The sequence below is a fragment of the Daucus carota genome, chromosome 1, assembly GCF_001625215.2.
Source record: "Daucus carota subsp. sativus chromosome 1, DH1 v3.0, whole genome shotgun sequence".
NCBI classification, from domain to species: Eukaryota; Viridiplantae; Streptophyta; class Magnoliopsida; order Apiales; family Apiaceae; genus Daucus; species Daucus carota.
In genome coordinates, this window is record NC_030381.2 from 10,057,186 (window position 1) to 10,124,030 (window position 66,845).

Consider the following 66,845-nt stretch of genomic DNA (forward strand, 5'->3'; position numbering starts at 1 on the left):
ACACTGTCGAAACCCTCTCCCACTTTCAAAACTTCAGCCGAGTTCGTGATTTTAAATCGACCACAGCATACACATACCTTGTCCATTTTGATTTCTGAGACTAGAATCGTGATCCCCTTTACGAGCACTTCACTTACATCTAAATCTTTTTACGATCCGTGATCGTTTTTCGTAAGGGTTTTTCGAACCTCTTGGACTTCTAGGACAGTTTTTTACGTGAGTTTAGCATCGAAAATTTGCGAAACCGATACCATAATTCTTAGAATTTCAAGGAGTATAACATACTGTAATTTCATCGAAATCTGAAATTCTTGAATTTAGGGTTTTACGGAGCGTTATTAATTAATTATTTTCGTGACATAAGTTGAAATTTGTTCGTGTTTATTCGTGAAACGAAATTTATAATCATTTTTAATTCTAATTAAAAATGGCTGCAAATTTTGAGATTCCGAAAACAAATTTCACTATTGTTGAAAATAATAATTTAATTACGCAAGCGAATTATCGACGCTGGGTTAGATATATGTCAGAATTCTCATTTGCACGATTTGCTATGACAGAGTCTGTTTATCTTAACAAATCTCTACTTCGAGATTTTCTGTCTTCCGTTTCTGTTGTAAATGAAGGACAGGTATTTGGACTCAAGTGTGTTATTCAGGGACGAACACTGATGATAACTGAACAAACTCTGAACAATGCACTCCATCTGCCAACTGACAATTTTGAAGCTGTTCCAGACAGGGCTGAAAGGACAAACTTTTTCTTTGCTATTCACTGCCAGAGGGAGAATGGTGATCTTCCAGGAAAGATGTACGTCAAGCATTTACCCAGAGAATGGAATTTCTTCTTTAATTCCATTTCTCATGTATTTGCACCAAAGACTGGAGGGTTCCATGGAATTACTATCTTCAACCAGGAAATAGGAATTGCAATAGCACAGAACACAAGGATAAATCTGGGACACTTAATCATGGGAGCTTTTCAGGACTCCTTAAGGAAAAACAGGAATATACTCCTCTATCCTCGGTTCTTCCAGATTGTGCTGAATCAACTGCTGACTCCTGCTAAAAGAGCTGTCTATCCCAATATAGACAATGTTTTATGCTCTTTCATGACTACTAGGGTCATTTCTATGCTGGAAAACCATCAGAACTACACCAACAATGAGGATGTGGTTCTTCCGGAGGCAATGCAAGAATTCTTAAACAACCAGAACTTGCCTCCACCACACATTCAAAATGTTGCTGATCCAGTGGTTCAGGAAGAAGAGGCCCCTGAAACACAAGCTGAAGAAGTCACTGAGTCATCTCATCAAGCTAATATCCCTGAGACTCAAAATTCTCAAGTTCAAGAAGAGGTGATAGTGGAAGATGCTGAAACATCCTCTGACAACAATGCTCAATCTGACGGAGAGGATTCTTTACAGGATAATTCCACTGATTCTGAGGATGAAGTGGATACTCCTGTTCAAGTCACTGTAGCTGCACCTTCTGATGATGCAATGGTGGATATTGATGAACTCGTCACCAACACTTACAATCCACTGCTACAGTCAGGTATTCATTCTGATTCTGACAATCTTTCCTTTAGTGCACCTGAATGGGTTCAGAATCTTCTGGATTCCAATCAGCTTTCACCTCCTATCACAAGTGCCAATGAATTTGAAATCCCACAAGTTCATAACCAAGGCACCACCTCACAAACAACTGAAGCAGAAACTACTCTACCCCTCAGCCAACCACTTACTATTCCTGAGAGCGAGGGAGAAAGTGCCTTAAGTGCACCACATAAGGAGATTGTTTCTGAAACTGCAGCTCTGTCTCCTAGTCAAGAAAGGAGAATAGAACCTGAGACAACTGCAGATATGTCTATTTCTTCACCACCTCAGCCAAATACTATTCCAATGCACAGTGAGGTTGCACACACGATGGAAGAATTGACGGTTGCTAACACTTTGTCGTCCATGTCAGGGACAGACACTGTTGTTTCTGATCCTCTTCAGGGTCAATTGCCTTCACAGGCTTCTGGGGGAAACTTGGATGAATTGCCACATTCTACATCCTTGTCTACCCCCCTGGGAGGAACATTCCCAGATCCTTCAAAGGACTCTTCACCTCTCGAAGGTGAACGGCAATCTGTTTCTGAGCCCTTCATATCAGGAAGTGTGCCAGTTATAGAGGACTTGTCACAAAGTCTTTCGCCGTCAAAGGCAGTTGTGGGAAACCAGGGTGCTTCGCCAATTCAAGGATCACATCCTTCGAGCCCTGTGTCTACCCACCCTGAGATTCCAACTCAGGATCCATCTAAGGACTCACTACCTTCGAGTAGTTGGCAACTTGTTTCTTATGACTCAGATTCATCTGACGAGGAAACTGAGGACGAAGGCTCACGAACCTTCATTGCACCTTCTGTGACCTCTCTAGAAGAGGCTAAGAAGATTTCTTCTGCAGGTACATCTAAGGATGCTGGAATATCTTTGAGTGAGAGGGAAACACCAACAGAACTTGCTATACAGAAACCCTCTGACCCACTGAGTGTTCTAGCTTTGAGTGAAACGAGAGAAACACCTACAGAACGAACAAGTGAGAACCCAACAGCCCAACCTACACCAATTCCAACTGTATCTGTGACAGAATTTGAAGCTCTGAAATTCAAAGTTCAACATCTTGAAGATGAAAATCTTGTTCTACGGGAGGAGTTGGTAGAGATTAAGTCTACTATGGAGCAAAGATTGGCTGCTCTTGAAGCTAAATTGCTGGCATCTCAACCTTCCAGAGAGGATTACTCAACTGAGGGGGAGAGAGCAGCTGAAAAAGCAAAGGGAAAAAGGGTGCTCACAGGGGTGTCTGAAGAACTGATTAATTCTGCTCTGAAACATCAATTCAGTTACAGTCATGATGAATACATCCCTAAGTTTGTGGATGACAGGGTGATTAGGATGGTTGGTGCTGAGAATGAAGATCTTGAAGAAGGAGAAATCCCAGACACTGAAGTCTTTGCTGATGAACTTGCATATCACAATGACATCTTTCCTGCTGAAGAGTTTGAAATTGCAAATCCACAAGACATTGCTAATGTTGCTAGGGATTATGCTGAGCAAAGGAGAGCAAGGGAGAAGTTAGAAAACCAAAGACGGATTCGAAGGGAAAGGAGACTTGCCAACTTACATAAAGATGGAGCTGAATGGGATGCTGCTAGATCTGTGTTTGATTTTCCAGAGGTCACTCAAGACAATGATGATGACGAAGTAAAAGATATCTTTGACTCCTTCAGGAACAACTACAAGGATTTACATGATTATCACGAGGTGTTAAATGATATCATTTCAACTGTGTCTGTTGCTGTTCTTCCCAGGAGAGGGTGGATGGTGAACATATCATTTGAGCTACAGAGAGAAGGCCATGGACTCAAGCATGTGTCAAGTCAGTTTCTCAGAGATCTTTCTTTAACTGAGCTGTTTGTGGTAAGAAACAAGATCATCTCAACCGGCAGAAAGCATAATGAAATATTCAGAGATATGGTGGAAGATTGGATATCTGATATTGGAGTTGAAATTCATGACAAGCCTTCAGTTATCAAGTATTTCAAGGATGGTATGATTCAGAGTATTGGACTCACTGATGAAGCATTATCAACATACAATCCTCGTATACTGAAATATCTGGAAGCTCAAGTCAGGGAGAAGTGCTCAAGGACTAGCAAGGGAAGACTAACTGCTGAATTGTTATATGCTTATCGTCTGAACTTTGCTGCTCTGAGAGACTTAGACTTGTCAGCCATCAATCGTCAACCACCATATCCACTGCCTCCACTCAACCCTGAAATTCCTGAAAATCCAAATGCTCCTGTTGTCACTTACAATCCTACTTCTGTCATATTCAAGAAGAAGAAAGACTCTGAAGTCACTGCTATACCACTCACAGAGATTGGAAAACTCAATTCCAAAAGAATCACTCGTGCAGTTGCAGCTGTTAAGTGGTCAGTGGTAAAAGAAGACAAGAGTGTGCTCAAAGATTTGATTGATCTTCTGGAGATAAGAAAAGCTGTAGAGACTGTCCACAACACTTCTAGAGTTCGTGCTCATCCATCAAGGATCATTATGAAAATTGAAGGAATGGAGATGAATGTCACTTTTAAGAAGTTGAAGAAGATGGTTCACCTGCAAACTTTAGAGAAGATGAAGAAAAATCTAGAGCAACCTCCACCTGAGAATACACTGGAGCAAGTGGCACTGAGTACCATTACAGCAAGGATTGAAGAGATTGAAAACAAGCTTACTCAGAAGAGAGTAGAGGAAGCTGCAAAGAGGAAAGCTGAGCAAAAGCTGCTGAATGCAAGAGCCAAGAAACCAAGGACAGATTAGTTCAGGCTAGAGGAACAAATGGCTGCTTGTATTTACTTTTGAATTCTGGAAAATGTAAGATATAATCCAGACTGTACTTAGTATTATTTCCTGTTTAAAATAGTATGCTTTTTCATTGTGTCAGTTGAGTTATCCTCTTAAAGGATTTGCTTGTCGAACTCTAACAATCAAATAGGGGGAGATTGTAAAGCATAATGTAATGTAAATGTAATTACGATAACTCAACACAACAAAAGACAGGAAACAATACGTAAGTATAATACAGGAATCTACAGGTTGGAGATTCGATACGAACAGACAAAGACAATCAAGATATCTGAGACGAGCATCCGTCCATTGGAAGAAGTTCATTAACATGTTCAAGCCTCAGTGAAGAACAAAGTTTAATATGTTTCTGCTATCAAGATTGTCTGAAGATCAAGTATCAAAGACCAAAAGATTTCAGTATATTTAATTTGATTATTTATAATCAAATTTATCGAAGCAACACCTAACCCGGAATGACTGATCAAGTATATTATTAAGCAAAGGATTCAAAGAATTATTTCAGTTCGAGTCGTTCGTGAACCAGACCAGTGCACAGGACGTCAGGACGTACGAAAGTATTCAATGGATCTGATCAACGGATTAATTGATCAAGTCAATTAAACAGTTCAGAAGAGGACAATGGATTTAATTGCCATATATATATATATATATATATATATATATATATACACATATATTGTTAATTGTGAATTACTTGAATACTATTAAATTCAAGTAATTAAATAAAGACAATTAATTATATATATATATATATATATACATGTATGTGTGTGCAATTTGAAAGGCTTGTGAAATTCTGTCTAAGTCATAGACAGTATACTTGCACTGTGTGGCGCAAGGTTTGACCATAAGTCAAAACCTGCGCTTACACCACTCTTGGCACTGTGGAAGGAATGAGGCGCCAGGTTTGACCAAAGTCAAAACCTGCGCTTCTCTTAGTCACAGTGTAGTTGTTGAGAAAGTGTCTAAGTGTTCCATACAGTGGAGTTACCACTGCATTGGAGCGCAACCTTTGACTAAGTCAAAGGTTGCGCCTCTCATTCTCTTCACTAGCGCAAGTTTGTGGAAACAGAATTTCTCTAAGTCAAAGACCATTGAAGCATCAGAAAGGGCGCCATGTTTGACCTCCTGGAAGCGCAACATTTGACCCCTTATCTGTATACATATGTGTATATCCAAGCGCAAGTTTGTGATATATATATGTGTATATATATATGTAATTGGCGCCACTTCAAGTTCTGAGGAGTTAGATTTACTTTTGTAAATCGAATCCGTCCAGGACGAACTCAAGTCGTCCAGGACGAACTCGTTAACCATGGTTAGTTGTTGGAAAGCCTATAAATAGAGGTTTGTGTTTTCATTTGAAAACAACTACACACTTTGTAAGTGCACACACTATACACATTCTCGAGAGTTAAATTAGAAGATCGTTTTTATCGAGAGTTTGTAATAGAGTGATTGTAGTCTCTGCAGCCGACACTTGTGTTGGAATTTGTAGCACCCGAGGATTATTTCTAATATAAGAATATTCCTCGACTTGCTGGAGTTATTTATTTACGATTGATTTAACATGGACTGAAACAAGACTATCCGCAATTAAATTAAATCGAAGAAATTGGTACGACGTATTCAACCCCCCCCTTCTACGTCTGATTGGACCTAACAAGTTCTTTTATCCTCGTTGTCTCTTCCTCGGCTGTCATTGTCTCGATGATTCTTATCTCCATCCTTTGTAAATTTAGACAACTTGCCTCTTCGGATCAAGAATTCAATTTCATCCTTCAACTGTCGGCAATCATCGGTCTTATGCCCTATGTCCTTAAGGAATCGACAATACAAATCTTTGTTTCGTTTCTCCGGATCGGTCCTTATAGGCTTCGGCCATCTTACACTTTCATCCTTCTCAATCTTCATCAAGATTTGACTCCTCGGGGCATTGAGTCTAGCATACTCAGTAAACCTCGGCCCTAACTTCTTTTTAGCAGGCGACTTTTCATCATCGTCCTTCTTGGAGTATTTATTCTCAGCGTTATACTCCGTGTCATTCCCGCGCTTCTTGAAATTGGTATTTAGTCCCTGATTGTTCTGCGATTTCCTCAAGCTTTCTTCTGCCCTAATATACTTCCCGGCTCTCTCCTGTAAATCATTCATATTATTAGGGGCCCTCTTGGCTAATGATCGGTGGAAGTTGTCATCGGTAGTGCCTTGTTGGAGTGCAATCATAGCTACCTTCTGATCTAGGTCTGAGACCTTCAAGGCTTCTTTCGTAAAACGATTCATATACTCTCGGAGCGACTCGTTTTTACCCTGGTGTAAATTCATTAGCGAGGCGGAGCTTTTGGCGTGTGTTTTGCTTCCAACGAATTGTCCTATGAAGGCCCTACTCAAGTCAGCAAAACAAGAAATGGAGTTTGGAGGTAAGCGACTATACCAGTGCTGAGCCATCCCACTCAAGGTCTGAGGAAAAGCACGGCACTTGATTGCTTCCGTGACGGGTTGGAGTAACAGAGCGTTCATAAAGATCCGAACGTGGTTTGCGGGATCACCCGTGCAATCATAGGCTTTAATGGTTGGGAGTTTGAATTTTCTGGAGATCCTCGTATCCATAATCTCTTGGGTGAAGGGCGGAACAGGGTTATCGGGATCACCCGCTGGTAACAAATGAATCTGGTTCATGCTGGTTTGACGAGGGTTTTCGTCCCTTGGTTCCGGGGGTGGTAACTTTGCCTGGTCCCTTTTCAATCGTGCAATTTCCTCCTCATAAGCACGGATTCGATCTTCATAAGCTTGGTTCGTCGCCCCTCGGGGCTCATTAGTCTCCTGCCTATGGCGGCATCGACGATGTCGAGTATGCTCGGTATCTCTTCTCCTTCGAGGGGGGGTATCATGCTCTTGCTCCGATTCGGAGGAGTCGTAATCAGTTACGTGCACATAGTCATCACCCGTGCCTCCACGAGTGGTTGTCGTGACAGTTGAGTAAAGCGTGTCGGCATCGGTAATGGTTGCAATTACTCGAGTCATTGGGGGCAGCGAGCCAAAGGTCAGGGGAGCGGTGGTTTGAGCAATGGTCGTACCGAGCGGGAGGGAGGTAGTTACGGGGATCGATTCAGTCGAGACTCCGGTGGTGGTTCGACTGCGTGGAACATGGATTTCAGAACGTGGTCCGGTTGGGTTTGTCATGGTTGTTGTCTTTTTCCCACAGACGGCGCCAAATGTTGTGGAATAGAAAACGAGGGGTGAGCGATTGGTGCTTTGGACTGGTCTCGGCGCGAGATGCCTACGTATCTTCTGCTTGGAGAAGAATCAAGTCCAAAACGTAGTTCTAGTTATGAGGGGTAGAGCCCTTTATATAGGCACTTCGAAGTCAGAAGTCGGATGGAAGTACGATTCCATGTACCAGACTTCTTATCGAAGTATGCTTTGGAGCAAGAGATAAGGTAGGACTCTTATCCTCGAGTGTTGACACTTATCTTAGATTCTCGAGAGTTTATCCACGGGAGTCAATCGTATCGTAGGATTTAATTTCGTAGCTGGACCTTCATATGGGCCTCGAGCCCATATTACGATCCATGTATATCTGGTTCGGACCGTTATTGGGCCGAAGCGAAATTTAGCATGGTTAATCCAGCTATACGGGCTTTTATCGGATCGGGTCGTAACACTTACTTAATCCAATCCCTATCACCTATATATATGTGCATTTAAGGAGAATTATAAAAAAATTATACTTATATTTGAAATCTCTTTAAATGATATTGCCTGAAGGCTATTTGCATGGCTAATTACCAGTTCGTCCTCCGCTATTTTGCACTATTTACCATACCTTGCCACTTGACTTTCAAATTCACACACGTACCCATCACAAAACAGAAAGGCACAAACTCTTTTCACTTTTGTGCAGAGTTTTTCAGCTGCTTCTACTGTCTCATCCGGTGTTCCGTTTTCACATGTACGAACCGAAGGAACGTGTCATCAAATCAAGCCCTTCATTTCGAAAATCTGTACTTCAGCTTTGTCTTTCATGGTCAGATATGCTCCCTTTTCTTTAACTCTTCTTCAAAATCTCATACTCCACAGTAAAGCAAGATTTGTCAATGGTTTCCATCGGCTAATCAATTTCTTTCCATTGTAATTTTTTGATTTGCTTCTTCTTTCATGTTTGGTTGTAGTCATTTTTTTTGCTTCTTCTTCATATTAATCTTTTGCTTATCATGCTCTGTTTTTTTCATCATTTTTCTAGGTTAGGTCAATATTAATATAACATAATATGGGAGAAGATGGGTTCCGAATGCAACGTGTTGGACTTAAGAAAGGGGTGATTGACGCCTGTGAGTATCTCCTCACTCAAACATTTTATTATATAGCAATTTTATTATGTTGTTTTCAGTAGATGCAAGCACTCATAGTTTGCCATGATTGAGTAATAAAGATGTTTGGGACATTAGTTTGGTTATGCTGTAATAAATGTGTTCCATTAAATTATTTGATGTTTCATAAATTGATTTATGTTATTGCATTTTACCCATTTTGTTTTCACATATATTACATTTATTTTTGTTTTCGATCGTAAATACCAAAAAGTGTTTGTGTTTAGATCTTGATTGTGCATTTTTTTTAATGAAGGCCCTTTTTTCTTGGTTCCAACTTTTATGTATTTTCCTACAGTGATTCCAGATTTGAACATGGTGGAAAGTAGTGTACAATTAGTTAATGATTCCTCAACACCACTTTCCGACCGAAAAAAAGATAAAAACCCAGTGACACACAAGAGGGCTGTTTTTGCTCCATTATGTACCAATACCCCTGACAAACCCAGTGACACCCAAGAGGGTTGTATCAATTAGTTATTGATTTTGTGTCTTAACTATTACTATATTTTTGTGCATGTTTTTGGCTGGCCTGGTGTTGAATTAAGTAGACAATTGATTTTGATAATGGGTTTGATATAATACCACTATTTTTGAGGTGAGAAAAGATAAGAAGGATGTAAGTCTAAATGTAAAGACAACCATATCTGTTACATAGGGATGATAACTCAACAATAGAACAAGACAAGTAAATAACACTACGCCTGCACCGGAATTGGAAGATACGAAGACAAAGGTTGAAGAAGCCATCTACAGTCTTGAAGGAATAAGTTCACTGGAAGAAGTTCATTAATATGTTCATGCCTCAGTGAAGAATAAAGATTGAAGTATTCAAGATTGTGGAAGCAATGAAGATGTTGTCCAAGTACTCGAAAGATTTCAGTGCAACCCCTGAAGCAAGATATTTCTATATATCTTGGTTGGTTATTTATAATCAACAAACTGAAGCATAAACTAACCCGGAACCGACTGATCAATGTTTGCTGACAAAGAAGGTACAATGTTTGACTTCAGTGTTAGTCGCTTGTGAACCAGACCAGTGCACTAAGCGTCAGCACGTACGGAGCTTTGCAAAGTATTTATCGATCGAAGAATTGATCCAGTTATATCAAGTCATTTGTTCCAAAGCCAAGCCAAGTCAAGCCAAATGCCAGCTGCCAAAGCTTACTGCTCAAATGCCATATGTCAAAGCTTCCACAGAAAGCCATATCAGGAAGTGACATTTTTTATATGTGTGCACTTATATATTTGTATATGTACAAATATAATCATATATGTATATATGTATATTTAATTAAATATAATATATATAATATATATGTATATATGTTTTTAAACATATGTATATGTATATTTATATGTATATATATTTCATTAAATATATATGTATATAGTATATGTATTTATATTTTACATAAGCAATTATAAAATTAAGTGTATATATATATTATATTATGTGCATAAATATATGTATATTTAGAGAGAGTTATATATATATCTTTATATATGTAATTATATTTATATTTACACATAGTTATATGTATATTATATATATTTAAATATATGAGAATATATTTAAATATATGTGTATATATATGTTACTATATGTTTATATAAATATTATATATATGTATATATTTATATATACTTTTCTTTATATATATTTATGTTTATATTTATATTTATAAATAACTATATATATCTCTATATATATTTTATATATATATTTACATTTGTATTTACATATAATTATATATTATATATATTTAAATATATGAGAATATATTTAAATATATGTACATATATTATTATATGTTCATATAAATAAAATATATATGTGTGTATATATTTATATATATTTTTATTTATTAATATAATAACAACATAATATATTATATTATATATATATTATGCATGCATGTGATGATGTCAGGTGTCTAGGGCAACCTAGGGTTTGCATGTGCAGCTAGGGTTTCATGGGAACTTTTCTCTTCTTCCTGGTGTATACTCCTGGCGCAAGTTCTTCCTTGCCTAGAATATTTCTAAGTCCATGACTTTACTGGAGAAGCACCCTGTGGCGCAAACTCACTGAAGAAGCGCAATTTCAGGAGAGAGAACAGTGTATACAGAGAAAGACTTGTGAGCGCAACTTGCAGGGGAGTTGCTGTTATTTAATCATTCGACTAAGGCAGAGATACTCATATACACTGCTGCATGATTCCTGTGGCGCCAACTATTAAGGGTAAAACTGGAAATAACCAGTTGGCGCTATATTAATATTGCATGTGTACTGTATGTACGTGTATTTGCTGGCAATGCAGGACAGAAAATGGACCAAGCGCAAGTTTAGGTCAAGCGCAACCTTTGACCAATTCTGGTCAATTGTTGCGCCTCTGACCCTAACTATACTTGGCGCAACTTCGTGTTTTGAAGAAATGTCTAAGTCCCCCCACTGTGAGATCTTGGCGCAAGCTTTGACTGAGGAACATCTTTTGACTTTCAAAAGTGGCGCAAGTATGGCTTTATGGACTTAACCAGGGTTAGTTAATATGAAGCCTATAAATACTTGAGAAGTGAGTTCATAATAAACACACTCTTCACCACCTTTATGGTGGAATGGCTTTGTGCCTTGCACACTACTACACACAAATAAATCATAGCTTAGTTTTGTATTATATATATATTTAGAAGCTAGGGTTTGTGAGTGTACGTAGTAGTAGCCATTGTAGCCAACCTTCGGGTTTGGATTTATAGCACCTTCGAGGTATTTATCAATATACAGATATACCTTGGAAAATATTGTGTGTTGGTTTAATATTTTTATATCCTCAGAAACCGACCCAATAAATATCCGGAACACGAAACCCATTACAGGACTGCAATTTATTTATCCGCAAGATTCGAAAGAATTTTAAATTGTAGTGAGTATCGTATTCAACCCCCCCTTCTACGATACTTTGGACCTAACAATTGGTATCAGAGCGAGGTTGATTGATATACAAATCAGGATCCTAATCGTACGGAAAATCAAGAACCTAGCTTTCGATATTTGATTAGGGGAAATGTTCTTCCGGTTTGTGTTGCTGAATTTGTCTCTAGGCCTAAGCAAGGATTATCTGTCGGATACTGAACTTTGGACCGGGACTTATAAATTTATACTTTAAATTTTAAAAAGTTTATTTTATAAATTTGACTTAATTTATTTTAAACTTATTAATTAAGTTTATTATGAATTAATTAAATTTATCTTATAAACTTAATTAAATTTACTTTATAAACTTTACTAAATTCATTTAATAAATTTGCTTAAATTTATTTTAGACTTATAAAGTTTACTCTTAGACTTTATCAAGTTTATCATAAATTTTTATAAATTTATTATTTAAATTTGTATAGTTTATGATTTAAATTTAAGTTAAAATATAAAATATAAATTTAAGAAGATTTAACTGATTATGGATATAAGTTCAGGTTCAAGGGTTCAATTTGGTATGTTCTAGGAACAATGATTTAATTGGAGATGAGACACTTGAATATTTTCAAAAATTAAATTTATACAATAAATTTTAATATATTTACTAAATGAATTTGAAATAAATTTATTCTAAACTTATTCAGTTTATTATGAATTTATTTGAATTTATTTTTTAAATATAATCAAATTTATTTTATAGATTTGACTAAGTTTATTTTATACTTTATTTTCTTTTATCTTTCAAAACTTATTTTTAAATTTATTTTCTTTATAATTTAAACTTAGTTTAAATAATCAAGTGTCCCGTAACCTTTTTAATTAATTATTCTACTCCAAGACAAATTTGATTGACATTTAGTTGAGACGGATCAGGTTGACAGATTACAAGACAAACACCGGGCTTTCAAATACCAGATTCTCAGAACCGGTAATGGAAGTACATTGATGACCCAATCCAATTGATTACTCAAAGGATTATTGGAAGCAGTTTTCTATGTTCGACAAAGATGATTGTGATTCAAAGAAGATTCTATTGAAGACTAATTTGGTACTACTGACAGTGGATTTTGAAGAAGGTACTTCAGGCCTTGATCTGAGTAATTACTCCGACTTGATTTTCAGATCACCAGATCAGGATGAGAATTTGCTACATCTACAATGAAGCATCTTTCCAGGGCTCGGAATGTCAACTTTGAATGGCACCACTAGTAGTAGGAAAAGAGAAGTTTTTGCAGAAGAATCTTCAAGGGATTTCAATCTAACTCAGTGATTCAGGGATATACAATTACACAGTGAATTGTATCAATGCTAAATCCATCCAGAGTCAACTGAACCAAAGACAGAGAACTGTGGAGGTTTAAGGATATAATTATCGAGTTACTACCGCACCAAATCAGTTTCGTGCATTTATGTCAGAACCTTAGGATTGAACAGAAGAGTTTGTAACTACTGAATTTGAGGAAGCTCAAGTCGACGAAAGTTAACACTTTTGAAGAATGTGAGGACAGAACTTCAAGGATTAGCATAACACTGTCTGAGAGGTTTAGTCATGTCAGATTCAGATGGAATCCATTGGTTTCAAGTGGAGACTCTTCGGGGTTCAGTTCAAGGAGGTTGTTTTTCAAAACTGAGTTGGTCAGTACACACAATATTGACTGGTATCTTTAGCAAAGAATGGTTGCTATATATATTGAAGCCTCGACAAACAAGGATGATAGGGCTTGTCTGAAATTCAAGTGGATGTTTTGAAAGAAGCATCACAACAAGTTCTTATGCTATTTTGGGAAAGGTGTGAGATGGATCAATTGCTGATGAGAAGGATGATTATGGTTATTTGACTATCCAAGCATTCTCTGAAGATGATTCACTTTGCACATCTCAGGTATGAATTCTTTCTAACTTTGCAATACTTATTTCATTATATTCAAAGCATGTTATAAATCTCTGGGTAGAATTGTTTAACACACAAGCACAAGCATGATAGCATCACAATAGATAATGTTGAACTAGTATGCTAGATCACTTTTCTAGTTACTAGGATTGATGATAATCTTGTGCATGTGTCTTTAGCAGATTCTTAACATGTGTATGAATATTTAGGATTTGATTATTTGCAATGGTGAGATTAGAAGCTTTCCTTTGGAACACGACTCTTAGTTTAGGGGTTATGATCCTAGCATATATAACTTTGTTAAAACACTTAGTTTCAGATTCCTTAGTACAATTAGATTTGCTTATTTATCTGAATTGTTTGTTAAGGAATTTATTTGTTCTATGATGGAATGTCTACCTTGTGTCAGTAGAACTTTAGAACTTCATGTTAGATCTAAAACTGACTTAGGTAATAGAGATAGTATAATGCCATATAACAACAGATTGGGATTAGTATGAATTGATAATGTGATTATTAATTTCTTGTGTCTAATCCATATGCTTTTCGAAGATTATTGAATATATGTAATTCTACTTGCTACCTGTTGCACTTGTGTTAATTGGTTTAAGTAGAGAGCACTGAATCTTCTGAATTGCATAACTGCCTGTCTTGCTCTTGTCTTATCTTTGATTGTTTGCCATGTGTATTCAACATCATGTCTGCTTATTTTCATGTCATGAATGCATTTCTTTGTACTTGCATTGAATTTAGAAAAGCATGTTTGAGAATCACATTAGGGCAATGTCTAGATAAGAATTAGCATGTTAAGGTTGCTTCTGTTAAAGAAAAATCTCTAATCCATCCGGACCCAGTTATGATTGGGGACCATAGAACTCTTTCCATTTGTGATTGCAGGTTACATATGTTCCATATGATTTTTGGTGCACTCTGTTTGCTGAGTAGCTGAAATCATATGATTCACAAAAAGTACCCTGTTAGCATATGTGATCGTGTGAGCAGTTCCATCAATAATCTTTGGAAGATGACAACGAAGATTCTCTTACGGGACATGCTTGTTTTTATGAAATGTCATCATGGAAGTATATCTTTCTTGGAAGAGTCAAAGCACACAAATTCTCAGTATCAGACTGTTCTCTGACAAAGGACATTATGTCAGTTCATGGAATAGTGCTTTATCTCAAATCAGGAAAGATGTGAATCTGCTCGTAGCTAATATGTTACTTTAACTGAAGATGGAGTAAGCTGTTTCGATAGTAAAGCTTCATCAGATAAGTGTTAGCTATAGCATCTGAAGCTCTCGCACTTGTATGTCAAAACAAGGAGCTCTTTCTATTCGTAAGAAGAGAATTTTTGAGAGGACTACCTCATCTGGAATTCAATATGGATGAAGCTCATGAGGTATGTCAATAGGGAAGTCGAAGGAGCATCGCACAGAAGCAAAGATATGATTAACATTACTGAGCCGCTTTAGATGATACATATGGATTTCTACGGATCAGCTAATGTCATGTCTGCAAACAAAGCCAGATATCTTTTTGCGATGATCATTGACTACTCTAGATTCTTTCGTGTTGTTCGTATGTGTTCGAAGGACAAGACGTCACAAATGAAGGTTGATCAAGATGAACCCTGATCATTGATAAATCCAGAAAGGCACCATTCTTGTCAGTCGCCAATCAGAAGCAAACACTAACTCTTGGTATGTGTTTGGAGGAAAATGCCTCTTTGCAAGTCTTGCATTTGAAGCTCATTGAATATTTTCCTCGGCTACTCAATGGAGTCTACAGTCTACAGGGTGATTATGATTATTCAACAGAAGGTGATTGTAAGTCTGGACAGGACATTGAACGACACTTTGCTCCAAGCTGTTAAAGGTGATATTAGTGGCATAATAATAATTCAGATCCAAGCAGAATCTCTTTGCAAGGATAAGGATTATTAAAGAAATCCCAGCAACAGCTTAGGGGGAGCATTTGGTGGATTCACTAGTCAAACTCAACACTATATTGAAGAATGAACAGGACATATCAAGAACGTATCTGCTTAGACAAAGGGTTTGAGTCTATATCATTCCCGGGCTCTAGTTCTTAAATGTTCCTAATGGTGAAGTGAAGACTGGGAGAGCTATTGTGAAAGGATGTTATTTCTTTGGGTTTCAATCTGAAGTGAAACTTGAGGAAGATTCAGAAGCTCTTAAAAGGATCCAGATTGATTGATTGCACAACAAGATGATCTCAATCAGTTTGAAAGCAGATTGTGTGGATTCTGATACCTTGACCTAAAGACAATTCAGTACCTAGTACTTGTCGGGTATTCAGATTCCAACTGGATGTTTTTGGCTCTGTTACGAGGGACAAGCCAATTTGGTTGCTTAGAGTTATTACAAAGGAGAAGGTTATGAAGATGATGGAAACAGAATCTTCAAGTTCAGGACTCTACATCTTAGGGGACTCAACGACCTTCATGATTGAACTAAAGCACCATTGACGAGACTCGGGTTCAGGATATGTTGTTATCCAACACCTGATGATCGTCACGAACATGGTATGACTTCTGACTAGCATATTATTTTAATATCTGTTTGCTAGAGTCATATTTGGTATCCAAATTATTACCTCTCATGATACAAGGCACACACAATACAACTATCTGTGCTGTGATACCATGATTATATTATATGTGGACTAACATCACTTGTGCAAGATAATTGCTAAGTGAATGCAGATTAGTGATATGATGAGTTTGTTGGAAAGTTGCAATTCTTTATGGTCTACTAGTTAGCCTAAAGAATGATGGCAATAAAAGGAAGTCAAGGATCTTTTGAATATGCGTATTTTGGAAGATTCTAGACCTGCCAAGACTTAAGCCAACAACCACTGAACTTGATCAGTACAAGAAAGGTACATCTACTGAAATGTCAAGTCTTAGAGGTATTCAACTCATCACTTTACTCTGCAAAATGATCACATGTTATATTTTCTTTATGTCAATGTTCATGGTTCTGAATGGATTTTGGAGAACCTATCCATTTAGTTGTTAAGAGGTTTATAGTTATCTTTGGGGATTGCCTAATCTGTTGGAATGGTACCCTAAAGATACTGTGCTTAACCTGTACAACTATATAGATATTGTTTTACAGATTGTCAGAAAGACATGGGATTTATTCTCTCATAAAGCTGTCATTCACGGAAGGAGGTTGATTTCTTGTTATAATAAGAACATGTCAAGAACAAGGAAATAACTCCATTTCCAGCAACTCTGTGAAAGCACTCTCTACTCCCTGTAACCTAAGGATCTTGCTATTGGAACCTAAGGACCTACTGCTCGATCTAGTGCTCGTTGACATAAGGTATTACTTCTTTCATGAGCATGTCTATCGTATTTCTTGAATGAATTCATGAGTATTAAATTGCCTATACATAGGACTTGTGAATTTATTTAAAATCCAGTACCTCGTGCTTTTTGCTATTATATGTGATTGCCATGTTTATTGCTTTGCATGCTTAGATGGTGATTATATGTTTTAGCATGAGTGTTTGTTATTTCAAATTATTTAAATTATAGTGCATGACAATTAAGTGACTTATTTGTTCATGATTTAAATGATTAGAGATGACATGAAGCATGACTTAATTATGTTATTTTTCTTGAACTATGCCTCTTTAACAATTGGTATCTAGTAGAAGAACTTTGTCATAATTTGGTCATGATATATCTGTATCTGTGAACATACTTAGGATTATTTTCTAGGTTGAATTCATTCTTATAGGTATAAAATCTGAAGCATGACTTATTTGTTTCTAGACTTGTGACTTGTATCAGTAATTGGTATGTGGTTAGAATCTAGTTAGAATTTAGTCATGATATACTAGTATTTGTGGAGTTACTTAGATTCTCTCTAGGCTGAATCCATTTATATTAGTGCATATACTTGAAGCATAACTATTTGTGTTGGATATTTGATGATTTATTAGTTGATATTTTATTTCATGTCTAACTGCATATAGTTGTGATACTTTTAGTGTTAGTGACATTTTTGCATGCTTATATGTAGATCACTAATATTAATTGTTAATATTTTCTGCGAGGAGTTGTGTGAGTTTACTTGTACTCAATGCTTACATGTATAGGACTTGTGAACTTTTCTTCAACTTTCCCTCGGGCTTGCGAATATCTTTGTATGATTGTCATGATTTTAGTTGTTATATGCTGATTTGATAATTATATGATATTGCGTAGGTAATTATTATTTTATCTTAGTTAAATTTTGATCCATGACAATTATATGCTTATTTGTTTCATGATTGACTTTGATAGAATAATAGAAGCATGCTTAATTCATTTTTGAAATATTTAATTGGTATCTATTGTTGATGCTTTATTGATGTTTTATTTGTGAATTGATTGTGATGTATTGGCACTGGTGAAATATTGTTGCATATTTCTTAAAACCACTAGTGCTAATATATTTTAGGTGTTTAATATTCTGAGTACAAGGGAGACAACATAATCTTTATTCTGTCTCATATTTATGTTCTGGAGTGGTGAGTTTCTTCAAAAAAAATTTCTTATCAATTGATTTCAACAATTGGTATCCACTACTCCATTTCATAAATATTTCTTAGAATATTTTGCATCTATACATGAAGCGTCATAGGACGAGACATTGATTATCTTGTATTTGTGTACTTGGTGATCTTTGTCACTTGCAGCGTCTGTTTTGACGATGTGCTAGTATGATGCCTTTTCACTAATTATTTTGATGAGTGCTTTATACACTGTAGCGCATAAATTTTCTTGTTTCCTTTTAAATTGTAGTGAGAAACAGGAGTCTGTGTCTTTTTCAAAGACAAGTTCATTTAAACCTTTTATGCATAGATTCAGACTCTCATACTCAAAATAGTTTGTAAAGGAAAATCTTTAATTCTTTCATCGGTTGTGATTGTCATTCATTAAAAAAAAATCATTTTACAGTCACAACTGATTCATTTTTCTCAAAAGATTAAATGCAATTGTTTTCATTCAAAATCATAGATTTTCTAAAATGCATTTATATCTCATTATGTTCTTCGGAACTTAATCAGCCTTTCGGCTTTCCTAAATAGTCATAAGGTTGAAAACCAACAATCTTTATCCCAGACTATAAAACCAAATTCAGAACACATCCCAACTTTCCCCCTGGAGTAATAAGGAACTTATTAGACTAGAGGTCAATGAGGGAGAAACTGTACTTGTTGCAGCAAATAAGGATGTGAGGGATAGTGTACCCACAGCTCTACCTCTCAAGGAGAAAAGGTGTTTTCAAACTTGAGGTAACTGTTGCTCATCTGTATTCTCCCAAAAGAATATAGAGCTGAAAAGGCAATAAAACAGTCTCTGGAATCATTCTCTCAACAGGATGAGTCCATTGAAATTCGCTCGTCAGCCAGAGCATCTTGTATTGAGTCAAGCACATCATCAGTAATCACTCTGATGAAGAGCCTAAACAGAAAATATTATGGACACAATACAAGAGAGTGCACAATAAGGTTAAAGGTTTTGTTCCAGAAGCAACTTCTTCATTTACCATTTTACGGTAGATAAGATGGTTGATGCCTTTACAGGTGTAAGAAGGAAACGAGGATCTCAATTGCCAAATCTTCAGGATTCTCGTCTCCCTCCCCAGATAAGAACAGATCTGGATCCAATTGGAATGGATTTCCTATTTATAGGAGATCGGCAACTCTCTGACTATGAGTCAATTTATTGATGAGTCAGTTGAGGATCGGGGATTTACGAAACCCCATTGCACCGCCAGTGACCTCTCTTGAAGGGGCTATGGTGATTTTCTCATGCAGGTACAGAAGACCATACTTTGAGTGCTGAGAGAAACACTGTGAGCCAAACATTGAGAGTTAAACACTTGGTGAGATTCTGAGAAGAACCAGTGAGATATCAGAATGAAAAATATGTGAGCATGAGTGAGTGCAAACACATAGGAAATTGAGAAGAGTGAAACACTTGTGAGGTACATATAATAATAATTGGTATTGAAAGCTCACAAGTTGTTGAAAGAATTGACGGAAGCAACTACGGTTCATTCCATTTCACGGTGTGAATTTATGGTTGATGATTCTCTTGAATCAAGTGTCTTCACAGACATTGAGGAGGACTTAGGCCTTTGCCATAATTAAGCCTTTGTCTAACCTCCCAGAGCAAACAACTCTGGATCCTTAATTGGATAAGCCACTTAGTGGTTGGCAACTTGTGGACCATGATTCGGATTTATCTGATGAGTCTGCAGGGACTGGGAATTACGAACTCCCATTGCACCACCGGTGACCCCCTTTAAGGGTGGCTAAGGTGATTTTCTTGCAGGTACTTAGCATTTTGGAAGCTCAGTATTTGTGTGGAGGGATACACTTACAGAACTCGTGAGTGACACCCTTACCCAAAAACCGAGAGAAAATTGAGTGTTGAGTGATACACCTGCAGAACATTTTAGTGAGACACCCACTAATTACCAAATTTATACCTAAAGACAAAGTGGATGTTGTTACTGGAATATTAGTTTTTACTCATTACTTTTCCGTTTGGAACCTATTCTTTCAGCATAGGGACCAACCCAATCAAAGTAAACCCTTCTTCTGAACTCTTTCTTCGACCCCAGCTTTAGCGTTGTTTAGTTCTCTATGGGGAGATTATCTTTTGGTACAGGAAGTATTGTACACGTTCCTTGACCTATTTGATACCACATATCCTCGGAGGATTCCACAACTAAGGGGGAGAATATATTTAGGGGGAGAATATATGAAAGGGGGAAGAAAAAGTAAGTTAGCTTTCTTCTATTGTCTACAACTAAGGGGGATTAAACTACTCTTTAGCTGTGTACTACTGAGGGGGAGATTCTTCTTCAACTAAGGAGGAGGATTGATCTTTCATCTAAGGGGAGATAGCTACTTATCACCAAGGGGAACCTGATCAAGGTAACGGGAGGAGAAGTGTAAAGTGATACATCTATTCTTCAGTAAGTGGTAGACAGGAACTTATTCATTACCACTGGAGAATTCAATGAAGCTGCTGATTATTCTTTGCATAATGGAATGTTTTGAATTCTCTTCAAGACAGACTATGAGGATTATCTGGCAGGTAAGCAAAAACCAGAGAAATGAAGGTGATATGCACATCTGTTATTTCTATTCATGAAATCTGGAAATGTATTATATGATCCAGAAACTTTGTAGCATTATTTACTAGTCCAGGATTTCACTTTTTCTAGTGTTAGTTGAGTTATCCTCCAGAGGATTTGCTTGTTATGATTAACAAACAAATAGGGGGAGATTGTAAGTCTAAATGTAAAGACAACCATATCTGTTACATAGGGATGATAACTCAACAATAGAACAAGACAAGTAAATAACACTACGCCTGCACCGGAATTGGAAGATACGAAGACAAAGGTTGAAGAAGCCATCTACAGTCTTGAAGGAATAAGTTCACTGGAAGAAGTTCATTAATATGTTCATGCCTCAGTGAAGAATAAAGATTGAAGTATTCAAGATTGTGGAAGCAATGAAGATGTTGTCCAAGTACTCGAAAGATTTCAGTGCAACCCCTGAAGCAAGATATTTCTATATATCTTGGTTGGTTATTTATAATCAACAAACTGAAGCATAAACTAACCCGGAACCGACTGATCAATGTTTGCTGACAAAGAAGGTACAATGTTTGACTTCAGTGTTAGTCGCTTGTGAACCAGACCAGTGCACTAAGCGTCAGCACGTACGGAGCTTTGCAAAGTATTTGTCGATCGAAGAATTGATCCAGTTATATCAAGTCATTTGTTCCAAAGCCAAGCCAAGTCAAGCCAAATGCCAGCTGCCAAAGCTTACTGCTCAAATGCCATATGTCAAAGCTTCCACAAAAAGCCATATCAGGAAGTGACATTTTTTATATGTGTGCACTTATATATTTGTATATGTACAAATATAATCATATATGTATATATGTATATTTAATTAAATATAATATATATAATATATATGTATATATGTTTTTAAACATATGTATATGTATATTTATATGTATATATATTTCATTAAATATATATGTATATAGTATATGTATTTATATTTTACATAAGCAATTATAAAATTAAGTGTATATATATATTATATTATGTGCATAAATATATGTATATTTAGAGAGAGTTATATATATATCTTTATATATGTAATTATATTTATATTTACACATAGTTATATGTATATTATATATATTTAAATATATGAGAATATATTTAAATATATGTGTATATATATGTTACTATATGTTTATATAAATATTATATATATGTATATATTTATATATACTTTTCTTTATATATATTTATGTTTATATTTATATTTATAAATAACTATATATATCTCTATATATATTTTATATATATATTTACATTTGTATTTACATATAATTATATATTATATATATTTAAATATATGAGAATATATTTAAATATATGTACATATATTATTATATGTTCATATAAATAAAATATATATGTGTGTATATATTTATATATATTTTTATTTATTAATATAATAACAACATAATATATTATATTATATATATATTATGCATGCATGTGATGATGTCAGGTGTCTAGGGCAACCTAGGGTTTGCATGTGCAGCTAGGGTTTCATGGGAACTTTTCTCTTCTTCCTGGTGTATACTCCTGGCGCAAGTTCTTCCTTGCCTAGAATATTTCTAAGTCCATGACTTTACTGGAGAAGCACCCTGTGGCGCAAACTCACTGAAGAAGCGCAACTTCAGGAGAGAGAACAGTGTATACAGAGAAAGACTTGTGAGCGCAACTTGCAGGGGAGTTGCTGTTATTTAATCATTCGACTAAGGCAGAGATACTCATATACACTGCTGCATGATTCCTGTGGCGCCAACTATTAAGGGTAAAACTGGAAATAACCAGTTGGCGCTATATTAATATTGCATGTGTACTGTATGTACGTGTATTTGCTGGCAATGCAGGACAGAAAATGGACCAAGCGCAAGTTTAGGTCAAGCGCAACCTTTGACCAATTCTGGTCAATTGTTGCGCCTCTGACCCTAACTATACTTGGCGCAACTTCGTGTTTTGAAGAAATGTCTAAGTCCCCCCACTGTGAGATCTTGGCGCAAGCTTTGACTGAGGAACATCTTTTGACTTTCAAAAGTGGCGCAAGTATGGCTTTATGGACTTAACCAGGGTTAGTTAATGAGAAGCCTATAAATACTTGAGAAGTGAGTTCATAATAAACACACTCTTCACCACCTTTATGGTGGAATGGCTTTGTGCCTTGCACACTACTACACACAAATAAATCATAGCTTAGTTTTGTATTATATATATATTTAGAAGCTAGGGTTTGTGAGTGTACGTAGTAGTAGCCATTGTAGCCAACCTTCGGGTTTGGATTTATAGCACCTTCGAGGTATTTATCAATATACAGATATACCTTGGAAAATATTGTGTGTTGGTTTAATATTTTTATATCCTCAGAAACCGACCCAATAAATATCCGGAACACGAAACCCATTACAGGACTGCAATTTATTTATCCGCAAGATTCGAAAGAATTTTAAATTGTAGTGAGTATCGTATTCAACCCCCCCTTCTACGATACTTTGGACCTAACAAAGGAGTTGTGCCTCTATGCTGCAATGAAAGTTGTCTGCTGGTGTAAAAAATGGATTTAACAAGAACAGCCATGACGACGTAATATTTTTGGTCATGATAGTGTTTTGACGAAAGAGAAAAATCTACCTCATCTTCTATTTTGCGGTAACCTTTCCATCCATCTTATATTAAATCTCCAATAATGCTTTACTTTGCTTATACTTATGTATCCTTTTTCTAATATACTTTATAAATTGCTTATTTGTATTTAGATGGTTTTAATTTGCTTAATTTGTTGTATACATTTTTCTTCGTATATCAGATCTTATACACGACATTTTGTAATGTAACAAGACTGCAAAATGTGTTCGATTTTCCAACTTACTATTTTCCTTGAACAAAATAGTCGAGTTTTCCGCAAACTATGTCTCTGCATCTTTTATAAATATGACTTGCGACTCAATGACTTTTAATCCGAGTACTGAGGCATATTGTTTGTCGTAAATCTTATACTAAGGTAGTCTTTTGACAGTTCTTAGTTGCCAAAATCTTTTGTACTGCCTTCAATGTGGGCAGCTCTGAAATAAGCTCTGTTCTCTCCTTCTTTATTATTCAATTTTGTTTCCGTATTTAAATATATGATGTTTGGAAAGAATATTGAGATTCGTTATCAGTGATGAGTGCAAGTTTGAACAGAAATCATTGTGTGATGTGTCAATTTACTTCCTAATATACTGTTTTCATAAGTACCATTGGATTGGGGTGTTGTATATTTGGCGTCTTAATTGGTCTTTATTCCGTGTCTGTGGAGAGAAAAAGCCTAAATTTTTAGGTGTGTTGGAGGTGGTTTCCTGGAACTTTCGTGAGTAAATCTGTAATTTGTTAGGCGGTGTTCCTGGGTTTGGGTTGGATCCAAATACATAGTCCACTTTGATAACTGGTCCTAAAAAATATCAAAAGCTCTCATGGCTCCACGGCTATCAAAAGATTAAAGGAAACTTGCTTCTGTGCTGGTGAAAGTTGGGATGTTTGAGAAAAAAGGCCACACTTTCACCTATTTTCTTTGTTTTGCTACTTTGTTGTTTATAGGATGTGTGCACGGTGTGTATTAATTCTGTTATTCAGTATGATCATAGTCACGAGTTGAGTGCACTATTGATTTGTATTAAACATAAGAGGCATCAGCTAATTATATATTGAGCACTTAAGTACCAGAAAAAACCATAGTCATTTTGCATAGCATTTGGTGTTTCTGAGCTATATAGATTTCCTTATAGCAGCAATAATTCAATCCGCCTTCTTTTTGGGATTTAGGAACTATTACCAAGGGTGCAACTCTTTTGCATGAAGAGGGTGCCAAGGAAGTCTACGCGTGTTGCATCTCTTGCACGCATGCTGTTTTCAGGGTAATGATTCACTACGCCATAAGTGCTCATATGCAACGCGTATTCCTAGTGTTGCATGGAAAGTATTGCAATAGACCCTTGGTTTTCTATCTTCTGCAACAGAACTCAAACGGCGTTGCATTATAGGAGTTTGTAGTGTTGCATTATAGCAGTAGACATTGCTAGACCCATTTTTGCTGACGTGGCAGTGGGTCCCACGTGCTGACGTGGCAGTGGGCCCCACTGCTGGACCCATTTTTGCTGACGTGGCAGTGGGTCCCACGTGCTGACGTGGCAGTGGTCCCCACTGCTGGACCCACTTTGGTGACGTGGCAGTGGGTCCCACGTGCTGACGTGGCAGTGGGCCCCACTGCTGGACCCACTTTGGTGACGTGGCAGTGGGTCCCACGTGCTGACGTGGCAGTGGTCCCCACTGCTGGACCCAGTTTGGTGACGTGGCAGTGGGTCCCACGTGCTGACGTGGCAGTGGGCCCCTGGTCTGGACCCATTCAGGTGACGTGGCAGTGGGCCCACCTCCGGACCCATTTTGCTTACGTGGCAGTGGGTCCTACTGACCCATTTTGACATAAAAATCTTTGAAGGCCAAGGGAATTGAACCCCTGACCTCTCATGTATCAAAACATGTTACACACCACTCCACCAACCTTTCATTTATGTTGTGTGTTGCATAACTAAAATATAATAGTTATCTGTGGTCAAAGTGGGTAGTCCAATTAACCTACGTTGTCCCGAACGTGAAATCTTTTTTTTTTTTTAAATTTGTTTTCGACGATCCAACCGTACGGATGTTAATATCTATCAAATTTAGCAATAAGAAATTTTTTTCAAAAATTTCCATATTTAGAAGGTGTGAGTTTATAATAGTCAAAGCGGTCCAAGAAGGTAGTCAATTAAGCAATGTTGTCCCGAATACAAATTCTATTTTTTTAAAATTCGATCCTGACGATCCAACCGTACGGATGTTAATATCTATCAAATTTAGCAATAAGAAATTTTTTTCAAAAATTTCCATATTTAGAAGGTGTGAGTTTATAATAGTCAAAGTGGTCCTAGAAGGTAGTCAATTAAGCAATGTTGTCCCGAATACAAATTCTATTTTTTTAAAATTCGATCCTGACGATCCAACCGTACGGATGTTAATATCTATCAAATTTAGCAATAAGAAATTTTTTTCAAAAATTTCCATATTTAGAAGGTGTGAGTTTATAATAGTCAAAGCGGTCCAAGAAGGTAGTCAATTAAGCAATGTTGTCCCGAATACAAATTCTATTTTTTTAAAATTCAATCTTGACGATCCAACCGTACAGATGTTAATATCTATCAAATTTAGCAATAAGAAATTTTTTTCAAAAATTTCCATATTTAGAAGGTGTGAGTTTATAATAGTCAAAGCGGTCCAAGATGGTAGTCAATTAAGCATGGTTGTCCCGAATACAAATTCTATTTTTTTAAAATTCGATCCTGACGATCCAACCGTACGGATGTTAATATTTATCAAATTTAGCAATAAATTTTTTTTTTCAAAAATTTCCATATTTAGAAGGTGTGAGTTTATAATAATCAAAGCGGTCCAAGAAGGTAGTCAATTAAGCAGTGTTGTCCCGAATACAAATTCTATTTTTTTTAAAATTCAATCTTGACGATCCAACCGTACGGATGTGAATTATTGTATTAATTTTTAATTTAATTTAAAGTAAATATTTCTCACATATATTATTTATAATTTACATTAAAAAATTAAAACCAAATATTGAATTTTTTGAAGGGAGCGGGCTCAGAGTAATGAAAATGTTAAGCGGGTAAAACTCCCCCATCTCACATTTCAGACACAATCGAACCTCTCTCACATCACAGTTCCGAACTCCATTTCCTATCAAAACATAATATCTCAACATCGCAGCATATGACATCTTTAATTAGGGTTTTGGTGTTCTCGATTAGGGGATTTTGTTAACTTCTCGATTGGGGTTTTGTTCTCGGTTCAAGTTCAAGTCAAGTTCAGTTATCTCGATTAGGGTTCTTAAAGTTCTCAATTAGGACATCGCGATATATAGGGCTTTGATTGGTAACTTCTTTATCCTCGACTACTTAAGATTTTGTATATTGTAATTGATATTTTCGCTTTTTTGATTTATATCGTGACTTGATATTTCTGGTGGAGGAGACTTTTTGGATAAGAAGCTAGATCTGTATGACTTGAGTTTCATTGCGTGCCTGCTTGTAATGTATGCGTTTCTGTTTTCTTGTACTGCAAAAGATGTTTTTGAAGTTTTTATGTTAATGTTTGGGAGTCAAACATGTCTTGATGTGTTTAAAATTTAATCATAGTCGATAGGAAGTAGGGTCTGAAATTGAGCCCTCGAGACTCAGATACGAAGCTAGCTAAAAAAAATTCTAGTTTGTAAGATGAGACAGATAGTTACATGTAAAGGATCCCAGACCAGCCTCATATATCATGACTCATGAGTAATACAGAACTGATAAACCAAAAGAGATAAAGAGGAATTATATATGTACTGTCTTGTGTACCACAATATTCTAAAGCACTCGCACAATTGGTTCTCTATCATGTGATATGTCATCCTGTGTCTAACATCTTAATTATCACAGAATTCTTGTTTTTCTCTTGCTAAACTTTTAAAGGACGGATATTGCTCAAGTTATGAACAAATCCCAAATGCTGTGTACAGCGGAGAATTTCTGGATCTGTCACTGTGTACAGATATTATCTTGCATGCAGATAAGCTTGTATATATTTACATTGTCTGGTCTTTCTGCCATAATTCTTTTTGGTTTTCCTTATATTCTTTTGGGCATTGTAGTTCCTTGCTTCCGGCTAGTGTGGTTAGTTTATAGGTCTTCATTCGCTTATGATTTCTATCTTCTTGCAGATTGATCCACAGTACATCTTATTAATTTCTGAGTTAGAACTTGAAGAAGTGGTAGAAGATATACGACTAAAGTGTGCCAGGTTTCAAAGAATATTGACATCACAGATTATAAGAATCTCTGTGCTGCTGCTTTTGTGTTTCTCAGGTCATCAGTTTTTTTAATAATTGTTTTTGTATTCCCATGAAACTCTTCAGGCTTAGCACTGTTGTATCTGTAAATGTTGTAAAGATTCAGAACCTTATTATTGCTCAAGAAACTAATGAAGTTGACGGTATTGTTTGCTATGGATGAGGCTGACCAGGATTATGATAATACCAAGACAAGAAAATGCGGATGCAGATTTTTACAGCATTTACGATGATCAAATAAATATGGTGGAGCTATATTTAACTATATCCGATAGTCACTAGATATATTTCCTTACTCTGCACTATATTAATTAGCAATGTTTGTAATTATTTCAGGTTTTGGAGCAGTCGGGAATACAACCAAGTCTGCAGGTGGCTTTACTACAGTCTACAGGGCAAAGAGAAAGTGTATGTGATGGAGTGACACTTGCTCTTAAATGTATGCTAAGAACAATTTTTTAAAGTCTTAGTTTTTTTTTAACTTTTTGAATATATATTTGAGAAGCAAGATGCCATTACAAGTTTGATGCATCTGGTTAAACAATACTCTACAGATTTCTATGTTGTGCATTGATTCTGGTTCAAGTGTATATGATATATGATTCAGTGTAATTTTGACATTTGATCTATTTGCTCTCTAAACTAATCCCACTCACAACTGTATGGAAGGTTGAAAATAAGGAGAAAATGCTTTTGGATTCAAGAGAAGACTGGTGTTCTACCCGGAAAAATGCAAGACCTTGTGAGTTATCTTATATGAGTTTTTTTACATTATCTTAAGCATATAATAATGAAGTTCAATACATTTATGAGTACTGAACTTTATAAGTTTATGAGTACTCATAAATGTTTTTTACATTTATGATTTTTTTACATTAGAAAAAAAGGTTATAATATCTTTAAACTCAAAACACAAGTAAGCATATAATAATGAACTTGGTCGTGATTCCGATACTGGCAGACAGGTAATTTTTTGGTATCAAGAGCTTAAAAGATTGATGAATACATACGTAAAGAATTATAATGATTTAAGTCTTAAGACATTAGAATCAGTAAATAATCTATTTGACCTTATTTATATTCTTTTGGAGGATAATGGCTGATATGTGTCTCGTCTCGTAGGTGGTAATCCAGTCAAGCTAGTTGCCATCCATGGGCATTATGCAGATGTAGGTGACTTTGCCGCTCAACCATCTTGTGCTTTAAATGCAAGGCCTTGGTGTTTTATAGGAAGGTGAGGGATACTTTGTCACCATTGTCATTGCATGAACATATATCTCTCCTTTGTGTAAATGATTGATGTTTTAAATGTCTAGTTCACATACGAAGAGTCTTTTCAGGCCAATAGTTCGTTCAGGGTAGAATGTTATATCTGAAACTTAATTGTGATTCTTGCTACTGCTATGTTCAGAGGATCAGAGTGTTATAATACCTGTACGTGGGTCTGCGAATCTTGATTCTTGGCTGGGTGAATAATAGTCCTGACATTTATAAAGAGCTGATCAGCCTGGCATAGAAGACAATGTACGGAACGAATAATGAAGTAGAAAGTCCTGCTTCTATCAAGAGAAAGAGGACTCTACCCCCTGCAAAAAAGTGGATAATAACATCATTTACGTAACTCCAATGCCTTTGCATTCTTCAATAGAAATGAAATTATCACTTAGCACCCAACACTTACATGTAAACTTTATTTTAGTTGTTTTGATGTTCTAGTTAGAAATTATGATTGGGTTGCTTTGTAGTTTTCTTGTTTAGGAAGGGATTTATGAATGTACAAGACAGATATTGCCAAATTTTTATTGAAAGTGTTGCATTTTACTTTTTTTAGTGTTGCAATTTCTATTTATTTAGTGTTTCATATTTAATCTATCAGTGTTGCAAATATAAATAATCTAGTGTTGTATATTGAAAATATGGTGTTGCAAAAGATACGTGGGACCCACTAAATATTTGGCTCATGTGGGACCCACACATGACGTGGCAAGTGACTCATCAATGACGTGGCAAGTGGACCCAGCTCATGTGTCAGGTGACGTGTGAGGTGGAACCCAGGTGACGTGGCAGATAGAGTGGGACCCACCTCTGCTATGTGTCCATCTTTAGTGGCAACACCGGTAGATGTTGCCTTTATTAAATGGTGGTGTTGCATTATAGGTATAATGCAATACATTTTTGGTGTTGCATTAGATAGCCATAAGCGTTGCCTTATAGGTCAAAGGCAAGGCTCGCATATGCAACGCCCAGAAAGTGTTGCATATCTCGATTTCGGGCCTAAGGCAACACCATTTGGGGTTTAAGGCAACATTATTGGGCGTTGCATATGAGCACTTATGGCGTAGTGATTATTCATTTGTCACTACTAATCTCCCTTGATATTTTTCAGATGCTGAAGCTGTTGACTCAGCCAATAACAACATCCTTCTGTCAAAGTCATCGATTTCTTTTATTGAGTTTGTTCAATTATTAACGATAGCAATTTCAGGAAAGGAGTTGACTTGACTTGGTTTATGCTCCTGTTCTCTCACAGAAGCAAATAAACTGAATAGAAAATTGCACGAGGTCTATAATTCCTAGGAAGCATTTGCATGGTTTAGTGTTACTGCAATCTCTCTACAGCATTTTCTGAGAACATGGAGGTGCATAATGACATGTGGATTTCTGGGTCTTGGCTAATTGTTTTATACATGTAGTGCTCTGCATTTGATTGTAGTGCTCCAGCAGTTCATCTCTATATAGTCAATTAAGTTGCTTAAATTTGCATACAGTTTTTTGATCTGCTTAAATTGCCTTCCGTGTTTTTCTTGATCTGTTATATGGTTTATCATTATCAAATTGCACTTCTTGAGCTAATTCCGTTAAGTTACTTATTTTATAAATTAATTAAGTTACTTATTTTATATATTAAATATTAATCGATCTCACAATTTATACGTAATTGTTATGTAATGATTCCTATAACGCACATTTGTTCTTAGTAGTAAGAAATTAATAGTTTGAACAGCTTCTTTAAAACTTTATTTTTCTTAAAAAATATAATTAATTATTTTTTTAGTTTTATATTTTCGGAAAATGTGCATTATCACCTATGCCTATCTGGCAAATCCAACAGGTAAAAATGCCCAAAGCCCATAAACATATCTTCATAAAGATGTAAGAAAGATAAAAACCAAATATTAGAAGATTATTTTTTTAACGGGAAGATAGCACCTTAACTTTATATTACAAGTGATGTTAAAAGCGCTTATCAATATAATATCTATATTTTTTTAGTAAAATATATTTATATTCAATTACAAAACAAATATTGAAAAAATTGAATAAAAAATCATTGTAGAAAAATCATATTTGCCATGCATAGCGGGAAATCTTTTTAAATGATCATTTATATAGATATAACTTGCATTAACAAACTATTCTTTTATGTTGCCTTCTTTATTATTTTTAAAATCTTTTATTAATATTTTAATTCTTTTTAAAATAAATTAAATTAATAATACAAAATTAATTTCTTAAACCATGCGTAGCGGGCACAAGAGGGCTGTTTTTGCATGTAATATAAAGGTCCGGTTTTAAATTTTAAAGCGGTAGAACAAAGTCCATAAAGCCCGAGACAATAAATAAAATAATTGCATACTTTTCTTTTATATGAAACGATTGAATATAGGAATTTTATCCACAATTTTTTGGCAAAAAATTAATTTAGTAAATTTACTATATCAACCATCAAGTGTTAAAAAAACATAAAACAAACACGCGCAATAATGGTCCGTAAAAGAAAAACATCAACGTATTTTTAAAAAAAATAGTAGATTTGGGGGAAACTAATCAATTATTTTCTCATGTAACCATAAATATTTATTTTATATACTATATCAAATACATATTAATAATAATAATTATTATACTTCAAAAAAATGTTAAACTAAGAACCATGCGAAGCGGGCAAAGAATACTAGTAATATATATAGGTGTGTGTGATATGTTGAATAATTTAAAATGGTAATAACTTTATTGAGAATATGGTAACGCTTCACAAGTTTTGATGGATCATAATAACACACGTTCCCTAAATTTTACACATTGGGTATGATTTCTAAATTTAAAAAATTAATAAATAGTTACTACAGATAAATTCTATTTTTTTTACAAACAAAGAAATTTTATTAAACAGAACATAAAACAGCGAAAACAAACTACCAACTACAGATTAAAAAACAAATAACATGCTAAAAATAATTAGCTGATTTGTTTTTTGATGTTTAACACATAAAATTTAAAAATTCTTGAAATTGAAAACGACAGCTAGCACCAGCTGAGAACACTGAGGTCGAAGTGACAATACTCCAGCTATCTACTTCCCGGATAACAGCTATAGACATACTGAAAGTGAAAACTCCATATGGATGAACAATCTTCAATTGTGAAAAGTGAGCTCTTGCAATAATGACCATCGCCTTGGTTTCAATGCGAATTCCAAAAGATATCAACGGAATCATTCTCATAAAAAAGTGTATTTTTCAAAATTATTTTCAATAAAATAATTTTTATTATTCTTAAATATTTAATTTGTCCTTCATTTAAAATAATTTAAATACTAACATAAGAAAGTGTATTTCTCAAATTCATTATTTTTAATTTTTTTTAGTAAACTTTAATTATTATATATAATAAAGTTCAGTTATATATGGATGTATTTGTTTATTCCATTTTAAAATCAATATACTTATATAAAGGGGACGCGAGGGGCGTGTAGGTGGCGCCTCTTAGATAGGTCCGTTCTATTTTTCTAATATTGTGGAATTTTTGGATGATATACTTATATAACGGAGAAGCGAGGGGCGTGTAGGTGGCGCCTCTTAAATAGGTCCGTTCTATTTTTCTAATTTTCTGCAATTTTTTGATGAAAAAAATCAAAAATAAAAACTACTTTTTCTTTTGTTTCAGATTAACTGATATGGTATATATCTTGGCATAGATTAATCTGATTCTGTTTCAAATCATTTATGGAATATAGTAACTTGCAAATTTTTTAATCTGATTCCGTTTCAGATTAATTGATATGGTATATATCTGGCATAAATTAATTTGATTCTGTTTCAGATTATTTATGAATTATAGTAGTTTGCAAGTTTTTTAATCTGATTCTATTTCAAATTATTTAATCATGGAAAAGAGTAGCACACAAGTCTCTTTGCACATATAAATACCAACGATATCGTAACCCGTTTTATCTTGAGCTATCGTTCTACATATACGGTGAGTGGGCAAATGCGTTTTATAAACAATTTTTCTTTGTCACATTATCTTCTCCATCTAATACAATAATGAGTTACACTACGATAAATGTTTTAAAAGGCGATAGAGATGATTGATTGACAAGAGTAAGAGTTTGTCGGATATGGGAGTAGACTGCTATCTCATGAATTTAAACTGATGTTTTTGTGGACAATCAATCCAAAGAAATTGGAGGAAGGAATCATTAATATACACCTGCATGGATTAAAATTCATACGTCCCGACATGATTAATGTTCGTATAACCAAAACATAATGTTTATCTCTATTAAAACTGGGGATGGTTTCGGAGTTGCATTTCAATATTTTTTTTATTTTTACGCGCTTATGTTATTGCAAACTTAATGTTTGTTTTATTGGTCAATCAATATGACTAGACGTCATCAATCAGTTCTGTTAAAGAGCCCTGCTTTTTGCATGTAGGGCATGGTGTATGTATCCGGAAATTAATGACAATATTAGTGAAAAATATGATTACTTTATAAAAACACAACTAAAATTAAGATTCGTCATGTTTTAAATTGTTAATTATATGTAAAAATTTATTTTCATTTTTTCTCGCTAATAAATTATAGTCCAGTTTTTAATTTTATATATTAATATTGGTATTGCATCGAGATGTTTGTAATATAAAATTTTATTTTATTCTATGAATATTAATTTTGAATGATTAATATAATTTTTATAAACTGCCAAAAATTTATTTAGTTTTACAAATACTAATTTTAAATCATTAATATAATTTTTATAGGCCGCGCTGCCGCAATGCGCGTCTTCTCAACTAGTTTTTTATAAGAAAGGCCGGAACATTTTTACTCAAATGAGGAGAAGTAGAAATTGTATAGCTGGAAGTAATAATTTATGAGTAATAAAGGAAGGAAGCTTCACTAATACACTTTGGACAGCTACTGACTCACCGGTTGTTTGTTTAGTAATACTATAGAAGTTATATGTATTCAATATTATATATTAGAATGATATAGTTAATTTTTCTTAATATTAATGAAATATTTAAAATAATAAGAACATTTTTTTTAAATCCATACGTTGAAATTATTTTTTAGTCGAGGAAGATGAGTATTTTAAACAAAAACTCGTTATACAGCAATACTGAAAATTAAAAAAAAGTAGAGTTATGCAAGATGATCATTCTAATTTTTTTATTAAATGTTATTATTGAGCTACGACATGTACGTGATTGTTTATAATTAATAATATGTAATATGATAAATAATAAAAGAAGTTATTTTGAAAGTGCATATGATACAAATTTTTTTAAGAAAGTTTCTCTCCATGTCTTTGTGAGAGTCTGGTTTTCTCTCCATATTCTTAATCTTTAAGGATATTTGTGAGAGTCTTTGTATATTCATGGGTGACAAAATCGATCAACGCATAGCAGGGCTACGGCTTGATGATGAAGAGAATGAGAGCTTTGTACTGGAGGGTGACATCGAGGAGGATGTAAACAGATTTGAGTTGTGTCTGGTAGGAAGGTTGTTAACAGAGAAGTCTATAAATGTCAGAGCAATGAAATCAAAGCTTGCAGACGTCTGGAAGCCAGCCATGGGAATCAGTATTAAGGATCTTGAGCAGAATGTATTTCTATTTCAATTCTTCAAGAAAGAGGACATGCAATGGGTGATGAATGGAGGTCCTTGGTCATTTGACAACGCGATGTTGGCTCTGGAAACGGTGGCTGCAGGTGAAAACCCGGCGGAGGTCAAAACTTGGTATGTGAACATATGGATTCAGATACATAATCTACCTATGGGCTACATGCTGGAGACAGTTGGTAAACAGCTTGGAAACTTTTTTGGAGAGTTCCCAGAGTATGATGCAAAGAATAACACTTCTATTTGGAGGGATTGTATGAGAGTGAGAATTAGATTGGATACCAGAAAGCCACTCAAGCGTAAGAAGAAAATCTCAAAAAAGGACGGCAAATAGTTTGTAGTAACATGCAAAATATGAACGTCTTGGGGAGTTCTGTTTTTCTTGTGGTATGGTTACGCATATTGACAGATTCTGCAGGAATGCTATTGCTACCGGAGGAGAGGAGGGTGAAAAGGAATGGGGGAGTTGGTTACGAGCACCACCGCGTAGGGTGGCCGGCCAGAATCAAAGCAGGTGGCTCAGGGATGAGAACGATGACATGTGGGAGGCTAGGATTGGAGGTAGCAGTAACAACCAGCAGTTTTCGGGGGGAAATTTTTCGAAAAAAGGGAAAGAGATAAATGAGGAGAGTAATCTCAGGGATTTAGTTGGTCGTGACACAAGGCTGGGCGTTATCACAACAAATCCTATATTTTCAGCTAAAAATCAGGGATTTACCACCATTCAAACTGCCGTGTTTGGGCGCAATGAGGATGAGAGTATTGGACTTCAGTTAGAAGAGTGCAAAAGAAGGAGGAGCGAGAAAGAAGTGGGCCTCTCGGATATTGAAATGGGTCATGTGACTGCTGGACCTTTGACAGATGGAAAAAACGAAGGTACTGATATTTCTGAAATGCATTTATCAGCACCTAGCAAAAATGTTTTGGCTGAGCTAGCAATGCAAGCCACCCGCCAAAAATGATTCTATTAGGATGGAACTGTCGAGGGCTTGGGCAATCTCGAACAGTTCGTATTCTTAATGAGATGCTGACATCTCATAAGCCCGATATTCTCTTTCTTTCTGAAACTCTTGTAGAAGGTAATAAAGTTGAAGTTCTTGCTTCAAAAATTGGTTTTGTTAATTTTCATTCAGTAGATAGACAAGGTAGAGGAGGTGGTTTGGCTGTTTTCTGGAAGAATAATGTTCGATGTTCAATTATGGACTCCTCTCAAAATCATATTGACATCATTATTGAGGAAAGGCATAATGTGTCGTGGCGTTTAACTTGTTTTTATGGTTTCCCTGAGCGAGAAAGACGTCAACAGTCATGGGACTTTCTTACTCTTTTGGCCACTAAGTCTCAGCTCCCATGGTGTATTTTTGGCGATTTCAATGACTTACTTTATGCCTCTGATAAGAAAGGGAGGCACCCTCATCCGCAATATTTGCTTTCTGGCTTTAAACAGGCGATCGAGGATTGCTCTCTTGCTGAAGTCGAGCTGTCAGGAGGAGCATATACTTGGGAGAAAAGTAAGGGTACTGCTGATTGGGTTAGAGAAAGACTGGATAGGGCGTTTGGTAATGACTCTTGGTGGCAAATGTTTCCTTTGTGCACACTTACTGTTTTCCATGCTGTGGTCTCAGACCATGAGCCAGTAAAATTAGAGTTGGTTAACACTTCAGTTACTAAAAAGCAGTTCCAATTTAGGCTTGAAAACACGTGGTTAAAGGAGGAGAGTTTTCATGAAGATGTGGCTAAATATTGGAAAAATCTTCCTGCTGTTCATCTGTTGCCAAAGCTTATTTCAGTTTCAAATTATATGGCAGAATGGGGCAGAACTTTCTTCCATAAATTCCGAGAAAAAGTCATTAAGCAGAAAGAGGTGATTGAGCAGTATAAGGACAGAGAGGATGATGATGGTATTCAATTATATTTTGATGAAAAGGAGAAACTTAATGAGTTGTTGCTTAATGAAGAGCTCTACTGGAAACAAAGAGCAAAGACGTTTTGGCTGGAGGCTAGAGATACCAACTCTAAATTCTTTCATGCATCAGCATCGAGTAGATAGAAGGCTAACTTTATCTCGGTGTTGAGATCAGATTATGGTTCAATGGTGTCAGATCACTCCCAGTTATGCAATCTGCTTAAAGAATATTATAGTAATGTGTTCTCTGGGGGGTACACTAATGGGATTGTAAATGATGTGGATCCCTCAAATGGTCTAATTATTTCCGAGGACCAGAATGAGATGCTCACGGCAAGTTTGGAGTTTGAAGAGTTCACTGAGGCTTTAAAGTGTATGCACCAGGATAAGGCTAGTGGCCTGGATGGCTTAAATCCGGCATTCTTTCAACATTTTTGGAAACATATTGGTATGGAAGTTTTTCAAAGCCGCAAAGAATGGTTAGTTGATTGTAAATTCCCAAGCTCTGTTAATGACACTACTTTGGTTCTTATTCCTAAAAAAAGATAATGTAGAGGAAGTGAAGGATCTTAGGCCTATAGCCTTGTGTAACGTGCTTTATAAAATCATTGCGAAAGTCTTAGCTAATAGGCTCCAAAAGATTTTGCCAGGAATAATTTCTGAGGAGCAGTCTGCGTTTGTGCCCGGAAGGAACATTACAGATAACGTGTTAGTCACCTATGAACTCTTGCACTATATGAAACGGAAGAATGGGGGTCAGGAGGGTGAAGTAGCTCTTAAACTTGATATTTCAAAAGCCTATGACAGAGTGAACTGGGCTTATTTACGAAGTCAAATGCAATATATGGGTTTCTTTGCTAAATGGATAAGTTGGGTGATGCTCTGTGTAACAACAATTTAATATTCAATTTCGTTTCAAGGTTCATCAATAGGTCCCATTGTGCCTAAAAGGGGCCTCCGTCAAGGGGACCCTTTATCGCCTTACCTATTCCTTTTATGTGTGGAAGATTTGTCTATAGCCTTAAAATCAGCTGCTGATAATGGAAGTGTTAAAGGCTGTCGCATCTGTCACTCAGCTCCATCAGTCACGCATCTCTTGTTTGCAGATGATAGTTTTTTGTTTTTCAAACCTACATCTGCAGAAGCTCACTCGATCAGAGAAGTGTTGAATTCTTATGAAGCAGTCTCGGGACAGGCAGTTAAATATCAGAAGTCTGCAGTGTTTTTTAGTGCCAATGTTTGTAGAGATAAGCAAGCGGAGATCAAGCAGGTGTTGGGAATATATGCTGATATTGGTTATAGTAAATATCTCGGGTTGTCATCCCTCATAGGAAGATCAAAAAAGACTATTTTTAGATATTTGAAAGACAGAGTTTATCAAAAAATTCAAGGCTGGAATTCTAAATTACTCTCTCGAGCGGGGAAAGCTGTCATGATCCGGAATGTGGCTCAAATGATACCCTCCTATACAATGTCTTGCTTTTGAATCCCCAAAACTTTGTGTCAGGAGATTGAAAGATTAATGAATAGTTTTTGGTGGAAGACAAGCTCTAATTCTACTAAACCGATCAGATGGCTGTCATGGGATAAGATGAGTATGTCAAAAAAGCGAGGTGGATTAGGATTCAGAGATCTGCATGGTTTTAATTTGTCTTTGTTGGGTAAGCAGTGTTGGAACTTAATATCTAAGCCGGAGGCTCTGGTATCTAGGGTGTTAAAAGCCAAATACTACCCAGATTGCCACCTGCTTCAGGCTCGTAGAACTGGAGGATCAGTTACACATGGTCAGGCATTTGGGAAGCAAAAGAAGAGATGAAGATGGGGCTTCGATGGGTGCTTGGTGATGGCAAGTCAATAAATGTTAGCACAGACAGGTGGTTACGGGGAAAGCCAGATTTTTGTACTGATCAGCAGAGTGGAGGGGCCACCAGTAACATGAAGGTCTGTGACTTTTTTGTGGAAGACAAGAAGGAAAGGGATGTCAGCAAGGTTCGAGCATATTTCAACCAAAATGATGTAGATGCTATTATTAATACTCGAATTCCTCAGAGTTGTACTAAGGATAGGGTAGTCTGGATCCATTCTAATAATGGACAGTACACTGCGAGAACAGGGTATCAACAGTGGCATAAGAATCATGTTGGTGATTGTGGGGTGCAACAATCTAAGGGCTGGAACAAATTATGGAGTCTTGAGATTCCTCATAAACTCAAAATATTTCTGTGGAGGTTTTGTCGTAACAATATTCCAGCCAGATACATTCTACGGGGTAAAGGTATACAAGTCCCTATTGGATGCACTATGTGTACAGGCGATGTGGAGCATCTGCTCCACTTGTTCTTTAATTGCAATTTCGCTCAGAAATGTTGGAACAAAGTAGGGCTGGTGTATAACATGATGGATGTAGAAAGCGCTCCAGAGTGGCTCTTAAACAGGCTGGGGAGTGAATCTGAGGAGAAGCTCGTTAAAATCTCAGCAGTGTTATGGGGAGTGTAGTTTGCCAGAAACAAACAAATTTTTGAAAATAAAACTATGTCTCCAAGAGTTACGATTGAATGGAGCATGAAGCAGATAGTGGAGTGGCCTATTCCTAAAAATAAAAGATTGCAGCCAACAACACATCCGATTAGTAATCTCCAGCAGCAGCGAGTTAGGTGGCAGTGTCCGAGTGCAGGTACTCTTAAGATGAATGTTGACGCTGCTGTTACAGAAGGTCAGCAACACTTCTCAGTGGGACTGGTGCTTAGAGATCATCAGGGCCAGTTCATCATAGGTAAAACGAGGAAATTTGCAGGCTCCGTTCAAGTTGTCGAAGCTGAAACTATAGCCATTCTTGAAGCTCTCTCATGGTTGGAAGACTTGCAGGTGAGTACAGGAGTGATTAAAAGTGACTCCTTGTTGAGTGTAATTGCTATCAACAGGAGGTATCATAATTACCTGGAGTTAGGGTCGTGGGTTCATCACTGTAAGAGTATAATTCATAGGAGAGTTGGTTATTCGGTAGTCCATGTTAGGAAGCAGGCAAACAAGGTAGCCCATCAAATGGCAAAGATTCCTTGTAAGCTTAATAGCTTCGTTATTATGTCGTCTCCTCCGCTGAGTTTGTTGGAGACTCTTTTGTCAGATGCTTCATTGAATTAATGGAATTCAGTTTACTTCAAAAAAAGTTAGTTTGAAAAGCATAGTTCAAATTTATTGTTTAAATATGCGATGTGTGTATATTCTAAAAAAAAATTACTTATAGAATTGACAGTTAAAAAAAGTATTTCTTTTGAACATATAGTTAATATTCTTGTTAAGCCATGCAGGGTAATTATTTTTCAATAAAATATGTTATTTTTAGTTATGCTGTTGATATAGTAAAGATATTTATGGCATTATTTGTTTTCATACCTTTTACTTATGTAATATTTGTGAGAGTGGTACAAAATTTATAATATGAGTCATACATCTTTAAAAAGAAATATAGATATAAAAGGGAATTTTTGTATAACTATCGAGGTTATCAATTATACTGAATATATAAATAATTATAAATATATACCGAAAAAACTTAGCATAAGAGCAATTTGTAGAATTATATAGGTTAAAAATATATTTATTATATTGAACCTGAATAACTATGTACGAAATTACTTTAAAAGTGAGACGTGGATAGCTTTTTAAAAGCTACCGTGAGCCGGTGAATATATGATAAGAGTAATCTTTCTAAAAAATATATTGCCTATAGATTCAACGTAAATAATTACACCCTAAGAAACTGAGAATATGACACGTGAATACTGTATGAAGGAGCTGACGTTAGATAGGTTTTGTATTAGTAATGATAATATAATTATATGACAATAACAATGCATATAGCAGTTATATTATATAAACATGAATCATGTAATGAAACCAATCAACAAAGCTAATATGAAGATCGTATACATGACAATCAGATATAGTACGTACTGATAGAGATAAACAAACGACGCACCTTTCACCGTCACTAGAATAGAATATCGAATACAATAATGGGCTGAGTCGCCTATCCCGATGATGAAGACTAGATTGTACTTTAAGTGAATATTGCCCCACTTACGCGGTGATGGGTTGCTGCAATTTCACTTCCAAGATAAAACAACTCTGACCGATGCGCTCAAGGACACGACAATGATTAACGACGACTAGCATCTGAATTCGCCCATAGGCACTTAAAATATTTTTATCTCAAGCCTACCTTTCTATATATATATATATATATATATATATATATATATATATATATATATATATATATATATATATATATATTGTAACGCCTGTAATATTTGACTTATATATATATATATATATTACAGTATTTCATTTTGGTGATATATAAATTTCGTGTTATAATTTCCGAATTATGTGAATTGACTCGTTTATTGTTACGTGACTTTCGATTATAGTTAGAATGTACTTGTATGACTTTTGGTGAATAATTCTCGCTACGCGATTAAATAATATTACTAGTTGCGACGGTTTTGACTTAATATTAATAAATGTGATCGTTGTCGCTACCCGATTTAATAATAATAGATATTGATATAAATTAGTGATAATTGATGTATTGCGAGTAGCCGATAAACTGTGACTTGTTAAATAGCGACTTGATATATATATACTCTTCTCGAGATTTTACGTGTATTATATTCGTGCTTTTATATTTATGTATATTAGAGCTCTACTTGCAATATTTCTTTTAAAATTCATTCCTTGTCTAAAATTTTTGAAAACAATTTTATTAAACTTCTAAAATCTCATATTATTTGTGATATTAATTTCAAGATTTATAGATTTGTACATTATTTATTAAAACTCTTTCTTTTAATACTTTCTAACTCACACTTTTATTATTTATCAAATGACTACATTACCCTTGCATGCAAACACCTCCCACATTGCTTCCATGGACAAGCTAGACATTTCCAACCCCACTAACACTTTTCTAGTCAAAAGAGGGGTCAAAGCAAGCATATAGCTCCACTTGTCACACCCCCTTTCACCCACCAAAACCCTCATTTCTCTCCTCTCTCTCTCATTTCCCTCATTTCTCTCTACTCTCTTCTCTCCCTCTCGGCCGAATCTCTCTCTCTACACCCCTCCACCATTTTCTTCATTTCTTCATCATTTTCAAGCTTGTCAAGGCACATACTCCATCCTCCAAGCTTGTATCTTCACTTTAAGGTTAGAACTTATGTTGCATGTTGAATTTGGAACCGAAATGGGGCTTTAGTCCTTATGGACTTAGAGTCACCATTTTGGAGGTTCATATATGATGATCTTAATGTGTTTTTGGTGACGTTTCATACCTCATTTTGGCCAATGCACGCTTAATTCATCACATTCAGCAATGATTCTAGAGAAGAGCCGAATGTATGTATGTTTGTACTTGGAAAGCTCACGATTTTGAGATTTGTTTATTGAATTTTCGAAGGGTATATTGATGTGGTGAGATTTTGGTGTATATTCAGCCCTTGTATGTCTATTTTCTTGATGTTACAATATGATTTAGAGCTATATTTGAGAGATTCTAGTGATGCATGTTGCTTTAAGTAAAAACCGTATGTAAAGCCATGAATTTGAGTTTTGTATGTGATTTTTGAGTAATGCACGCCATGATTCAAGTGATAAAATGATAGTTTATAGTGTGTATGATGATATCTAGTAGTAATCAGTAGCCATTGTGTGAATACCATGATTTTTCATTCGAAAATTTGCTCAAGAATGCTTCATGAAAATCTGCCCTGTTTTTGAGTTACATTTGCCTTGGTTTTATGCTTTTAAATGGCTAAATTTTGTGATAACTTGCTTTGTGTGAATAGTCAGTAGGTATATGTATAGTATAGACTAGGATTTGAGGCTTGGTTTGTTGGTTTGTGGCGTTTGGAAGGGAGTAAAGGTGGAAGGAGTCACACACACACTTAGGCAGATTTTTACACCTTAGAAACCATAAGAATTGGAGGTGTCATGCTTAGGCCCTCATAGTCCCAAGTCTCCTGGAGTTGGGACTTGGTATATACAAGTCTCTAGTAGCCATAAAAGTCATAAAAACAATCATTTACATAGATGCACACACACATTTCAGGGTACACCCCAGAACAGGGCACATTATGGTCATTTGCACTTTTGAGTGTTAAAAACCTTGTCAATGATTAGGCCCTCATGGGGCCTTGATTTATATGAGTTTAGGGAAGTCTTAGGAAGCTATTTGAGTCATTGTATTGGTGTATTGAGTGAGTTTAGTGAGTTGCATGTTGGTAAGATCAGGGCAGTCCCCACATCATGTCTATGTGTTCTGTGCCAACTTGGCATGGAGGCCCAAGGAGGCCTGAGCAAGGCCTTAGTGTCATTCCAAGTGCACAACTTAGATTTAGGTCTTAGGTATCCAGAGGAGTCACAATTTCACCAAGGCACATGGTGGAAACACTTGTTTTTGCCAAAACCCCCAGGAGGTGTCAAACTGCCTAGGCAGAATAGTCACTTTAGTGCACTAGTTTTTAAGGACCTATAAAGGCAAGGCCTTTGAGTCACATTCTAGTACCAACTTAGGATGCATTGCATTTGAGTGTGTCATCAGTGAGGCCTTGACCTCATATTGAGTCCATGAGCTAGTTTTAAGTCACAATAGATAGTGCAAGTTAGTTTAAGTCAATGCACTTAGTGTAGATGCATTATTTTTACCAAGGCACACAAGTGTCGCCAAGGTAAGCATACTAGTAAGTCACTTAGGTTGCACTTTACTTGTAAGTCTTGGGAGGTGGGGCACAAGTGTGCCTTACTAATAATTGGTTAAGTTAAGGTCAGTAGAGTATAGTTAGGAGGTATTGGTCTTAGACCTTATGTGTTACTTGATTAATTGCTTAAGTGACTTAAGTATAATTAAAGGTTATTAAGTGTTATTAGTTAAGTAACAAAATGCCATGCTTTACTTGTTATGTGCATTACTTGATGATTATGCTACTTGTTTTAATTAAGTTTAAGTGTATATTATATATATATATATATGTGTATATATTTATATATATATATATATATATATATATATATATTTATACACGAAAGGGTAGTTAGCATTGTAATGACGAGGATACTATTAATTATAGGTGCAAGTAGGAGGCCAGGCAAGGAACCCCTAGAAGCATCTATACAAGAGGTCAGTAAGCTTTATCCAGGCAAGTGAAACTCTTCCTTTATACTTGCTTGATAATTGTATACCCTGTGAATATTGATTTACTGCTTACTTAGAACTGGAATATCTCATCACCCCTTATGATCATAAATTTGGATTCCAATAATACCCTTAATACTTGAATTACCCTTTTCATATAATGTCACCCTTCAACCACATGAATACACTCTAATAGTCCCTTGATGAATAATGAGAACTTGATACCCCACATTAAACTGAATTATCCCTTTGGAACCTGATCTTAATAACATTCCATATTTTGAGAAATATCACTTGTGTTTTGAAAACACCTTGCTTAATGACTTGTCTTTGATCATGACCCCTTTTTGAAAATGAATTGAATTGAATGACCTTAATAGGAATTGGATAATAATTTATTAAGACTGAGGCGCCAGTCAATTATTGCAGCATCAGTAGCGGGGAGCCTGATGTCTGTTTATGGCCAATGTGTGCCGAGGATCCTCCCTGGTTGAATCACTTTATGTGGTTCGGAGCTTGGTGTGGGCTGATCACCCCTCAATGCTCGTAGCGCTGTGTGTTTCCAATTACAATAAATTGTTATCTCACATTGTACCTTTACTTGTGATTATACCTTGTGATATCTATTTTTGATTTTGCACTTGTTATACAGCATATTGTGAACTGTTTTATATACTGCTTTCACTTGCTGAGCTTTTTTGCTCATATATATATTATTGTTGTTAAAACCCTTCAGTGAAACCCGAGAATGGCACGATTCAAGCAGACCGCCCGTAAATCCACCTCCGGTTCAGGGATTGCATACCGCCGTATGATGGAGCAGGTTGGGAACTCGTAGTTCCCTAATTTTATCTTTTAGAAACTTTTGGGATTTAAAATTTGTAGTAATGACTTAGACTTTTAATTTGGGTTTGTAATAACTTTAGATGTTGTTCATACTCATTCCTGGTGATTCCGGGATCGTGGATTTAGACTTGTAGTTTAATCTTTATAATTCTGTAGTTTAATTATATATATCGATATGCATGTTTTAGTCGGTTATTTATGGTGGGTCCGTCACAGTTGGTATCAGAGCGACAGGTTTGAGTCACTGAACAACATAGGATAAATGAATATAAGATAGGATTTAGAGGTTAAGATGAACTTAGATCATGTGGGACTTGGGGCGTTAGAATCTTTTAAGTTTTCTCACCGTTTTTACTATAACCGCGTATATATATATAACTGTTGGCAGGCATCGTCATCTTCTAGTCCCGGATTCCCGGCTACTGTTCCGTTCCCGCTTTACGAGCAGATGGTGAGGCTTACTGATCGACTCGAGGGCCAGAACACGATTCTCCAGCACCGGATTGACCAGCTGTACCGTGAGGACTTTGATGATGAGGGCAACCGTCCCTGTTTGATTGCTAGGGTGGAGGAGATCATCCGTATGGCCGAGGACCGTTTGGCAGCTATTCCACCCTACCGCGAGCGTGAGAGACGTATCACTTTGACCGCCATTATTGACGAGCTCCGCCGTGTGATTAGCAGTCTCCGTGAGCCAGTTGCCAGTCCACCAGCTTCACCAGCATCATCATCCCCCTAGACTATCTCTTAGTCTATTTATTTCTGTTATCGTGTTATCCGTACTTTGAATTTTATTCGTACTTGTACCCCGGATTGTTTCAGGAAGACTTTATTCGCACTTTATTTCCGTTCGTACTGTTCCGTACTTATCAGTTGAACTAATGTTTAACATTCGCACTTTGACTATTCATCTCGTATTGTCATTATATTGTCATTATATATATGCCATGCTTAGATAGAAATTGCCATGTTAAACCCTTTAGAACTTGATCATGTTTAAACTTTTCCAATATACCATGAATATGACTTTGACCGAATAATTATACCTTTGCAATGTGATATCTTAGACTCTAATAATACACACACATACCATGATGCCATAATAACAGCAATAAACCGTTACCATGTGAATAACTCTTGAATAATACCTTTGTACCCAATATTTCCCCTTTGATATAACCTGTATGCATATATTGAACTGTGAATAAGATTTTCTTGTCTACATTCAGAATCATGCCTCCTCGAAGAGCCCGCAACACCAACAATGAAAATACCGAAGAACCACCACCAACCTTGGCTCAACTTATGCAACTTCTTCACCAACAATCTATTACCCTTGCTCAACAACAACAACTTCTTCAACAACAACTCCAGCAACAACAACAAGCACCTCCACCACCACCTACTACTTTCAAATCTTTCCAAGCTGTGAAACCACCCGAGTTCCGAGGGACTCAAGACCCTGTTGAAGCTCAATCCTGGCTAAAGGAGATGGAGACAGCTTTCACATTAGCCGTTGTAACCGATGATAAGAAGGTTGAATATGCCTCCTATTTTTCGAAAGATGAAGCAAATTACTGGTGGGAGTCAGCTCGTGCTTTAGAAGAAGGTGAGGTTATTGCTTGGGATAGATTTAAGAGGATTTTCTTAGACAAGTACTTTTCAAGGTATATGCAAACTCAGATGGAGTTGAAGTTCTTTGAATTGAAGCAAGAAGGAATGACTGTTGGGGAATATGAAAAGAAATTTACAGAATTGGCAAGGTTCGTGGGAGATTATGTGGACACGGACGAGAAAAGAGCAAAGAGATTTCAACAAGGATTGAAGCCTTGGCTACGAAGCAGAGTGGCTGCTTTTGAATTGGCCACATATGCTGAAGTGGTCCAGAAGGCAATGGTGATTGAAGGAGAAAGTGATCAGAATCAGAAGGAGAAGGACAACAAGAAGAGGAAGTTTGTGAACAAAGGTGAAGGTTCGGCTCAAGGGAGCCAAAGTGGAAAGAATTTCAAGAAGTTTGGATTTCAGAATCAAGGAGGACCCCGAGGTTTCAAGAAAGGTGATAATAGGAACCCGAAGAAGATTCATGGACCAAGTGGTCAAAGGAGTCAACAAGCAAATTCAGAATGCAAGTTCTGCAACAAGAAACACACGGGAAATTGCAATAAGGCTGATATTATTTTTTTCAAGTGCAACTCGAAGGGTCATTATGCAAACGAGTGCCAAAACCCGAAGCCTTCTGTTACATGTTTCAAGTGTGGGAAGACCGGTCACATGTCAAGGGATTGTAAAGATTCTGGAACCAATAAGTTGATGCAATTGGCAGCTACCCCTTACAATCAAGGAATGACATCTTCTGTTCCGACACTGCAATCACCTTCTACTCAAGTTTTTGAGTCTGCAACTCCTGTTTACCCTCCCTCTTATCCGGCTCAAGCAAGGACATTCAATATGAATATCAAGGATGCTGTTCAGAGTTCTGAGGTTGTGGCAGGTACGCTTTCTATCAACAACATCCATGCTAAAGTGCTATTTGATTCTGGAGCTACTAGATCTTTCATATCTGAATCTTTTGTTGGCAAGTTGAATTGTGAAATTGAACCGTTAGATGAACCTCTTTCTATCATTGTTGCTAATCAAGAACAAGTATCTGTTAGAAGTATTTGCCCCCGGTGTACGATAGAGATTTCTGGCTTTTGTTTTCCTGCTTCCCTTATACCTTTCCGATTAGGAAAATTTGATGTTATATTAGGTATGGATTGGTTAGCAGAAAATGGTGCTCAAATAGATTGTAAGAAGAAGAAGATAATCCTTAAATCTCCTCAAGGAAAGAGAATAGAGTTTAAAGGGCAGAAACAAGCTAAGACATTTTTGACGATAATTGAAGCTAAGATGTTGTTAAGGCAAGGTTGTGAAGGTTATATGGCTCATGTGATTGATAGATGTAAAGAGACGCCGAATATAGAAAGTATTCCGATAGTTAACGAGTTTCTTGATGTATTTCCTGACGATCTTCCTGGATTACCTCCCGACCGCCAAATTGAGTTTTCTATCAACTTAGCACCCGGCACGGAACCAGTTTCGAAGCAACCGTATCGAATGGCACCGGCAGAAATGAAGGAATTGACCAAGAAATTACAAGAGTTGTTAGATTAAGGAGTTATAAGGCCGAGTGTATCCCCGTGGGGAGGTCCAGTTCATTTTGTGAAGAAAAAGGACGGAAGCATGAGATTGTGCATCGACTATAGAGAATTGAACAAGTTAACAATCAAGAATAGGTATCCTTTGCCTCGAATCGACGAGTTATTTGATCAACTCAAAGGAGCCACTTACTTTTCGAAGATTGACTTGCGTTCGGGATATCATCAATTGAAGATTAAGCCGAAAGACATCCCAAAGACCGCTTTTAGAACTCGGTATGGGCATTACGAGTTTCTGGTTATGGCATTTGGACTGACAAACGCGCCAGCCGCCTTCATGGATTTGATGAACCGTGTATTCAAGAAGTATTTAGACAAGTTCATCATTGTATTCATCGACGATATTCTTATATACTCGAAATCTGAAGAAGAACATGCTGAACACCTGAGGATAGCTTTGGAAACTTTAAGGAAGGAGAAGCTGTATGCAAAGTTCTATAAGTGTGAATTCTGGCTACGAGAAGTGCAGTTTTTAGGGCATATTGTTGGGAGTAGGGGTGAGCATCGGACGGTTTGGGCGGTTTGGAGGGTCTAAACCAAACCAAACCGAAATAATCGGTTTTTCAAAATCTCAATCCAAAACCAAACCATTATGTTTAAAATCCAAACCAAACCAATCCGTTTAAAACGGTTCGGTTTGGTTTCGGTTTAAACCGTTTTTTATATGTAAAACAAAGTTCGCGACAAAATAAAATTTTAACATGAAAAATAAGGAATGAAAAATTCAATTATATTTTCTATTTAATCATATTTAAAGAGGATACAAGAATATATTAGCTTGACAAATAAAAAGAGACGGAAGAAAATAAGAAAAAATGTGATTCGTATATTTTTATATAAGATATAAATAAAAATAATGGAAACATAATACATACATCAAAATTAATATCATACAATTGAATAAATAATATTTTTAAAGAAAATCTTTACTAGAATACCTTTTATATGTTTAAGATTTTACATTTTTCTGTAGATTATAATTTTATTTTTAATAATACATTATTAGTACATGTATATTAATGTTTAAATCTACACATTCGGTTCGGTTCGGATTTATCGGTTGGTTTGGAGGTAAAAACCGAAACCAAACCGAAATAATTCGGTTTTTATAATTTGAAACCATAACCAAACCAAACCGTTATTAAACCGTTAAATTCGGTTTGGACGGATTGGATCGGCCGGTTTCGGTCGGTTTGGAGAATTTTTGCTCACCCCTAGTTGGGAGTGAAGGAATTCGAGTGGATCCAGCAAAGATAGAAGCTGTGATGAATTGGGAAAGGCCAAAGACCCCAACTGAAGTAAGAAGTTTCATGGGATTGGCCGGATATTATCGAAGGTTTGTGAAGGATTTCTCAAAGATTGCAGTACCGTCGACAAGATTGACTCGGAAGAACGAGAAGTTTGAATGGACCGACAAATGTGAAAAGAGTTTTCAAGAGTTAAAACAGAAGTTAGTCACCGTTCTAGTTCTAGCTTTGCCAGATGATCAAGGAGATTTTGTTATCTACAGTGATGCGTCTATAAAGGATTAGGTTGTGTTTTAATGCAACACGGGAAAGTGATAGCCTACGCGTCAAGACAACTCAAGCCACACGAGCAAAGATATCCGACTCATGACTTGGAATTGGCAGCAATTGTGTTTGCTTTGAAGCTTTGGAGACACTATCTTTATGGCGAGAAGTGTGAAATATTCACGGATCACAAAAGCTTGAAGTACATTTTCACGCAAAAAGAGTTAAACATGAGGCAACGAAGATGGTTGGAATTGATTAAAGACTACGACTGCACGATTAATTATCATCCCGGAAAGGTGAACGTGGTGGCAGATGCGTTAAGTCGCAAAGAAAGGTTGAATATGTTGACCATGGCTCAAGAACTATCACAGGAATTTGAGAAGATGGGAATTGAAATTCGAGCTCCAAGTGCACCTACAGAAATGATTTGTACCATAACTTTTCAGCCTGAATTGATGGAAAAGATAAAGAAGTGCCAAGAAGAAGTGATGAATGAAAAGATGAATGAGTTGACCGGAGAAGAAATCTGCACACAGAAAGACAATCAAGGAATCCTAAGATTTTCATCAAGAATTTGGATACCAAATGTGGAAGAATTGAAGAATGAGATCTTGAAGGATGCTCACAATTCAGAATTTTCTATTCATCCCGGAAGCATGAAGATGTACCAAGACTTAAAGCAAAACTTTTGGTGGCCAGATATGAAGAAGGAAATTGCTCAGTGGATAAGTAAATCTTACACGTGTCAAAGAGTAAAAGCTAAACATCAGATGCCAAGTGGATTGATACAGCCTTTAGAAATACCAGAATGGAAATGGGAGCACATTGCAATGGATTTTATAGTTGGATTGCCAAGGACGAAGTCTAATCATGATGCTATTTGGGTAATAATTGATCGATTGACCAAGTCGGCTCATTTTCTGCCAATCAACGAGAGATTTTCAATGGACAAGCTGATTCACATGTACCTGAAAGAGATTATTACCCGTCATGGAGTCCCAGTATCTATTGTGTCAGATAGAGCCCCTCGTTTTAACTCTAGATTTTTGAAGCAATTTCAAGAACATTTGGGAACCCGACTCAAGATGAGTACTGCTTATCATCCACAAACGGACGGACAAAGCGAGCGTACAATTCAAACTATCGAAGACATGTTAAGGTCTTGTGCTTTGGACTTCAAAAGAAATTGGGACGAACATTTGCCATTAGTGGAGTTTTCGTATAATAACAGTTATCACGCCAGCATTGGAATGCCCCCGTACGAAGCTCTTTATGGAAGGAAGTGTAGATCCCCGATATATTGGGATGAAGTTGGAGAAAGGAAAGTAATTGGCCCAGAATTGATCCAGCAAACAAAGGAAGCAGTAGATGTGATTCGGAATAGATTGATCGCAGCTCAAGACAGGCAACGAAAGTATGCTGACCCGCACAGAAAAGATGTTGAGTATGAAATTGGAGAAGCCGTTTTGCTGAAAGTGTCACCTTGGAAAGGAATAGCAAGATTCGGAAAGAAAGGGAAACTGAGTCCAAGATTTACTGGTCCTTTTGAAATTCTAAGCAGAATTGGGAAAGTGGCGTATGAATTAGCCTTACCGCCTCAAATGCAGCACGTTCACAATGTTTTCCACGTCTCATTGCTTAAGAAGTTCAACCCCGACACCAAGTGCATCATAGAGAATGAACCAGTTGAGATAGAGCCTGATTTGTCTTATATCGAGCAACCGGTTAGCATTCTAGATAGAAAGGATAAGGTATTAAGGAATAAGACAGTTCCTTTAGTTAGAGTTTTGTGGAGGAATCCCAAAGTTGAAGAATCAACGTGGGAATTAGAAAGTGATATGTTAGATAAGTATCCTCATTTGTTTACTTAGATTCTGGGGTCAGAATCCTTTTAAGGGAGAAGGATGTAACGCCTGTAATATTTGACTTATATATATATTACAATATTTCATTTTGGTGATATCTAAATTTCGTGTTATAATTTCCGAATTATGTGAATTGACTCGTTTATTGTTACGTGACTTTCGATTATAGTTAGAATGTACTTGTATGACTTTTGGTGAATAATTCTCGCTACGCGATTAAAAAATATTACTAGTTGCGACGGTTTTGACTTAATATTAATAAATGTGATCGTTGTCGCTACCCGATTTAATAATAATAGATATTGATATAAATTAGTGATAATTGATGTATTGCAAGTAGCCGATAAACTGTGACTTGTTAAATAGCGACTTGATATATATATACTCTTCTCGAGATTTTACGTGTATTATATTCGTGCTTTTATATTTATGTATATTAGAGCTCTACTTGCAATATTTCTTTTAAAATTCATTCCTTGTCTAAAATTTTTGAAAAATATTTTATTAAACTTCTAAAATCTCATATTATTTGTGATATTAATTTCAAGATTTATAGATTTGTACTTTATTTATTAAAACTCTTTCTTTTAATACTTTCTAACTCACACTTTTATTATTTATCAAATGACTACATTACCCTTGCATGCAAACACCTCCCACATTGCTTCCAAGGACAAGCTAGACATTTCCAACCCCACTAACACTTTTCTAGTCAAAAGAGGGGTCAAAGCAAGCATATAGCTCCACTTGTCACACCCCCTTTCACCCACCAAAACCCTCATTTCTCTCCTCTCTCTCTCATTTCTCTCATTTCTCTCTACTCTCTTCTCTCCCTCTCGGCCGAATCTCTCTCTCTACACCCGTCCACCATTTTCTTCATTTCTTCATCATTTTCAAGCTTGTCAAGGCACATACTCCATCCTCCAAGCTTGTATCTTCACTTTAAGGTTAGAACTTATGTTGCATGTTGAATTTGGAACCGAAATGGGGCTTTAGTCCTTATGGACTTAGAGTCACCATTTTGGAGGTTCATATATGATGATCTTGATGTGTTTTTGGTGGCGTTTCATACCTCATTTTGGCCAATGCACGCTTGAATCATCACATTCAGCAATGATTCTAGAGAAGAGCCGAATGTATGTATGTTTGTACTTGGAAAGCTCATGATTTTGAGATTTGTTTCTTGAATTTTCGAAGGGTATATTGATGTGGTGAGATTTTGGTGTATATTCAGCCCTTGCATGTCTATTTTCTTGATGTTACAATATGATTTAGAGCTATATTTGAGAGATTCTAGCGATGCATGTTGCTTTAAGTGAAAACCGTATGTAAAGCCATGAATTTGAGTTTTGTATGTGATTTTTGAGTAATGCACGCCATGATTCAAGTGATAAAATGATAGTTTATAGTGTGTATGATGATATCTAGTAGTAATCAGTAGCCATTGTGTGAATACCATGATTTTTCATTCGAAAATTTGCTCAAGAATGCTTCATGAAAATCTGCCCTGTTTTTGAGTTACATTTGCCTCGGTTTTGTGCTTTTAAATGGCTAAATTTTGTGATAACTTGCTTTGTGTGAATAGTCAGTAGGTATATGTATAGTATAGACTAGGATTTGAGGCTTGGTTTGTTGGTTTGTGGCGTTTGGAAGGGAGTAAAGGTGGAAGGAGTCACACACACACTTAGGCATATTTTTACACCTTAGAAACCATAAGAATTGGAGGTGTCATGCTTAGGCCCTCATAGGCCCAAGTCTCCTGGAGTTGGGACTTGGTATATACAAGTCTCCAGTAGCCATAAAAGTCATAAAAACAATCATTTACATAGATGCACACACACATTTCAGGGTACACCCCAGAACAGGGCACATTGTGGTCATTTGCACTTTTGAGTGTTAAAAACCTTGTCAATGATGAGGCCCTCCTGGGGCCTTGATTTAGATGAGTTTAGGGAAGTCTTAGGAAGCTATTTGAGTCATTGGATTGGTGTATTGAGTGAGTTTAGTGAGTTGCAAGTTGGTAAGAGGGCAGTCCCCACATCATGTCAGGGTGTTCTGTGCCAACTTGGCATGGAGGCCCAAGGAGGCCTGAGCAAGGCCTTAGTGTCATTTCAAGTGCACAACTTAGATTTAGGTCTTAGGTATCCAGAGGAGTCACAATTTCACCAAGGCACATGGTGGAAACACTTGTTTTTGCCAAAACCCCCAGGAGGTGTCAAACTGCCTATGCAGAATAGTCACTTTAGTGCACTAGTTTTTAAGGACCTATATAGGCAAGGTCTTTGAGTCACATTCTAGTACCAACTTAGGATGCATTGCATTTGAGTGTGTCATCAGTGAGGCCTTGACCTCATATTGAGTCCATGAGCTAGTTTTAAGTCACAATAGATAGTGCAAGTTAGTTTAAGTCAATGCACTTAGTGTAGATGCATTATTTTTACCAAGGCACACAAGTGTCGCCAAGGTAAGCATACTAGTAAGTCACTTAGGCTGCACTTCACTTGTAAGTCTTGGGAGGTGGGGCACAAGTGTGCCTTACTAATAATTGGTTAAGTTAAGGTCAGTAGAGTATAGTTAGGAGGTATTGGTCTTAGACCTTATGTGTTACTTGATTAATTGCTTAAGTGACTTAAGTATAACTAGAGGTTATTAAGTGTTATTAGTTAAGTAACAAAATGCCATGCTTTACTTGTTATGTGCATTACTTGATGATTATGCTACTTGTTTTAATTAAGTTTAAGTGTATATTTTATATATATATGTGTATATATTTATATATATATATATATAGAGTAAATCACACTGTGCACCTATAACTTTGGGGCGTTTTGCGATTTGGTCTCATTGTTTAGAATTTTGCAGATTGCACTCAAAAATTTTTAATTTGTAACACTTTGCACCCACTTAACACTTTCCATCCAAACCACCGTTAAGTCTAACAGAAGAGAATGGTATTTTGGGAAAAATCTGCATGGGGTTTAATTAAAAGAAGGTTTAATGGAAAAAAAATCTGTTTTAATGAAAAATAAAATAAATATTGAAACATATTTTATAAAATAACAAATAAATAGTATAAATCACTGCAAAGGATTTTAAGAATTTTATATAATATATTTTAATATTTATTTCATTTTGAATATAGAGATATGTAAGAATAATATGTATTTTAATAAAATTGGCAATTCAAATTAATTAAATGTAACATGATTAAAAATAGTTAAAAAGGAGAATGTGGTTTCCCTTGTAATTTTTTTTTGTTAGGTCCTGAAACGATTGTAGAAGGGGGGGTTGAATACAATCGTCACTAAAAATCGCGGCGGAATAATCTGATTTGAATTAAACTTGTTAATCAGATTTTAATTAATTAATATAACAATGTTTTAAGTCGTTATATAATTAATAAGGTTCGTTTTAATGTCCACTAAAGTTCGTAGAATAAATTCGACAGGATGTATTCTAGTTTAGTGATTAAAACAACCGAGTGATCAAAGCACAGAAAACTGTGGATATAACAATTGCAAGTTACAAATAACTTGAAAGCTTTTACAATGCAATGAACACTTGGAAATGAAGAAGTGAAGCCATATTTATAGGCAAGCACTTTGAACTAGGTATGACATTGAAAGGAATGACTTTTAAGCTTAGGAATGACATTACAAAGGAAGATATGACATTGTTACACAAAGCCATGCCCTAAAACAAGAAAGGAATGACATAAACAAGTAATGTCATACTGCATAGGCACGGTATGACATTCTATACTTGGCCACTAAGTCATTCGGTATGACTTTGAACACAAAAGACATTCGGTTGCCTTCGGTATGACTTTTTCAAGTCATACAAATGCAAGTCATACACACAACTGCCAAATGCCTGAGTGGATGACACGGTATGACTTTATTAAGTCATACCAGTGAATGTCTGATACCAACAAACGGTATGACATTCACAAGGTTATATCAGCTCAAGTCAGAATCAAGTACACGGTATGACTTTTAATAAGAAAGTCATACCGATTGATTAAGCCATGCAATACTCATCAGTATGTCATATTAAAGCCTATTCTGTGAATGTCTGCTCAATTGACACGGTATGACATTATCTGAGAATGTCATACCGAGTCCAATATGCATTAAAACACTTGATTTAATTAAATAAATACTTACTAATTACTCACTTAATTATATTAATTATATAAATTCATAAATTAAATTAATTCGAAGGTGAATTAATATAATAAATAAATTATACAACCAATTTAATTAATTTGAAGAGTGAAATAATTAAATAAATATTTATAAAATTATATTCCTTTAGCAGCAGGGACTCCAGGCTTTGTTGAACGTTGTAGATTTCTGTCTTGATCGAACGGCCACTTGTAGTTGATGCAGAACACTTAATCTGAGTAGCTGACACACAAATGTACTGTCTGGTTCATCTGTATCTAGCTGAATTAAATATTCTTTATCAAATAAACATTTGAGACGTGGCTTGTTCGTCGATTCTTTGTCTTCGTAGTTCTTCTTCATTAGTAACAATAGTATGGAATCTTCTGAATAAATAAAGTATTAAAACTTTATACCTTCTGGACTTCTGGACGTGCTACAAAAGATTATTTGTACACTGAGGCTTGAACATATTAATGAACTTCTTCCAGTGGTGTGCAGCAGCATCCTGAAATTCTTCAGACATATAATTTCAATAAATCACTTGACGTTCTTCGTACGGATTCCTTCAAGAGTACTTGCTATTTACCTTGCTTTCTTATCAGAGTTGAGTTGGTACCTTTTTAATTACAAATAGGCTAAACATATGCCTTTCAATCTCCCCCTATTTGTTTGTTAACATAACATGCAAATTATCGAGAGGATAACTCAACTAACTGATAAGACAAAGGATTAAACATGAATTGTAAATAGCAAAAAGTTTCTGGTATTTCATTAAACATTCACCAGAATTCAAAAGATTACATTAGATTACAAAAGGATGTTCTTACTGAACATATATTACAAATCCCTAATGAATCTAAAGATCAACTTCTCCTTCTTCGATATCAGAAGTGTGAAGGATAGGAGTTGATGGTTCTTCCCTGGTTGGCACTTCAGATGTAGTGGATTCACCACGCTTCTTTCGTTCCTTTGCCAGAGCCAGTTGATGAAGCACTTCCAAATCCACAGGGTCTTCGCGGAAGTCTGATGGCTGAGATTTTGTAACATTTTTCATCCTTCGAAAGTATTGAGCAACATTCTTTCGAGTGCAGTAAGCAAGAATCACATCATCAGCATCAGACTTAGCTTTAGAAGCAAAGCCCTTGGTTCTTAAAAGAGTGGAGGCAAGAGCAAGTTGTTTAGCTGGATACTTTGGCAAGGCTTCTTCGTTGAGATAGACAGTGCTGAAGATCTCCTTGTGAACGAACTTAACACAGTAAGGATTCCTGACAACCTGAGGACTGTTGAATACAGCTTGTTCCAGCAGTTTGTCACGAAGAAGTTCATTCAGGTTGGAGCTTCGCCTAACCTTGTTTCGAAGCACCCAGAGCTCAGATACAGAGAATGATTTCAGAGATTCGACAGATAGTCTGAAAGAACCATTCCTCTGTGTATAGACAATTAGCTCCCATTGCTCTAGCAAATTGTTGACCCCCACAGTCACATAATTTAATTCCAAAGCAAAGGCATGCATAAAGACATCCTCGTCAGGGTTTACCTCTCTAAGATCATAGATCAGAGATAAGAACTTGTTGTCGTCGAAAGGCTCCCTTTGAGGTCCATTAAAGATTCTTCTTGCAATGTCCCAGCTTTTTCCTTCTTTCCTCCTTATATCAAGATTCTTCTGCTTTATTGCAGCATCATAGATTTTCTGTTTCTCGATCTTGATTTGTTCTTCTGTGATCAACTTGTCCTCTAGAAGTTTTTGGAAATCACGAAGCTTACGCTTCCTAGCTTCATTTTCAGCTTTGAACTTCCGGACATTCTCCTCATGTTCTAGGTCAACAGGTTCTTCATCCTGAAACAAATAACCCTCATCAAATTTACCTTCTTCTTCTTCTGCTTGACGATAGGTAGCATCGAAGATGTCATCATCATCCATATCCTGTGGATAGTCATCATAACTATCAGAATTGAAAACATTGTCGGACTGATGTAACGGTTCTTTGCCTTTAGACTTGTGAGTTTCTTTGTCAGGGGCAGATCCAGAAGTGGTATTATCCTTGTTGCTTTGATTTGAGCTATTGCCTCTATCATCCCTGTCACCTTTGTCTCTATTCTCCCCCTTAGTTGAGGGATCCTCTCCGGAGGGTTGATCATCAGACTTGTTGGAGTTTCTGAGGAGTTGATCTAACTTGCTGTCGATGGTCTCAAATTTGGACATGTAAAGCTCATGATTAGACCTCATTTCAACAGCCAAGTCATGGATTTCATCTTTAAGCTCATCCCTGTAAGAACTGGATGGCCTCTCCTCAGTTTTCTGTTGCAGGGTCACCAACTGTGCACCCTTGAGCTTCTCGTTCTCAGCAATCATTCTGGCAAGCTCAGCTCTTAGCTTTGCCATCTGTTCCTCAAACAGAGCAGGGTTAGTGTGTGCGCTCACCTCACGTACACTCAAAGCTGTTTCACTAGCCTCACGTGCATGTGTATCGCTCGGTGTTTGCCTTACATCACTCTTTTCAGTCACTCTTCCTGCTGTACCTGTATATACTACCAATGTCCCCTGAGATGGGTTCAAAGGTAGTGGAGGAACAAATTGTCCTCCGGACGCCTGTGAGGGCAGATTAACTTGCACGCTGCCAAGTTCCGCCTGATCAGAAAATAAAGGGAGATCAGCAAAGTTTTCATAAATAATACATTGATTTTGAAAATCTGTGCACTCAGTAAACATAGTAACCTGTGTATCTGTTTGGGCTGGCACTAGCGTGAGTGCTAGCGCAGTGCTTGACTCTGTACAAGTTACCGCGGCCGGACGGTCAATTTCAATGGCCACATCCTGTAGAGAGAATGGGTCCAGAGACTGTTTATCTGCCATTTCAAAATCTGAGCCTTGTTGGGAAGGCACAGATGAGGCTACAGTTGTCTCCAAGGTTTCCACCCTTTGCTTCTTTGAGGGAGACAGAGCTGTGGGTTTATTCATTAAACTACTCGAACTCCGTTTCCTCGCAACTTTACGAACAGGTTGCATTGAAGTGTTGGTTGATGTGTTTGGAGAAACGAATATTTGTTGAAGAGAATCTTCAGCTAGGTTATGAACCTGTGTGTTGTCAGGTTCATTGCTGGTAGGCTGGAAAACAAAATCCATGTCACAAACAAGATCACAACAATAATCTGACGTATCAACATTAAAATTAGATGATAAGTTAGAAAGTACCTGAGCTACCTGTAGGTCCTGACGGAAGGACTGCAGCTCTGGGTTGATAGGAGAGTCAGAGGGAAGGGGTTGTGAGGTAGATTGTGTTTGTGGGATGATTTGGGATTGTGTTTGGTGTGGGAGAGGTTCAGATGAAGATGGTTGATGCTCGAAGAGATTATAATCCAAAGTTTGATCTTCAAATGAAGGGTTAGATTGTTCTGTTTGATGGATGGGGGAGTGATATGATGATTGGTTGGATGAGTGGTGTGAAGATTGTGCTTCTTGGGATTGTTGAGGTGAATGCTGCTGTTGTTGTTGTTGTAGAAGCTGTTGTTGATGGTGTTGTGTAGGTTGTTGAGTCTGCAGGGGTTGAGGTTCTTGAGGTTGCTGCTGCTGCTGAGGTTGTGGTGCAGGAGCCACTAGAAGTTGATACGGTTGAAGAGGAGCATTGAACATTTGGAGCAAGTGAGGAGTGGTGATTAGTGGAACATTGGCAAATTTATTCTTGTTATCCAACTGAGTCATAAGTTTGGTGCAGGCACGAGGAACTTGTGCCACCGGAGAGTTGGAGTAGTGTTCCTTCTCAGCGTCAGTCAATTTGTCATTCAGAAACAGCATAATAAACCTTGGATAGAAACAGGAAACCTTTGCATTCTGTTCAACAGATCTGTTCCTAAGGGGTCCCAACTTGGAGAGAATAGCTTGAAGAATAAGCTTTCCAAAGTTAATCCGACGATTATAAACAATGCTGAACCCAATCTTCTGAAGCAGCGAGGTTATTACATTAAAGTTCTTGCGAGTGGTCGGAGCAAACACTTTAGCCAAAGTGTCGAAGAAAAGATCCCACTCAGGCTTCAGATTGCCTTTCAACATTCTAGGCAAATTGATCTCTCCCTGATATAAGATTGTCTCGAAGAAATTTGAGAGTTCAGCTTCGGTAGGGAGTTCAGCAAAATTGTCCCTTGGAAACCCCAAAATCCTATTCACATCATCAGTGCTGATAGTAATCGTACGTCCTCCATGTATATCTCCAGAAATCCGATGATTATCCAACAAAGTGGTATTCAGGGCTGTCGTGTAGAAGTCCTGGATTGGCTGTATCTGGAGGTCTGCATGAGCTGTAATAGCAGTGCTGACGAGCGACTGGCTATTCAGAAACCGGACCCACGGTCTAAAACGAGCCAAACTAGCCTCGGGGTCAAAGAATCCATTCAAGTTTGTCTCCTCGATAACAAAGCGACCGGCCATTTTTTTTTTTAAAATTAAGAATTGAATTAAGTGAGAATTCTTTTTTTTTTAAATAAAATATTAATTCTCAAATATCTCACAAATTTCAATTAATAATTAAATATCAATTAATTAATTAATAATTCGAATTAATTGAGTAAATTCGAATTAAAACTTAATTAATCTTAAAATGGCCCAAAATAATCTCCAAACAATGCCTTGATCTCAACTTAGTCCAAAAATCCCCTAATATCTTCACAAAACCCTAATTTCGAAATACAAGTCAAAGAGGGTTTCAAATCAGTTGACCCAAATCACCAACAAATCGATTTAAACCAACAATTCACAATCACAGTAGCTCAAAACCGGTGTAGACTCGGGCAAACTCGCTCGAAATCGGTTCAAAAACAGTGACTCAGTTCAACTCGGCGACTCGGTTCAAAACTCAACGAAACCGAGCAGCACTTCGACTTGTTTTCTTGATTAAAAGTAGTAACCAGCAAGCTTTATGGGCTTGAATTAAAGTAACCAGCAAGTTTTGATGCAAAAACTTGAAAAAATCGGACACAATAGCAATGGCAGTGTATGTATGCGTGAGGAAGATGAAGAAATGGGTAGGTATGAGATTATTCAGTTAAGACATACGAAGTATTGAAAGTCGGTATGACTTTATCAAGAAAAGACATACCGAAATCTTGAGAAAGAGTGAGACTGAAATTCGGTATGACATTACTTAACAATGTCATACCGAGGATAGCATGAGGGTTACTGGAGAATGCGGTATGACTTTCTCTAAGAAAGTCATGCCACACAGCGAAGTGTGCGACAGAAGCTAAACGCGGTATGACTTTATCTGAAAAAGTCATACCGAGCTTTTAAACACAGAATAATAAAAAATATTATGAATTTTGATTATTTAAAAGCAATAAAACCTTTTACACATTTAATCAAAAATCCAATACACATAATATATAATATATTACACATATATTTTGTAAAATTCAACTTTAATTAAATATAAATACTTATGAATTTAACTTTAATTCATTAAAATGAATTAACTTAAAAACAAATATTTATGCTTGATTAATTTTGAAAAATACAAACTAAATACATATAATTATCTAAATGCATGGAGAATATTACAGGGGAGTATGCAGCACTTAGAAAATTATAGAGACGGATATGAACCTGCATAATTACACATAAGTTAATCAGATAATTTACAAACAATTATATAAAAACTAATAAAATAGATATAATTACACAGAAAATTCACAAAAATATATAATAATATATAAAATACATATATATATATATATATACAAAGAGAATCATGGCATATTTAACATCCCTAGTTCACAAACCAACTTAGAGAAAGTGGATTCATCAAGTGGTTTAGTGAAGATGTCTGCAATCTGATCAGCTGTGGGTACGAAATGTAACACCACAGTACCATTCATGACATGTTCTCGAATGAAATGATACTTGATATCTATGTGCTTGGTCCTGGAGTGTTGCACTGGATTGTTTGAAATGGCTATGGCACTGGTATTGTCACAAAATATTGGAATTTTGTCGATCGAAATACCATAATCATTTAATTGGTTTCTGATCCAGAGAATCTGAGCACAGCAACTGCCAGCAGCTATGTACTCAGCTTCAGCAGTAGAAGTAGACACTGAGTGTTGCTTCTTGCTGTACCAGGAAACCAACCGACGTCCTAGAAATTGACAGCTTCCAGACGTACTCTTTCTATCAATCCTGCAACCAGCATAATCAGAATCTGTATAGCCGGTTAAGTCAAAACCAGTATTCTTAGGGTACCAAATACCTAACCCAGGTGTACCCTTAAGATATCTAAAGATTCTTTTGACGGCTATAAGATGTGATTCCTTAGGATCAGCCTGAAACCTAGCACATAAACATGTTGCAAACATGATATCTGGTCTACTTGCAGTAAGATAAAGTAAAGAGCCAATCATACCTCGATAGCTTGTGATATCAACTTTCTTACCAGATTTATCCTGGTCAAGCTTTGTGGCAGTGGCCATGGGTGTCTTTGCCGGAGAAGAGTCTTCTAGATTGTACTTTCTTAGAAGATCTCTGACATACTTTGATTGGCAAATGAATATTCCATCTTCCTTTTGGCTTACTTGAAGACCAAGGAAGTAGGACAGTTCACCCATCATACTCATCTCATAATTACTCTGCATTAACTTAGCAAATCTCTTGCACAAGTTGTCGTTAGTAGAACCAAATATAATATCATCAACATATATTTGAACAAATATCATATCATTATCATGCAATTTGTAAAAGAGAGTTTTGTCTATGACACCTCTAGTAAATTTATTTTCAATTAAAAATTCAGAGAGGGTGTCATACCATGTCCTTGGTGATTGCTTAAGCCCATAGACAGCTTTGAATAGGAAGTACACAAAATCAGCAAATTCTGGATTTTCAAAGCCAGGGGGCTGTTCCAGATATACTTCTTCTTCCAGCTTTCCATTCAGAAATGCACTTTTCACATCCATCTGATAAACTCTAAAGTTGGAGTGTGCAGCAAATGCAAGAAATATTCTGATGGCTTCAAGACGAGCAACTGGAGCATAGGTTTCATCATAATCAATTCCTTCTTCTTGAGAATAACCTTTTGCAACCAGTCTGGCTTTGTTTCTCACAACAATGCCATCACCATCTAACTTGTTACGGAAGACCCATCTAGATCCAATTGTAGACTTTCCTTTTGGTCTTGGAACCAGGGCCCAGACTTCTTGTCTCTCAAATTGATTGAGTTCTTCTTGCATGGCAAGAACCCAATCAGGATCAGCAAGTGCTTCGTCTATTTTCTTTGGTTCTAATTGTGAAAGAAAACCAGAGAATAGACATTCATTTGTCGTAGCACTTCTAGTCCTTACACCAACATCAGGATCACCAATAATCAGATCAAAGGGATGATCTCTGCTCCAAATCCTTTCCCTTGGAAGTTGTGTCCTTGATGATTCAGCAGTATCATCATTAGGCTGATGTGTATGACTAGTTGATCCACCAGCTCCCCCTGAGTTGTTGCCAGGTTGACTTGATGATCCACCACTAGCATTAGTGGAATCTCCAGCATTATTGCCATTTCCTCCACCATTGCCTGGATCATTATCATTGTTGTCATCACCTGTTGCAACCTCAGGTGGCACATCATCATCTGAATCAGAATCTGGATAGTTGTCAAACCTCAGAGATTCAGATGGATCAGCAGATTGTAAACTTGGTAGTTTAGTGTCATCAAATGTTACATTGACACTAACTTTCACTGACAGAGTATCAATTACAAAAACTCTATAAGCATTGTTTGTATATCCAACAAAAATTGCTTCAGATGCCTTTGGCTCAAACTTGTTCAAGTTCTCTTCACCATCCTTGAGAACATAACACTTGGCTCCAAATACATGAAGATGTTTGACATAAGGTTTCTTGTTTTTATACAGATGAAATGGAGTTTTCATATGATCCTTGTTGATCAAAGTTCTATTCTGGGTGTAGCAGGCAGTAGACACAGCTTCAGCCCAAAAGTACAGTGGAAGCTTTGCTTCAGCAATCATAGTCCTTGCAGCTTCGATCAGTGTACGATTCTTTCTTTCGACGACTCCATTCTGCTGAGGAGTCCTTGGAGCTGAATACTGCCTTCTAATTCCCTTTTCAGAGTAATAGTTGATTAGAGTTTGATTCTTGAATTCTGTGCCATTGTCTGACCTTACAGCTTTGACTGGCACACCTTTATCCAATTCAACTAACTTTATATGATCAATCACTGTCAACGGGGTTTCATCCTTAGAAGCCAGGAAGTAAACCCAAGTAAATTTTGAGAAGTCATCCACAATAACCAAGGCATATCTTCCTCCATCAATGGATGCAACATTTACAGGGCCAAACAGATCCATATGCAACAAATGAAGTGGATCTGTAATGGTATTGATGGTTTTGCCTTTGTGAGATGCTCTCTTCGCTTTTCCTTTCTGACAAGCTTCACAAAGATCATCAGTTGAGAATTCCAGGGAAGGCAACCCTCTCACTAGATCTCTCTTGACTAGAGAGTTCATGGTTTTGAAGTTGAGGTGTGAGAGCTTCTTATGCCATAACCAACTATCTTCAGCAGACGCTTTGGCGTAGAAACAATGAACTTCGTTTCCTGGTCCTGAAGATAAATCAGCTACGAATATATTGCCCTTCCTTATGCCACATAGTGAAGGACGCTTATCCTTGATATGTTTAATGATACATATCTCCTTTTCAAAATGAACATAATATCCTTTGTCACAGAATTGACTGACACTTAGGAGATTATGTTGAAGTCCTTCAACTATTGCAATATCTTCTATGATGATCCTTCCAATTTTGTACTTGCCATATCCCACAGTACGACCTTTGCTATTATCAGCAAAACTGACTGTAGGGCCAGCTCCTTCTCTTATGTCCTCCAGCAGGGATTTATTGCCAGTCATGTGCATTGACGCTCCACTGTCAAGCACCCAGGTAACACGAACAACTCCACTGGCACCCTGCAAAAGACAACTTGATTAGACAGTCTTTGGGACCCACACTTGATTGGGTCCTGCAGTCTTAAAGAACTGATTTCTATTAGGTAATACAACAGAGCCTCTTGGGCTGATATTTGGCTCACTTTTGACTGAACTTACTTCCTTAACAAAAGCCTTATAAACCTTGGTTTTAGGCTTTGGAACATAAGTTTCCTTCCTAACTCGAGGAGGACTAGCAGTCTTTGATCTAGCATGCTTGTGGTTTGTGTGTTGTCTTGTTGTCGTGTTTTCATTTTTAGCATGCAAATTATTAAAATAAGCAGACATAGTATTGAAAGCACAGAGCATACAGTTATCAACACCACAGAATTTATGACATGAATCAAATGTAGGAGCAACAGGAATATCAGTCATCATAGTAGGAACGTCAACAGATTCTACTCTAACTTTGTTAACAGTTTTAAAGTTCTCAGTAGAATGACATCTGTTATCTCTGTTCTTACTGTTCACAAAACTATTAGGCTTGTTGAATTTGGTTCTTTCAGAATTGACACCTAAACCAGCTTTAGGCAACCTAACATTGCCTTTCACTTTGATTGGTTTTAGTGATGTCGGGATCTCATCTTTCTTCTCATTACTCTCTTTCATTTTAAGGTCTTCCTGTTTGAGTTCATATTTAATGACAACAGGAGTTTCTAACAGAGGTTCAGCTTCTGAGGCCTTAAACAAAGGTTGAGGGGAATCTTTCAAAACAAAAGGAATTCCTCTCTCCTTTGCACTCTTCTTAAAGGGAGTAATGTTACTAGCCTTACCTACAGATTTGTTATAGTCAAAGCCTATTCCAACAGTTCTCTTGATCTCTTGTTTATCATTAAGTTCTTTGACTATCATGGAGGCATCCTTAAAGGCTTTACATTTCACTTTCTCTTCGTCTAGCTGAAGTCTTAAAGCAATATCACCTTTCTCTAGAACTTTGACTTTAGCACATTGTAATCCTAAATCCATAGTCAATTGTTCTATTTTAGGTTTTAATACTTTCATCTCATTCATTTTATAAGCATGAATATCTAAGACTAAAGTATCAATTTTAAGATTGGCAGCTTTCAACTTTTTAATAGCATCATCTCTTTCGAGTCCTAATTGCATAAAAAGTTTAGGGCATGTAGGATCTACCTGAAAGCTTCCAGCAGGAGGAGGTGAAGATGATCCAGCATTAGCCATGAGAGCAACATTCCCAATCTGCTCTTCTTCATCACTATCTGTATCATCCCAGCTTTTCCCTTCTGCTAGATAAGATTTGCTCTTGAAGCTTTGACTTCCAGAAGTACCATGATGCTTTCTAACCAGTGCATCATACTTCTGCTTCAGCTCATCATACGAATCTTTTCTTTTTCCTTGAACCTTGGGCTGTTTGCATTCAGTTGCAAAGTGTCCAGGTTCACCATAATTGAAGCATTTGAACTTGCTTCTGTCCACCATCCCAGTCTTGTATCCTCCTTTGCTTGTAGAAGATGAATAGCCTTCCTTCTGAAACTTACTAACAGTAGGTTTGTATTTATAGGAAGGGTTCTTCCGAAATCTCATGTTTCCAAACTTCTTGGCAAACAGTGATAGAGATTGATCTTCTAACTGTTCAAGCTCTTCCATTGTATAGAACTCTTCGTCACCACTGGAAGAAGCAGTCTGACCCATCTCAGGTACAACAAACTCCTGAGTGGTTTTAGAAGGAACAACAACATCCTTCTTTTCTTCCAGTACAGGTGACTCAACAACTAGAGCTCTCGAATGGTTCTGTGTTTTACCCCAGCCATATCTCTGTTTACTCTGAACTTGCTCCAGTTCATAAGTTTTCAAAACTCCGTAGAGTCTTTCCAGAGAAATCTCATTCAGATCTCTGCTTTCCCTGATGGCAGTGATTCTGTGTTCCAGATGTTCTGGAAGGGTTAAGAGAAACTTCATGTTGACCTCTTTCTTGTCGTAGAATTTCCCATTCAGATTTAAATTATTTATCAAATTATTAAGTCTGATAAATACTTCTGAAATCCCTTCACCGGGATGAGAACCAAACTGTTCATACTGAGCCATCAGTATCTCTTTCTTGTTTTCCCTAACTTCCTCTGAGCCTTCATTGATAATCTCTAACGTATCCCAGATTTGCTTGGCATTAGTACAATTAACAACAGCATTGTACATAACTGGATCTAGAGATTCCACCAATATTAGTTGAAGAGCATCATCTAAGTTCATCTGTTCACTCTCTTCATCTGTGTACTCAGAAAGTTCTTTCGGAATGATCTGGTGAGGTATTAACACACCATCCTCTTCGTGTGCTAATATGACATTCATCGGAGTAGTAACACCTTTGTCCAAAATCCCGATGTATTTTCGGTTCGCGGTGCGGAGGAATAGGAACATGTGCCTCTTCCATAGGCCAAAGTGTTCTTTGCTGAACGGTGGGATTTTAATGCTACTGATCTTTTGTGTACTCATATTTAAGGATTTGAAGTGAATAGTGTTTGGATGAGATTTGGATTTTTGAAAGAAAAATATTTTAAATCAGAATTAATTTTTGGAATAAAATT

General features: G+C 36.5%; 4 protein-coding genes across 7 annotated transcripts; 3 read left to right on the plus strand and 1 right to left on the minus strand.

Annotated features, from left to right (window-relative positions):
• Positions 1-6,070: 6,070 nt before the first annotated feature.
• LOC135151303 (uncharacterized) lies at positions 6,071-7,591 on the minus strand. Its single transcript, XM_064089316.1, has one exon. It carries the CDS (start codon positions 7,589-7,591, stop codon positions 6,071-6,073), a length of 1,521 nt encoding a protein of 506 aa, XP_063945386.1.
• An 18,936-nt stretch (positions 7,592-26,527) lies between these two features.
• LOC108208421 (uncharacterized) lies at positions 26,528-29,539 on the plus strand. Of its 4 annotated transcripts, none has more exons than XM_064091914.1 (7): positions 26,528-26,769; positions 27,315-27,452; positions 27,596-27,970; positions 28,061-28,132; positions 28,394-28,466; positions 28,847-28,958; positions 29,136-29,539. In XM_064091914.1, exons 3-7 carry the CDS (start codon positions 27,884-27,886, stop codon positions 29,179-29,181), a joined length of 390 nt encoding a protein of 129 aa, XP_063947984.1. In that variant the 5' UTR covers positions 26,528-26,769; positions 27,315-27,452; positions 27,596-27,883; the 3' UTR covers positions 29,182-29,539. The 4 variants fall into 4 exon arrangements, 3 of the variants coding, with proteins under 3 accessions (XP_063947984.1, XP_063947987.1, XP_063947980.1); XM_064091917.1 differs by lacking the exon at positions 27,315-27,452 and having other exon boundaries at positions 27,596-27,740; positions 27,898-27,970; XM_064091910.1 differs by lacking the exon at positions 27,315-27,452 and having other exon boundaries at positions 27,596-27,675; positions 27,791-27,970.
• Positions 29,540-35,592: 6,053 nt separating this feature from the next.
• Positions 35,593-36,684, plus strand: LOC108207638 (uncharacterized). The gene has a single exon (XM_017378073.1). The coding sequence runs from the start codon at positions 35,593-35,595 to the stop codon at positions 36,682-36,684; it is 1,092 nt and encodes a 363-aa protein (XP_017233562.1).
• Positions 36,685-39,072: 2,388 nt separating this feature from the next.
• Positions 39,073-39,681, plus strand: LOC108207639 (uncharacterized). The gene has a single exon (XM_017378074.1). The coding sequence runs from the start codon at positions 39,073-39,075 to the stop codon at positions 39,679-39,681; it is 609 nt and encodes a 202-aa protein (XP_017233563.1).
• The last annotated feature ends 27,164 nt before the right edge of the window (positions 39,682-66,845 follow it).

Coding starts and splice junctions, on each gene's coding strand:
- LOC108208421 (XM_064091914.1), top strand. CDS start 27,884: ATGAGGCTGACCAGGATTATGATAATACCAAGACAAGAAAATGCGGAT. Junction 28,133..28,393: donor CTACAGGGCAAAGAGAAAGT/GTATGTGATGGA, acceptor ACTGTATGGAAG/GTTGAAAATAAGGAGAAAAT. Junction 28,467..28,846: donor CCGGAAAAATGCAAGACCTT/GTGAGTTATCTT, acceptor CTCGTCTCGTAG/GTGGTAATCCAGTCAAGCTA.
- LOC108207639 (XM_017378074.1), top strand. CDS start 39,073: ATGTCTCCAAGAGTTACGATTGAATGGAGCATGAAGCAGATAGTGGAG.
- LOC108207638 (XM_017378073.1), top strand. CDS start 35,593: ATGATTCTATTAGGATGGAACTGTCGAGGGCTTGGGCAATCTCGAACA.
- LOC135151303 (XM_064089316.1), bottom strand. CDS start 7,591: ATGACAAACCCAACCGGACCACGTTCTGAAATCCATGTTCCACGCAGT.